At 62.0% G+C, this 64,996-nt stretch overlaps 5 protein-coding genes across 14 annotated transcripts; 2 read left to right on the top strand and 3 right to left on the bottom strand.

Moving 5' to 3' along the window:
• Positions 1 to 1,150: 1,150 nt before the first annotated feature.
• Positions 1,151 to 3,149, top strand: ZNF526 (zinc finger protein 526). Its single transcript, XM_051989504.1, has one exon. The coding sequence runs from the start codon at positions 1,264 to 1,266 to the stop codon at positions 3,091 to 3,093; it is 1,830 nt and encodes a 609-aa protein (XP_051845464.1). The 5' UTR covers positions 1,151 to 1,263; the 3' UTR covers positions 3,094 to 3,149.
• A 133-nt stretch (positions 3,150 to 3,282) lies between these two features.
• GSK3A (glycogen synthase kinase 3 alpha) lies at positions 3,283 to 11,382 on the bottom strand. 3 transcript variants are annotated; one of them, XM_051989507.1, is made up of 12 exons: positions 10,977 to 11,382; positions 10,611 to 10,682; positions 10,163 to 10,350; positions 9,360 to 9,443; positions 9,138 to 9,248; positions 7,865 to 7,995; positions 7,662 to 7,768; positions 7,355 to 7,452; positions 7,183 to 7,278; positions 6,854 to 7,040; positions 6,370 to 6,462; positions 3,283 to 3,465 (listed from the first exon to the last, which is right to left on the bottom strand). In XM_051989507.1, the coding sequence occupies exons 1-12, from the start codon at positions 11,365 to 11,367 to the stop codon at positions 3,428 to 3,430; spliced, it is 1,596 nt and encodes a 531-aa protein (XP_051845467.1). In that variant the 5' UTR covers positions 11,368 to 11,382; the 3' UTR covers positions 3,283 to 3,427. The 3 variants fall into 3 exon arrangements, with proteins under 3 accessions (XP_051845467.1, XP_051845466.1, XP_051845468.1); XM_051989506.1 differs by lacking the exon at positions 3,283 to 3,465 and adding an exon at positions 5,519 to 6,271; XM_051989508.1 differs by lacking the exons at positions 3,283 to 3,465; positions 10,611 to 10,682 and adding an exon at positions 5,519 to 6,271.
• Positions 11,383 to 15,054: 3,672 nt separating this feature from the next.
• Positions 15,055 to 21,011, bottom strand: ERF (ETS2 repressor factor). Its single transcript, XM_051989505.1, is given in 5 exon segments — positions 15,055 to 16,683; positions 16,686 to 17,123; positions 17,203 to 17,318; positions 17,666 to 17,900; positions 20,621 to 21,011. Coding segments are annotated over 5 exon segments (1,593 nt in total). The 5' UTR covers positions 20,643 to 21,011; the 3' UTR covers positions 15,055 to 15,901.
• A 6,621-nt stretch (positions 21,012 to 27,632) lies between these two features.
• Positions 27,633 to 51,437, top strand: CIC (capicua transcriptional repressor). 5 transcript variants are annotated; one of them, XM_051989500.1, is made up of 21 exons: positions 27,633 to 27,735; positions 32,340 to 35,121; positions 42,346 to 42,495; positions 42,701 to 42,935; positions 43,049 to 43,178; positions 43,269 to 43,451; positions 43,710 to 43,875; positions 44,848 to 45,047; positions 45,130 to 45,352; positions 45,687 to 45,790; positions 45,869 to 47,138; positions 47,716 to 47,903; positions 47,984 to 48,105; positions 48,192 to 48,367; positions 48,460 to 48,759; positions 48,948 to 49,276; positions 49,372 to 49,598; positions 49,670 to 49,824; positions 49,906 to 50,037; positions 50,211 to 50,342; positions 50,422 to 51,437. In XM_051989500.1, the coding sequence occupies exons 2-21, from the start codon at positions 32,376 to 32,378 to the stop codon at positions 50,886 to 50,888; spliced, it is 7,635 nt and encodes a 2,544-aa protein (XP_051845460.1). In that variant the 5' UTR covers positions 27,633 to 27,735; positions 32,340 to 32,375; the 3' UTR covers positions 50,889 to 51,437. The 5 variants fall into 5 exon arrangements, with proteins under 5 accessions (XP_051845460.1, XP_051845461.1, XP_051845458.1 ...); XM_051989501.1 differs by lacking the exon at positions 27,633 to 27,735 and adding an exon at positions 28,447 to 28,593 and having other exon boundaries at positions 49,673 to 49,824; XM_051989498.1 differs by lacking the exon at positions 27,633 to 27,735 and adding an exon at positions 28,447 to 28,593.
• A 1,040-nt stretch (positions 51,438 to 52,477) lies between these two features.
• Positions 52,478 to 55,371, bottom strand: PAFAH1B3 (platelet activating factor acetylhydrolase 1b catalytic subunit 3). 4 transcript variants are annotated; one of them, XM_051989497.1, is made up of 6 exons: positions 55,349 to 55,371; positions 54,334 to 54,434; positions 53,984 to 54,073; positions 53,363 to 53,479; positions 53,133 to 53,255; positions 52,478 to 52,790 (listed from the first exon to the last, which is right to left on the bottom strand). In XM_051989497.1, exons 1-6 carry the CDS (start codon positions 55,354 to 55,356, stop codon positions 52,624 to 52,626), a joined length of 606 nt encoding a protein of 201 aa, XP_051845457.1. In that variant the 5' UTR covers positions 55,357 to 55,371; the 3' UTR covers positions 52,478 to 52,623. The 4 variants fall into 4 exon arrangements, with proteins under 4 accessions (XP_051845457.1, XP_051845456.1, XP_051845454.1 ...); XM_051989496.1 differs by lacking the exon at positions 55,349 to 55,371 and adding an exon at positions 54,714 to 54,729 and having other exon boundaries at positions 53,363 to 53,552; XM_051989494.1 differs by lacking the exon at positions 55,349 to 55,371 and adding an exon at positions 54,714 to 54,729.
• Positions 55,372 to 64,996: the final 9,625 nt, after the last annotated feature.

Here is a 64,996-nt window from a genome sequence, read left to right as displayed (position 1 = left end):
CGCAAAGCCCTTCAACTTTAAGGCAATTAAATAAGCATTTATTAAACGCTTACTGGGTACCAGGGACTTCGTACGTTAAGGGAGAGGAGATAAGGGGAAAAGAGAGAAGCATATCCAGCAAATCCGGAGTCGCCCCGTGCCCCCCAAAATGGTCTGGATTTCAGCAGCTTCTCAAAGTGGGGGAGAGAGACGTGGAGTGCGGCTAAAGGGTGGGGCGAGGAACCCCGAGTTGGAAAGAACTGGGGTCACGAGCTACAAGTGAAAGACAGGATTCGCATCTTGGAGCTCCGTCTCCAAGTCAGGGACAGCTCCTTGGCGCCGAGCTGTGGGTGAGGAGGGGGAGGAGGAAGGGGAGCAGGTAGCCAGCAAGGGCTGGGCGCGTTGCAGGCGCTCCGTGAAGTGCATTATGGGCAGCTCCGAGGATTCCCATTTCACCCTGGGGAACATTGAGGCAAAAAGAAGTGACCTGGCTAGAGACATAACGCTCACGTCTGGGTCTGCTCCAGAACTCGGAAGTTTCTGGCTCCCAAGTACAGCGCTGTGGGCACAGTGACGCCGCCTAGCGGCCCTAAACAAACCCGGCCGCTTTTGCCCGGCCCTGCGCCTGCGCCTCGAGTCCCTCCCCACTTCTGTCTCCTCTTCGGTCCCGCCCTGGGAGGGGTTCGCGCCTGCGCCTCCCTGAGCTCGTCAGCCCCGCCCCTGAGCGCCTCGCCCCGCCCCTGCCCGCAGCGCCTATTGGGTCCCGCGGTGCCCAATGGGAGGCGGCAATGGTGCGGGGTGCGCTCCGACTGTGGCGGCGGCGATAACGGGAGCGGAGACGGCGGCGGGGCCGGTAAGAGGGGGACGGGGGGCGAGAACAGGCGGCAAAGGGTGAGGAAGACCTCGAGTCACAGAGGGAGGAGAGACAGAAACGAGAAGCTGAGGGAGACACTGAGGAAGAGACGAGTGAGGGAGGAGTAACAGAGTGAGAGACATTGAGGGAGAGACACTGGGAGATCTCTGGCCCACCCCCGCTGAGCCCAAACTCTTTTCAGGTTCTTGCAGCCGCGGCTCCGTGACCCCGTGACCCCAAGAGGCGGAGACCAGAGACCCGAGAGACAGGCAAGGAGAGGGGGGCGGCGCGCCTCTGCGGGGGCGGGGCCTGGCGGGGGCGGGGCATCGGCAGGGGCGGGGCCTCCGGGCAGGCAGAGCTGCCTGCCTCAGTTTCCCCCCCAGGCGGTGGTTGTGGGCTCAAGCCCCAGGCCCTCACCCAGCAGGCGGCCGATGGAGGCTAGACACAGCAGTTCCACCGGGCCGGGCAGCGCTGGGGCCGGGACGCCGCTGACGGCCAGGGCGGAAGGGGCGGCGGGCCCGGAGTCGCTGGTGCTGCAGCACCAGTACATCTGCTCGGCCTGCGGCCTGCTCTACGACACGCTGGAGGAGGTCTTCATGCACCAGCAGCAGCACGCCCAGCTCGAGCCCCCCGAGCTCCCCAGCGGCGCGCTGCCCCACGACAGCCACTTCCAGTGCTTGGACTGCTCGGAGCTGCTGCTGTCCCCCGAGGCCCTGCTGGCCCACCAGGACGCCCACACCCAGGACGCAGACCCCCCCATCGGCCCCCTTCAGGGCCAGGTCCAGTACCACTGTGGCAACTGCGAGGAGCTCTTCCTGTCCCCAGACCTCTGGCTGGCCCACTGTGAGGCCTGCCCCGCGCCCGAGGAGCCGGAGCCACCGCCCCCCTCGCCCAGGGCCACCATGGACCCCTACGAGTGCCCCGAGTGTGCGCAGCTGCTGGACACCCCGGAGGAGTTTTTAGAGCACCAGGGCACTCACTTTGCCTCCCTGGAGAAGGAGGAGGCAGATGGAGGAGAGGAGGAGGAGGGACCCTGCACAGAGGGACCTGTAGCAGAGGATGAAGGAGCCCCCCATGGCCGCCAGTGCATTGAAGGCCAGGGCCCCTGGGCCCCAGGGAAGGGGCTGCGGAGGCCCCGGCGGGCAGCCCACCCTCCGGCCACCACCCTCCATCGCTGTGCCCAGTGCCAGCGTGGCTTTAGCTCCGCCAACCGTCTCCTGGCTCACGGCCGTGCCCATGTCGGGGGCACTCACGAGTGCCCGGCCTGCTCCAAAGTCTTCAAGAAAGCCACGTCCCTGGAGCAGCACCTCCGGCTGCACCGGGGCGAGGCCCGTTACTTGTGTGTGGACTGCGGCCGAGGCTTTGGGACAGAGCTCACGTTGGTTGCCCACCGCCGGGCACACACGGCCAATCCCCTGCACCGCTGCCCCTGTGGCAAGACTTTCAGCAATATGACAAAATTTCTCTACCACCGACGGACCCACGCGGGCAAGAGCGGGGTGCCCCCCCCGCCCCCTCCCACCCCCCCACCCCCACTGGCCCCTGCGGCCTTGTCCTGCCCACACTGCACCAAGGCCTTTGCCTCTGCAGCCCGGCTGAACAGGCACCGGCGGGCCGTGCACTCCCCGCCTGAGCGGCGGCACCGCTGTGGGGTCTGCGGGAAGGGCTTTAAGAAGCTGGTACACGTGCGCAACCATCTGCGCACCCATACGGGCGAGCGGCCCTTCCAGTGTCACGCCTGCGGGAAGACCTTCGCCTCGCTAGCCAACCTCAGCCGCCACCAGCTGACCCACACGGGGGCCCGTCCCTACCCCTGCCCCGACTGTGGGAAGCGTTTCACCCAGAGTTCCAACCTGCAGCAGCATCGGCAGCTGCACAGCCGGTCGGCAGCTTTCTCCCGGGCCTCGCGCCTCCAAGCCCGGCTGGCTACTGTGAGAAGCCTGTACGGGAAAGGGGCAGCCGGCGGCGGGACGCTGGGCCGGGCCGGGCTGCGACACCCCCAGCGGGGCCCCGCGGGGCGCGATGAGCCCAAACCCCCACCCAGACCTGCCGCGCCGCCCACTCCCCCAGCCCCAGCCCCCCAGCAGACCATCATGTGCACAGAACTGGGTGAGACCATCGCCATCATCGAGACTTCCCAGCCCCTTGCCCTAGTGGACACATTGCAGCTGTGCCAGGTGGCACTGGGGGCTGGGGGGCTGCACCTGGGAGGCACAGGTGGGACTGGGGGGCTGCTGCACCTGGACGCTGCTTTTGTGTGACAGGTGGAGATAGGGTCGGGGCTGGGTTCTTAATAAATGAATTTGCATTGATATCACTATGCTAACGAAGTAGAAATCTGCCTTCTCCAGATGATCATAAAGGAGACAAGATTCCAATCTCCTTTTATAGGTTAGGAAATTAAGGCCCCTTTCCCCCCTCCCCCCCCCCCCAGAACCCAATGACTTGTGGGAGCCAAACTGAGTCTTGTCTGCCTCAGGTGTCCAGCTTCTGGGGGACCGAGGCTGCTCCAGTCACAGCTCGTTTCCCCAATTAAGTGGGGACAAATGTGCTGGGAGACGAGATGGGTGTCCTTCAGTCACCATGAGGTGGTCACTAGCGGTCCTCTGAGATCTGGTTTCCAAGGTCCTTCCCTGGGCACAGAAGCCAAGTGAATTAGGATAGCAAAAAGGATCCACTGGACCCCCAGACAATCTCGGCATTAGCTCACCTAGTCCCACAAGTAGCCATTTAATGGGATCAACCAGCACCTCCTCCTGGCCCTACCACCCAGGGCAGTCCATTCCCTGCCGTCCCTTTCCCCTTTCCCAGGTCACTGGATGTTGATATATGGTTTCAAATGCCCCTCCTCGTCTCTGCTCGTCTCTCTTGCACCTCCAGGTTGGCAAGAGCTTCAGGTGCCTGATCCAAACAACTTGAAACAGGAGCCCCCCCACTTTCTCCTTCCTGATGAGTGACCAACTGGCCAGTCCTGTGCCCTTGGGGCCACCAATTCACAAGCGTAGTGAGCAACGGGTCCCTAAATAAGCATTTGGGGAATGGGATAGTAGCTAAAAAGCATCTGCCACGTGGGGAGCCCCGTGATGAAGTCCTGACAATCACCCAATGGGAGGTGAGCAAATCCAGTGAAAAAATCGAATCTTCACCTCTGGCAACTTGAGGGACTCATCCTTGAGACTGGAACTTCCCTCCAAGTGTCCCTTTCTGCTCTGCTGAATGGTCTTTTAGCAAATGAGGAAGCCCTCCAGGGGCGAGCTGCTCATCCACCCCAAGAAATCCCCTCGTGTCACAAAGTCAGAACCCAAGGGATCCGCCCCACAGGCAACTTCCACATTAGTGACCTCCAAGCGGGGTCCTGGCGCAAGGACCCGGAGAGTGCCCAGGCTGTCCGTCACCAAGCATTTGCCACACGCCCAGCGCTGGGATACGGAGAAGGGCCCAACTGCTCTCCTCGCTCCAGACCAACCAACCAGTGGTCCATAGAAACCACAGCTACACTGGACAAGTCGGGAGTGATGTGGGGGACTGGGGGCCAGTGAGAATGCCCCGAGTCAGAAGATGCAGGGTTTGTGGACAGTAACCAGGAGAGCCCCGCTGCCCAGAGAGCCCTCAACGGGCGGAAAGCTTGGTTGGCAAGCCGAATGGTTGTGTGTGATCCTGCGGGTGACAAGGAGTCCCTACTGGAGCTGCCTGGATGGTGACCTGGACACGAATGACGAGAGGCTGGAGGCAGGCAGCCCCCCAGGGGGAGGAGGGGAGAGTAAGGGGTCCAGGAGGACGGGCTGTCCTCTTCCTAACAGCGGAGTGAGGGTGCGCTGGGGGATGATGAGGCCCCAATTAAAAATATCTGATAGACAGCTGAGATTCCATGGTAGGAGACAGGACGGGGCTGGACAAATCTGAGAGCTGATTGGTAGCTGGTGAGATCAAGGTCAACAGCAGAGCATGGAGGGCCCCAAACAGACCCTGGAGGAGACTGAGGTCAGAGGGGCCCAAAGGGCAGGACAATGTCCAAGAGACGGGAGACCCCCCCAGTCAGAGGCTCAGGCAGCCTGCCCTCCACCACAAAGGGGACCGTGCAGCAGGGGCCCCCACAGCCCTGGTCTGCCACGCTCGGGCCAGACCGGGCAGACTTAACTGTGAGCTTGGATGCCACCTCTGCCCCCCGACATGCCCCCAACATCCTTGTCCGCCCCAGGTGGAGAAGGGCCCTGGTCTGCCTCTATCTGCTTGTTCCCTCACTCCAATAACTGAAGGCGCTCTTCTCTCTGGAGCCCCACCACCCCCTCCACTCTCTCAGCCCAAGGCCCTTTCCCAGACAGCAGACTGGGCCCCACTCCAGGCAGTGACAAGGACCGGGGGAGCCCCAAGTCCCTCCTCTTCCCAACTCCCGTGGCCCTCTGCACCTTCAGCCAAATCCCTAACCACTTAACGTGGGCCTCGGGGCCTTTCCCTGTAAATGTGTTTGGCCCCAGAGAGTTTTTTTGAGGGGATCCATGTTTTCCAGCCCTAAGCAGGCACTACAGGAATGAAATTTGGCATGGAACCCCAGCTGAAAGGCTGGAGGCCAAGGCTCTCCTTGCCCAGCAGGGAGAGGGAGGCTCAGGAGAGAAAGGGCCTGCTCAGGGGACCAGCCACTCCCCCCATCCCCAGCTTGCCCCAAGGGAAACCAGGGGCAGAGGCAGCTCCTTCTCATGCCAATAATTTATTGAACGGAAAGTTCTGTACACAGGCAAACCCTACTGTGGGAACTAAGACATCGGGGCTCCCCCAGCCCCCCTCCCTCCCTGTCCCGGGGGGATGGGGGCAAGGGGAGGGGGGCTGGGAGGGCAGCAGGGAGGTCGGATGGGATCACAGCTGGGGCAGGGAGATGGGCGGCGCGAATCATTGCAACATTTTCTTTAAGAAAAAATTATAACAATCTATTTACACCCGGGAGAAGAGAAGGGAAGGGGTCAGGAAAAAGGGGGCCTGAGGCAGGGTCTGGTCCTATTTACAAGGGACAAATGGGGGGGTGGCAGGGGTTGGGGGGAGTGCTCAAGCCCAGAGAGCCTCTTCCTTCTCTCTCCACCACCCCCCAACACCCAGTTAAAATCCTCTGTTAAAAAGCTAGCTTGGCCAGCCAGCCCAGTGCGGGGGGAGGGGGAGGAACAGAGGGTGAAGGGGGTCAGGGGGCACCCCCTCCTCCATTTCCCCTGCCAGGCTTTTGCCTCTGTGAGGTAGGAGGGACCTGGGTCTCAGCCTTCTTCTCCCCTTTCCTTGTCCCCCATCTAAAAACTGACCCCAGCCAGGGATGGGGAGAAGGCAGGCTCTAGGACCCGGGCCTCCGGGCCAGGGCTTCCGGACCGAAGGTGGGAGGGGCCGACCTGGGGCCTCAGGAGTTGTTGGCTACAGATGTGGAAGGCTCCTGTCCCGGCCGCTCCGGGTTCTCCCCTAAACCTGAGGCAACATAGGGAACGGTCAGGGCCAGGCCCCCCCCACTGACCGACTGCTCAACAGGCTCCTCCTGGAACACTTCCCCGAGTCCCCAAACTCACCATGTGAGGATGAGGGGGAGGAGACGGCGGTGGCGGAGGTCCTCAGGTGGGAAGGGATGAGGATACCATTGAGATTCGGCTGGATGGAGAGTTCTGGGGGGTCAGGGCAGCCAGGATGAGAGGGGAGGGGAGAGAAATGAGGGTGGCGGAAGCAGAAAGGGGCAGAGAGACAGATAGAAAAAGACAGAAAAAGAAAAAAGGAGAAAACAGAAAAAGAGATAGAGACAAACAGAGAGACAGAAAAGAAAAAAAGAGAGAGATAGAGACAAACAGAGACACAGAAAGATAGAAAAAGAAGAGACAGATACACAAAAAGAGGCAGGGGACGGGGGTAGAGGAAGGGGTAGGAGAGAGACAGAAATGAGAAATGAGCAGGGGAGGGGGCCAGAGTCTCCACGCTCCCCAGTCTCATCTCAGCTCTTACCTCCCCTCCCCCAAGTCAGGTTCCCAGTCTCTCTTCACCCTCTGCTCCCCCCCAACTCACCGCCAGGGCTAAAGTTGAAGAGGGGGGGCAGCTGCCGGCTATTGGGGAGCTGGGCCCCCGGGCTGCGCAGGTCATCGAAGAAGCTATGGGCACAGGCCTCCAAGGGGGACAGCCTGGTGGCAGGGGTGTACTCCAGCAGGTGGGAGCACAGCGCGATGGCCTCCGGTGGTGTCCGGGACTTAAAGACCTGAAGGCCCAGGAGGCCCAGAGGAAGAAGGGGACCTCGTCTTGCCCAGACGGGGCAATTGTGAGCCTCCTCCCCCAGTGGGACGGGGTCCTGGGACCCAGAGCCACTACTCCCCCCAAAACGAAACAAAATCTGGCCAAACCTTTGTCCACGGATGGGCCTTAATCTGGGGGAACTTAAACTCGGTGTAATTGGGGTTCATCTCCCGGATCTGCTCCCTCGTTGGCGTCCCCAACACCTGCAGAGAACGTGGCTTTCGTTAGCGGCTCGGACCCCATTAGTGCCCTCGCCGCGCTCGGACTCTCCGCGCTCACCTTGATGATCTCTACCAGTTGGTCCACCCCGCTGTCCCCCGGAAAGATGGGCTGGCCGAGGAGCAGCTCGGCGAGGACGCAGCCGGCCGACCACACGTCTGCAAAGGGAAGGGCGTCAGCGGGCGAGGTCGGGCCCCACCTTGCTAGGCCCTCCCTGCACGCCACCCCCTGGGAGGGAGGAACCCTCTTCCCAACTGCCGTAATCCCCAAAGGCCACAGTGAGCCTGGCCCGCCCAGAACCCAACGCAGGAGGGCCAGTGAGGGCCCGGGGCCTCCCCCCACCCCCCAGCCTCCTGGCGGCTCTGACCGATGGACGAGGTGTAGTCGGTGGCTCCAAAGATGAGCTCGGGGGCTCGGTAGTACCTCGAGCAGATGTAGGAGACGTTGGGCTCTCCGCGCACCAGCTGCTTAGCACTGCGGGACCATAAAAAGGGGCAGGATGAAGGCTGGCCGGGCCCCGGGGCCCCCCCTCCCCCCACGCCCGCCGGCCCCGGGCCCGGCTCTGCCCACCTGCCAAAATCACAGAGCTTGAGCACAGCGGTGTCCGGGTCCACCAGCAGGTTCTGCGGCTTGATGTCTCTGTGGCACACGCCCTGCGAGTGGATGTAGGCCAGGCTCCGGAAAAGCTGGTACATGTACACCTGGGGGCGAGGGGGAGCGTCAGGGGAAGCAGGAGCCCGCCACCACGCTCTCCTGGAAAGGGTCGAGGGAGTCTCCACCGGTCTCGGGATCCCTGGGGGCCGCGCTCTAATTAATCAGGCGGGTGCCTCCCAAAAAACAGGCGGCGAGCTCTCTGTCGCTCAAGGTCCTCCGGGAGACGCTGCGGGGTCCGTCGCTGGCTGAGAGCACAGTAAAAGGGATTCTGGTCCGGGCCTTTCCAGGCTAAGTCTGTGCGAAGGCCCTGCTCCAGGACCCCAAGTGACTGACAGCTCCCTAGCTGCCCACCACCCAGAGCCAAGCCCTGGACGGGCTAAGCCCCCCGCCTGAGCCGGGACCCCAGAAAGGCCGGGGGCTCCTGCCCTCTGAGCCCCTTCGCTGTGTCAAGGTCTCGCTCACCAGGAGTCGCAGAGCAGCCCATGGCAGAGCTGGGGCACGAGGCCCCTGCCGTAAGCGGGAGCGTGGAGAGGAAGGTGGTCAGGACGGGAAGCCGGCCCCGGGAGGACCCCGGGGACTCTGGAAGCTGTGCTAAAGCCACAGTCAGATGGCCCTGGCGGAGTCGGGCCGACCCCTGCTGTGAGCCTGACCGAGGCGGGGGCTGTCCCGGTTCTAGGACTGATTCTGCAGCCAGAAGCGGCGGGCAGAATCGCAGAGACATCTGTCTCTATGTCAGACGTGCCAAGGAGCGAACCCCCCGGCAAGGAAGGGAGCCAAGCTCAGAAGCAGCTGATGCTCTTCTGACTCAGGCGAGAGACCCTCCACAAGGCCCTAAGGCCCAGCCACTGGCCCTGCCCGCACCGGCCCCCCCCGCCTCCTCCCTCTAGCCCCTGCTTTGGGATGCCAGAGGCCCGGGACCCCTACTGGAGGTGGGTCTTTTACAGCTACTTCTGGGTGCCCACCCTAGGGGACCCAGACTAGGTCCGGAAACCAAAGGGTCTGCGAACCTAAGGGAGAGGGGTACAGCCGAGTTCGAGGCCACCTGACTGAAACGGAATGTTTCCTCCAATTACTTCTCGCGCTCCTGGGAGGCCCCCAAGCTGGCCCCTCTCTGCGCCACGAGGACCCCGCCCCTGCGTCGGATGGGCCCGGGCTTCCCGGAAAGGCCCCAGACGGCTCCGAGTCCCACCTTGACGTAGATGGACGGGATGGTCAGCTTGGCCTTGGTGAAGTGCCGCGCTACTCGGTAAACGGTCTCAGGCACGAAGTCCAGCACCAGATTCAGGTAGAGTTCGTCCTTCTGCCTCGGGGAAAGGGGAAGAGGCTGAGCAGGGGGCCCAGCCCCGCCCCATCCCCCATCCCGGGAGCAGGAGGGGCTGGGAGGAAGGAGCCGCCGGCCTCGGGGCCTCACCTTCTCCCCGCTGGAGTAGAAGAAATAGCGAAGTCGCACGATGTTGCAATGGTCCAGCTTCCTCATGATCTGCAGCTCCCGATTCTGGGGAGAGGGAGGGCCCAGCTGAGCCTGGGGGCCACGCGGCCCCTCGTCCCCAGCCCACACCACGGTTCTCTGTGCTCCTGGCCCCCGGGACGCCATCTTCCAGGAACCCCTTCTGCTGAGAAGCCTCTGACGCCCGTCTCCGGAAGGACCTTCCTGAAAGCTGAAACCAGCCAGCCCAGGGGAAGGGGGAGGTCCGGGGAGAAGCAGGCAAACCCTGGCCCAAACAGGATTCGCACCCAGGTCCTCTCCTGTCAAACTGCCTTTTCCCAAGTCTCTGTTCTTTCTGGACCCCAGCTCTCCTAGAGACCCCCTCCTTCCCTCTTCCCTCACGGCACCAACGAGCTCCCCCTTTCCTCTCAGGTTGGCGGCAGCCGTGAGTCTTTTCTACAGCCCCCTCCCTCCCGCCCCCCCCCCCCCCGCCCCAAGCCTGTTCTCCTCCTCTCCAAGCCTGTTCTCCTCCTCTCCGACCCCCCCCCCCCCCCCCGCATCGTGCTCTTCCTCAGGCCTCAGCTCTCCCACTCCCTGACCCCCCGGAGCGCTGCTTCCCAGAGGCTTGACCTTTAACACCTGTGCGGTCCAAAGCGCAGACCCTGGGTCCTGGGCCTGGACCTGCCGTGCCCCCGACCCCACGGCCCCCAGCCCGGCGGCCCGCCTCCCGACACGATTTCCTCCCTCCCCACCGGCCTCTGCGGGCCTCGGGCCCCCCCGCTCGGTACCTTGAACCTCTTGTCCTGCAGCACCTTCTTGATGGCCACCAGCTCCCCGGTCTCCGCCAGGCGGGCCTGATAGACGACACCGAAGGAGCCGTTGCCAATCACCTTGATGTCAGTGTAGGCCACTTCCTGGGAGCGCTCGGGCCCCTGCCCCAAGGTCGCCATCACCGTGGTCACTTTGCCACTGTCACCTGGAGAAGAGCAGCATGGGAACTCCCCGCTCCCCCAGCCCGCGCCCACCCCTCGGGCCCACCCCCTGCCCTCACTGTGGCTGGTGGGAAGGAGCTGACGCTTGGTCTCTGGCTGACCTGTAGCCTGCCATCCTCTCTCCCAAGACCTGTGGGTCTGTGGAAGGGGGAGACAAGGGGCTGGTTTCAGCATCCCTCCTCAGCTGGGGATGGGGGGAGAAGGGCCCCTGACCTCTAACCTCCAGCCCCTAGGGCCACCTTACTGTTGGGGGGGAAAGGCTGAGACAAGACTGCTGGCCGGTGACTTTTGACCTCTTCAGCCCCCTTAGTGGTACCTGTGGGGGTTGGGGGAAGAAGAGGCACTCTGTGACCCCCCACGAGCACTCAGAGATCCGGCTGACTGACTCAGCCTCTGGCTAGGAATAGAAGGGGTCCTGGATGAGGACTACCTGCACCCCTCCCCAAGTCCAAGAAAGGCCCGGGGGCTGCGAGCTCAGGCCGGGGGGAAGGGGGGGGCGCCCTCCACCAGCCGGGGCAGGACAGAGGACAAGCTCCAGAGAGCGGCGGGGAAGAAAGGAGGAGGGCAGGACAGAGGCCCCGTTTGGCCCCGCCCCCCGCCCCCTACTCACGGCCCAGTTTCACGGCGGGTGGTGGGAAGCTCGAGCCTCCGCCACCGCCGCCCCCTCCTCCTCCGCCGCCGCCGCCACCTCCTCCTCCGCCGCCGCCACCGCCAGAGCCCGAAGCCAAGGCCGCATTCACGGTCCCCGAGCCGCCGGGGCCGGGACCAGGAACGGGGCCGGAGGCAGGACCAGGGCCGGGGCCCGAAGCTGGCTCCGGGGCCGGCGGGGCAGGGGCGGGGGCCAAGCCCGGCCCGCCTGTCTTGGAGTCGGCGGGCGCAGGGCCTGATCCGCTTCCGCCCGGCCCCGGCGCCGCCGGCCCCGGCTCTCCGGGCGCGGTGGTCCGGGCCCGGCCCGAGATGCTGTCGCTGCCGCCGCCGCCCCCCGGGGCTCCGCCGCTCATGGCGCCTCAGAGGCCGCCGCGCTGCTCCCCGGGGCCCCGGCCGGGCCGGGCTGGGCTGGGGTCCGGCTCCGCTCCAGGCCGCGGCCGCTCCGGCCTCCGGCTCCGGCTCCGGCTGCGGCTGCGGCTGCGGCTGCGGCTCCGGCTCCGCGCCGCGGGGCTCGCCGGGAAATGCAGTTCGCGCACGCTCACACTGTCGGCCCGACCCCGCGGAGCGTACCGGGAAATGGAGTCAGCGGCCGCTCGACGTCAGGAGCGAGAAGGGGCACGGCCCGAAGCGCATGCCGGGAAATGGAGTCCTTGCTTTTCCTCAGAAGCAACGTCATTGGCTCCAAAGGGACTGGGGAGGAAAGCGGAGGGCCCTGGAGGTTGTCGGGAAATGCAGTCTGCGCGCGCTCTCGGGGCTCTGGTAGAACAGAGAACCCCAGAAATTCCTGGGAAACAGCATCCGCGCGCTCTAGGACGCTGAGAACGCCTAAAGAGTCCAGGTCTCTGGAGAGCACTGGGGTCCCCAAGGAATGCTGCGAAGTGTTGTCCTTTCTCTTGGAGAGGGGGAGGGGAGACGGGAGGAAAAAGATTAGCGGGTTCTAGGGAATGTCGGGACACGTAGTCCCTTCCCAGAAACTCTCAATTCGTGTCAAGGACTGCAATGAAGGATGCCGGGAAAAATACTTCATTGTAACATTTTTGGCACCCAAAATTACAGAGGATCCTGGGAGATGAAGTTCGAAACCATCCCTCCTGTCAAATTATGGGTCCAAGCGAGAGCTTGAAAAAAAGTAAAGAGACGAAGCAGTCCGCAAAGGGGAAAGGCAACTGCTTCCCTCCCCTCTCGGCTTCCGCTCCTCTGCAACAGCACCTGCAAGGAAAGAGAACACAGTGGGATAAGTTATAGCAGGATGAATGGATGGTAAGAGTGCTCGAGTATACGTCACGGGCCCACCCTCCAGTGGGGGAGGGGTTACAGAACAACAAAGCATTCTGGGAAGTGGAGTCTTCCTTTAACCGATAAAAGCAAGGAACCAACGCCCTCGCGCAATGACCGCCGGGAAATGTTCAACTTTCCAGCTCCTCCCCCCGCTGCTCAGGAATGCCGGGAAATGTAGTCCCCATTTCTCTCTTCGGCGCTTCGTGCAACCTCCCCGCGCACCCATGGAATGCTGGCATACAGACTCTTCTCAGTGTCCCCCGGGAGCATACGGATGCTGTGTATCAACACTCGCTCTCAATATTGAGGGAAAGAGAAGTCCTCTAGGACAAATTTGCCTATCTCCGGAAATGCTGAGAACTTTTCGCACTCTCTAAATCCAATGAATTCTGGATATTGGAGTCCTCACGAGGTCCCAGTTTGAATCTACGCCCCCTCCCTCGTGTAGGTTTCTGGAATTTGTAGTTCTCCCTGAGCGGAGGGTAAGCTTTGGACGAGTAGGCATCCAGTAGAACTCAGTTAAAAGCCACGTGCTCTGAGATTTGTAGGGCTCAGTGCTGATGATGGCGTTGTTCCCAGAGGACAGCGGATATATTAGAAAAATCCGTGTAATTTTCCAACGAGACCTTTGGTATGGGATGTAGAAAATTACTAAATCCCAAACTGAGATTTGCGCGCACTTGCCACTGGGAGTTGTAGTTCTCGTCTTGGGCAAGCCGCACCGCCCCCTGCCGGTAGTCAGCCAGGAAAAGAAATGCGCATGTTCCAATGTGGGCCACGCGGCTCCTTCTGAAGGCCCCGCCCTTGCGGGGCGGGGCGGGGCGGGGTGCGGCCCTGAGAGAGCTGCCGTTACTTTAGGAGGTCTGGGAGGAGGCGGGGCCGCTGCCTCAGCATTCCGCTCCAGTTCTTAAGCTGGGAAGGGGCGGGCGCATGTCCTTTAAAGGGGAAAGGGGCTCGTAACGAGGGGCTGCTTGCCCCGGGGGGTGTGGGGCTCGGAGAAGGGATGCTTGCCCCGGGGACTTAGGGCTCAGTAGGAGATAGATCAGGGAGTCGGGGGCTCCGTGGAGAGGGGGTGCTTGCCCCCGGAAGTTAGGGCTCATTAAAGGGAATAGATCGGGGAGTCAGGGGCTCAATGAAGGGGGGATGCTTGCCCCGGGGACTTAGGGCTCGGTAAAGAGGAGAAATCAGGGAGTCGGGGGCTCCGTGGAGAGGCGAGGGTTGGATCAGGGAGTCGGGGGCTCCGTGGAGAGGCGGGGGTTGGATCAGGGAGTCGGGGGCTCCGTGGAGAGGCGGGGGTTGGATCAGGGAGTCGGGGGTTTGGCAAAGAGGGGATACTTGCCTCGGGGGGAAGGGCCAAGGACATGTTTAAAGGGCATGGAACAGACTGTTTAAAAGGATACTTGGTTCTAAGACAATCAGGACAGAAGTTCAAAAAGGGATGGGGTTTATATAAGGAGGGAGGAGCCAGTGAGGAGAGAGGTACTAAGTGAGATGGGGGCCGGGAGGCAGGATGGGTAAAGGCGTGGAGACCGAGGCTCCCTGAAGGGCATAGAAAGTGCAACTGAAAGGATGCTTCAAGATCAGATTTGTGGAACCGTAAAGGGGTCACCCCTTCCTTTTAGGGTCCCGGCCAGAGCCAGCACCATCCCAGGGAGAGGCTAAGGGGATCCCTTGGGGCTGCCTCTGGACTACTGAGCAAATCCATTCTTCAAGGGAGGCTGAGAATTGGGGGGAACCAGGGTCTCCACCCTTGCAGGGTCCCAGCCCCCTCCTGGAGGTGATGACATCCTTCCTTCTCTTCTCTCCCCCCCTCCCCACCACCGCCACCCTCCCAGCAGCATCTGTGTTGCCTGGCAACAACTTCCTGAAATAGCCCGGCGCCTCCACCCCCAGCGGCCCCCACCCCAGGGAGTGACTTACATCACCCAGGAGACTGCAGGGGCCCAGCCAGCCTTCTTCTGCCTCAGTTTCCTCCCTCAGCCAGCTCCCTTCCCCACCTCTGACACTTGGTTTCCCTTATTTGTGCAGCATGTCCCCGTCCTCTCCTCCCTGATCACCTTCCCTAGCATGTCACCGAATATTAGGAGGCTGATGGTTTATTAAGCTTCTACTAAGCTCGCCTCCTAGTGAGCCCGAGTCCAAGGAAGCCAGTGCAAGGGTCCGAGGCTCAAGCCCCCTCCCCGGGACTCCGAGGGTCCTGGCTTCTCCCTCCAAGAACTGAGTATAATAGGTGATGCAACGGTGCCCATTTTTAGATGAGAAAACAGACCCAGAACGGAAAGGGATTTGCCCATAGGAACATTAGTCGGGGTTTGAGACCAGGTGCCCGCAGGTAGCCTGATTCGGCCGTGAGACCCTGGGCGAGGGACTTAACCTAGTCTCTGGCAGCCGGTGCCGCCAACCCCCAGCCTCACAAAGTACTCTTTGGTCAGTGACTCTCCCGCCAGGGAGGGGCACACAGCAGGGGAAGGCCTCTGAAAAAGGGCCGTTGGGGGGAGGGGAATGCCCAGGGCCGGAGCCCCCCAAACAGGCCCCCCTGCAGAAAGTGCCGTTCCCTGCCCTGCCCTCTCCCAGGCCCAGGGAAAGGGGCTGCTGACAAAGGCCCTCTCTGGAGCCCCCTGCTGGGTGGGGGCGGCCTCCAGGGCGCTCTGGCCGGAGGCTCCAGGTTCCCCCCAGGACTGGGCAGCAGCCAGCGCCTCTCGGACATCAGAACCCCATTTAATGTTCCTGGGGGGGGGGGACGGAGGCAGCCACACGCTGGGTAAAGATCCCAAAATTTTATTGTCTCTGATACATTCTCCAGGTCCCTCCCCCCGCCCCCACCCCTGCTATACAGAATAAGGCTGATTGCGTCCCCCCACCCCCCAGAGTTCCAGTTCTGTTTGGTTTGGGGCCCCCCTCCCCCCGGGGAGAGCTTGCGGGAGGACAGGAGGGGCGAGGGAGGGGAGGGCAAGAGGGAGGGGGCAGTAGGCACTTGTAGAGAGAGAGAGAGACTTGTGGCCCCCAGGAGGGCAGCGCCACCTCCCTCCCCACCCCAAGAAGTTTTTGGTTAAGTACAAAGTTGTCCCCTCCCCTCCCCCACCCCCAGACCTGGTGGGCAAGGCCGGCCCCGGACACTGACCCCCGCCCGACCCGAAGGGGAGCAGGGAAGGGAGGGCAAGAAGGCTGGGGAGGGGGACGGAGACTGTGCTATGGCCCCAAGGGGGGATCAAGGCTTCGTTTCCTAAGCTGTAGTTATTTAATTCCTGTGCACTTCTGAATCAGGGGACGGGAACCTCGCTTCCAATAAAAACTGCCCCGGAGAGGTCAGCCCCCTCCCCTGAAACATGACCCCCCCCCCTCCCCAGGGCCTAAATACAGAGATGGAGGCTCTGGGATCCCCCCCTCCCACCCAATTTTTTTTTTAAAAAAAGAGAAAACCAAAGTTTTATACAAAAGGGGAGAGGGCAGGAGGAAGCAGGCAAGGGTCCAGAAGAGGGGCCCCGCGAGGGCCCCGGCCTGGGGGAGGGATCCCCAAGAGCTGGCTGCTCCCCTCCCCCGCCGGCCGGCCTCCGGGGGGGCAGAATTAAGGCAGCAGAAGTGGGGGCGGGGCGGGGGCGCGGGCGCCCCTCAGGAATCTCGGTGCTCCAGGGAGAGCTGGGCAGTGGCATGCTGGAGGTCGGCGCTGACCCGCCGCGGCGCCAGGGGGGTCCCCGCCCTGACCTTCTTGTCCTCCTCCTCCTGCCCCCCGCCGCCGCCGCCCCCCTCCAGGCGGCAATCCTCGCTCCAGCGCCGCTTGAAGCGCAGTTTGAGGGGCATGCACTGGGCCGGGCCGGGGCCCTCGCCGGGCTCCGCCTTGGGGGGCGCGGGGGGCGCCCGCGGGGCCTTGAAGACCTCCCCGTCGTCGTCGTCGTCCTCGTCGCTGATGTCGGTCACCTCCACCTCCTCGGACTCGCCTTCGGAGATGGGCTCCACCTTGATCTGGGGCGGGGCCGGGCCGGGGGCCGGGGGGGCGTCCCCCGCGGCCTTCTCGGCCCCCGCCGGGGGCTTCTCGCGGTCGCGCTGGCGGCGGCCCAGGGGCGGGGGCTGCAGCTTGAACTTGAAGGGGGAGGACGAGGAGGACGAGGAGGAGGAAGAGGCCGAGGAGGGGGCGGGCGGCGTCTCGGGGGCCAGGGGCGGCAGCGGGCACTTGTCTGGGCGCTGGGGCTGCGGGACCACCAGCCCCGGGTAGTGCAGGAAGGCGCGGGGGCTGAGGTGGTAGTTGTAGACGCTCTGGGTGTGGGCCTGGAGGTAGCGCTTCATGTCCTCCGGGCTGAAAGAGAAGTGGGAGCCCCCCCCGGAACCGCCGCCCCCGCCGGGGTACATGGGGCTCAGCGTGGGGGAAGGGCTGTAGGCCAGGTGGGTCGGGGTCACGGCATGGCCGGGGAGAGCTGGGGGGGGAGCAGGGAGCCGGGGCCGGCCAGGGGGGAGACGGGGAAGGGGCTCAGGGGCTCCGGCCCCCCGCGGGGCCTCGGGTACACCCGGAACACGCCGGCGTCGGGGGCCAGGCGGGCCAGGGGGGGCCCCCGGAAGGCGCCCAGCTCGGGGGGGCCCGGGGGGCGGGCCCTGGGGTCCTCCACCAGGGCCTCCTCCAGTTCCGAGGTGCCGTCGCTGCAGTCGCTGACCGAGCCCCGGCCCAGGCGGCGGGCCACCACGGCCGAGAACAGCGACGAGGCCGACGAGGAGGCCGAGCAGGCCGGGGGCGAGCGCGGGTCCTCCGTGGGGGACAGCACCTCGGACGGCGTCGAGGGGGGGAAGCGGAAGTGGCCCCCCCCGGAGGGCACCGGCGGCGCGCTCTGAGGCACGGCCCCACCTGAGGCAGAGACCGAGGCGGGGTCAGGGGTCGGAGGTCGGAGAGCGCGGCCCCCCGCCCCCCAGGCCGGCCCACTCACCCGCCAGCCCCACGTCGATGAAGGGGTAGTTGACCAGCACGAGCTTGTTAAAGTTGAACTTGTAGGTGAACCTCTTGCCCTTGGTCTTGTGGAGGATGCGCTTGTTGTAGTAGTAACTGGGGGGCGACAAGAGGGGGCCGGGGCCTCAGCGGGCCGGCCCCCCCTCTCGGGCGTCACAGGCCCTTCTCCCCTGGGAAGCAGACGGCCCCCGCCCCCCAGCCCCAAGGGGAGCCGAGGGGCAGCTGCAGGACCGGCCCGCCCCGGGGGGTCTCCTCGGGCCCTGCCGGGGGTCCCCACCCTCAGCGCCAGGGGGTCTCCTCGGGCCCTGCCAGGGGTCCCCACTCTCAGCGCCCGGGGGTCCCCACCCTCAGCGCCCGGGGGTCTCCTCGGGCCCTGCCAGGGGCCCCACCCTCAGCGCCCGGGGGTCTCCCCGACGGCCTCCTCCGCCCCCTCCCCCGCTCACCGCAGGGCCCGGCTCAGCTTGTCGTAGTTCATCTGGGGCTTGCACTTGCGGACCCCCCACAGGCGCGCCACCTCGTCGGGGTCCTTGATGACGAACTCGCCGTAGTCGCCCTGCCAGGCGATGACATCCTGGTACTCCTCCTTCCGGAGCAGCTCCAGGATGAAGTGCCAGAGCTGGATCTGCCGCGAGCCCGGGGAGGACTCGGGCTTGTAGGCCCAGTCCGGGAAGGCGAAGCCTGGGGAGGGGGCGGGACAGAGGCGTCACGGGGGGCCCGGCCGGGGCGAGGGGAGGAGGGGGCGGCGGGGCCGGCTCCGGAGGGAGACAGAGACGGCGGCTTGGGGCGACACCGGCAGAAACAGGAAACCGGAGGCTGCCGTGTCCCGGGGCCGGTGCCAGGGGCCGGGCGGGCGGCCAGCTCCGGGCAGGGCTGCCAGCGGGGGGAGGGGCAGGAAGAGGTGGCCGACAGACATCCCCGAGGCGCGCGCCCCCTCCCTGGGAGGATGAGCCCCTCTCCCCCAGCTCCGGCCCCCGCAGCCTTAGGGGGAGAAGTGTCTGGAAAAAGCGAGAGAGGGTGGGGTGGATGGCAGCGATGAGGTCAGCGCACACACAGGGGCCTCTGTCTTCCCCAGGAGAGAGAAAGCCAGACTGTCTGAGAGCCGGGGGGGCCGAGCCGCCTCCCTGCCCCCGGGGTCCCACCTCTCGGGCCCGGCCGCGTTAACCTTGGGCAGAGGCTGGCGGGGGCCGGGCGGCCCTGGGGGAGGGGGCTGCGGTCGCTCACATCTCCCAAACCCCGGGCCAACCAGAGCCCATCAATAATTCAGCACCGATGCAGCCGGTAATTGAGGGGGAGGAGGAAGGGGGAGGGCAGGGGCCGCCAAGGGCAGCCAGAAAGGCACTAAGTGGCTCGGGGATCCGGCCGGGCGCGGGGGAGCGGAGGCCGGGCCCCCCGGGAGCGGGCGGGCCGGTCCCGGAGCCAGGTGCGCGGGGGGAGCGGGGCAGGAGCTCCCAGCACCTCCCTGGCAGACACCTCTCCCCCACCCCCCCAAGCTTCCATGTCCCTGTAACCAGGCAACCGCCGCTCCGAGATGGGGCCGGGGAGCGGGGGAGCAGGGGAGCTAAAAATAAACTTTGCGGAGAAGAGGAGCGAGGCAGGGAGACACACAAAGGCAGCGGGAAGGGCCCGCGGGCGGGGGCCGGGCGGGCAGGAGCAGGCCCCCCAGGCCGGCCCCCGCCCGCCCCGTCTGGCCGCGCGCAGACACAGACACATACACGAGGGCCTGTTCCTGGGAAGGTGACGTCAGGGTCTCTCAATGGGGCTCTGTTCGCCAGGGCCCCGGAGCCAGGCACGAGTGTGTGTGAGGGTGCGCGCTCCTGAACGCGGGGGGCGGCCGGCCCAGCACCGCCAGGGACCCCGGCCATCCGGCCGGCCGCCCGCGCTCTGCCCGGGGCGAGGGGGCGGGACTGGCAAAGTTTGGGAGAGGGGCCCCGGCGGGCCACGGCGCCCCCGCCGCCCCCGGGGGGAGGACCCCGGCTCCCGCCGCCGATAACTTTGGGGGAGCGCCCGCTGCCTCCTCCAGGCAGCCCCCTCCCCCCTGCTCAGGCTCGAGGCTGGCGCCAGAGCAGGACCAGAGAAAAACAGGAAGTGGGAACAGGGAGAGGATGGAAAGGCCGGCGAAGGACAGAGGGACAGATGGAGTCGCGGCTGCACCCGGGCCACACCTCATCTTGCACGAGAGCTCACTCACACACCAATGGGAGGGGGCCGCGCCCCCGAGCTGGGGGCTCCGGGGCACAGAGTCTGCAAGCCCTCCGGGGCGGACTCTCTCGCCACCCTCCCCAAAACCCTGGGGGCTCTACCCCTGGGGGGCGGGGGCGGGAACGAGGCCCGCGTGACCCTCCCCCTCCACCCCCAGCGGACCAGGGGTCAGGGACCCCCGCAGATCCCCAAACACCCTCAGTAGGCTGCGGGCCCTTTAAGAGCAGTCCAGGGAGGAGGGGGAGGGGGAGAGTACACACAAGTTCTCGGGGAAGGAAACAAGTTCGAACAGCCCGGCGCCCCCCTCCCCTCCTTCCCCCTCCCCCCTGTCCCCGCCCCGGGCCGGATTCCGACGGGGGGCTGACTGCCCCCTCCCCCAGCCCAAAGTCCGAGCCCGGGGGCTGCGTGGGGGAGGGGGCCTCCTCGAGGGAGGGGAGTGGGGGGGAAGGGGCTAATCCCCCCTCCCAGACAGAAGCTGGGGGAGGGGTAACAGGCCCCTTAAGGTGGAACGGGCGGGGGGCGGAGGAGAAGAGAGGAGGGACAAGTAAGGGGCCATAAAAGGAGGAGGTGCGGCCCCCCCGCCGCCCGGCGTCCCCGCCCAGACCGAGCAGATCCGAGGAGGGTCTGCCCCGGCTCCTCCGGGTCTCCCCCTCCCCCTCCCGGCGCCACCTTAAGCCGCGCGTTCCACCGTCGGAAACAAAAAGTTCCTTTTTCGAACGTTCGGGCCGAGCTTTGGGAACTTTGTGGCCACCGCGCGGCGGCGCGGGCGGGGGAGGGGCGGCCAGCCCGGGACCCCTGCCCGCCCCCCCCTCAGGCAGATCCTCCCCCCCCCAGGCACAAACGGCCCTGAAGGTCACGGACCGGATCACACTGACCCGGGGGAGGGGGCAGCTCCGCGGTGGGACGCCCCCACTCACCCCCACGGTGGCCCGGACCCCGCTTCCTCAGGAGGCGGGAAGAGAGGGGGGGGTTCGCCCCCAGAACCCTTCCCCCCGACTCTTGTCCCTTCATTCTGGGCCACCTAGCCCCGGGAGCAACAGGTCCCGGCGCACCCCCCCCCTCCCGGCGGCGTGGTTCCGTCCACGCGCCCCCCTCCCCGCACAAAACTTTCTGGGCAGGGGGGGCCCGGCCCGGCCCGGCCCCCGCACGTGCAAGCGGCCCCCCACGTGCCGCCCCCACAGCCCGCCGCCCGCCCGCACCTGTGTCCGCCGGGGTCTTCATGGCTGGGGGGCAGCTGGGGAGGGGGTGGCGGGGAGGCAGTCCCGGGTCCGGGTGCTGGCCGCGCCGCGGCTCCCCGGCCCCAGCCCGGGCTCCCCGTCCCGCACGGCTCCCCGGCCTCCTTGCCTCTCCCCTTCCCCGCCCGCCGCCTCCCGGGTTAATATCGCACTCGGGCCCGGGACGCCCACGCCCCCCGGGCGGCGACGTCACCGCCGCGTCGCCATGGAGACGCTGCGCCCGCCCCTCCCCCTCCCCCCATTCCCTCCTCCCAATACTCACACCCAGACACGCGCGCGCCCGCGCGGGCGGGGGGAAGGGGGTATAGCTTGAGCCCCGAGAGAGCTGGGGGGCGGTGCTTAAAGAAACCGAATAGAGGGAGGAAGGGCAGGGTCCCCCCACCGCGCCCCCAGCCCCCCAATACCCCCCTCCCCGGGCCCAGTCGGGCAGGCTCGCTGAGAACTTCTTGGTCGTCCCCTGCTGTCCCCCTCCCCGCGGGGCTGCTGAAGGATCAGGCTCACTAGTCCCCGGCCCTGCGAGGCCGAAGTCCTGGATTCTAGTGCGGCTCCGCCGCCCTCCTGCTGGATGACCTTGAGCCGATCGGGAGACTCGCCTCCCTGTAACCGGAGATGGGAAGGCCCCCACCTGACAGAAGCCCGGGGCCAGCCCCTGCACCTCCAGCAAGCCCCTCTGGTGTCCCGCCTAGCTCATGCCCCCGGGGCCCAGGAGATCCCCGGCCTGGGGTCAGAGGTCCAAGCCGCGTCTGAGACAAGGAGCAAAGTCCCTTCCCCTTCTAGGCCTCCACAGTCTCCTCTGTAGAATGGGAATAACCTTAGAACACGGACTCCCCAGGCCCTTCACGGGAGGGGCTTTAAACTGCGGCGGAGCCTAGACCCCTGGAACACAGACTGTCAGGGCCGGGGAGAACCGGAGGAGATCTCCACCCGGGAGCTGGGCCAGTGGGGGCCCTTACAACAGGGCCCAGGCAGTCGGGACCCAGGTGGCGGGAAGGCCGCCCCTCGGGTGGGCAACGGCGGAAGTCGCCAACGCGATTGTTCTAGTGAGAACGGCCCGGCGGCCCGGTTTCAGAAAAGCCCCGAAAGATCGCCACGAACTGATGCAGAACCAGAACATTGTAGCAGCGACAGCGAGGTCAGGAGTGACCCGCTCCGAGGGAGCTGCCCTTCTCAGCAGCCCCAGGCAATGCCCAGAAGCCCGGGCTGGAAAGGGCAGAGCCTGAACGACAGGGACTGGATTCGGAACCTGACTATTTCCACCTTTTTTTCTTTTTTTTTTTTCTTGCGGTTTTTCCCTTTTGTTCTGATTCTTCTCTCCCAACATGACTCATATGGAAATATATAAAAAATGAATGTAGTGTATAACCTAAAAAACATTTGAAAAACAGATTGCAGGAGCTGCAGGGGGGCCTTAGAACATGCAAGGACAGAGCTGGGAAGGCCTTAAAACAGGGAAAGTCAGAACTGGGAGGGCCCTTAGAACAGGAAAGGTCAGAGCTGGGAGGGGCCTTAGCACAAGGAATATCAGGGCTGGGGGGAGGTAGGGGTGGGGCTGGGGCAGGGAATATCAGAGCTAAAGGGGCAGTGAAGTTGGGAATCTACGATTTGGGAGGGATCTTGGGGAACATCCCACCCAAGGCCCTCGTTTTGCAGATGGAACTACTGAGGCCCAGGGAGGAAAAGGTCCCTTTGCTAAGTTGGTATCCACACCCATGCATCCATCTCTTAGGCAGAGGATGCAAGGACTTTTTCTTCTGAATCAAAGGCATGAGAGCCCCCTCCCCCTCCCAAACTGAACTTCCAGACAGCTGGGGGGAGGCCAGAGTGGGAGGCCTGGGACCCAGGCCAGGGTCGGAACCTGGGGGAGGCGGCTGCTCTTCCCCTCCTTCCACCTTGGATGGGGCACTCGACCCATCCTGGCCAAGCTCTCTAAGGGGGGTGGCAGGGCATCTGTGTGGGGAAGGAAGTGACCAGAGAGGTCATTGTAAAGCCACATTCAGAGGCATCCGGCCCGGGCCTGCAGCTGTTGCCGAGAGGGGGCGGCTCCGGACCCCGGAGCCAGAGCAGCTGGATGGTGGGTGGGGGATTGGGCCAGAGGAAAGGAAGGACTGGGGGCCCAGGTGCTTGGGTCCCTGGAAGAGTGCGGTACGGACACATGGGTCTCCAGGAGACTCAAAAGCAAGGCTGGGGGGTCCCTGAAAGGAAGCAGGGTAGGGAAGGGGAGGATCTGGATATGGGTCCTGGGGAAGGGAAGCAGCAGAAGCCGGGACGACTGGTTCTGAGAGACTCGGGCATCCAACAATCTGGAGAGCTGACAAGCAGTGGGAAATCCCTGATTCCCCAAAAAAGGGATTTTTTTGGGGGGGGGCAATTGAATCATCTTATTAACAAGGCCAACTGGATTAAAAGGAACAGTCATTTGGCTATCTCTTAAAGAGCAAAGACAAACACTTTATCAAGGGTTTCTTGGGGCTTAGGAGAGACAATGTGAGGAAGGGACTTTTGGAAAGCCGTTATCTCGGATGGCAGCGACAGCCTGAGGGGCCGGGAATCGGGATGCCTGGGTCTCTGCGGAAGGAGCGGGGGGCGTGTTTCTTGAGGCAGGTCTGGACTCGGGGCCCCGGGCGGTAGAGGCTCGAACCAAGTTAGGGAATGGCCGAGAGGGAGAGCAGGCCCCACCGTGGGGGTGAAGGGAGGAAAAGCAGCCAGAGCCACCTTGCTTGGCCCCCACAAGGCAGGAAATCAGAGAGAGGCTACCGAGGCGGGCAGGCGAGAGACACGGCCCCCAGAGGGAGCTGGGGGGCTGGGGCCCCAGGCACAGAGAAGGCAGAGACTCGCAGGGAAAGGAAGGGACAGGGCGGCCAGACCCGGGTAAAGGAAGATGCTCCAGAAGCGACCGGAACCAGGAAAGGCAGACCCAGAGACGGCCCTGGGCGGCGCCAGTGCACACGCACTCGTGGGCCTACTGTGCGCCAGGCACTTGCTAAGGGCTGGACAAAGAGGGCCAAAGGGCGGCCTTGATGGTCACCCGCGGCTCTGGAATCAGAGCACAAGGACCAAGGCTTCCTCTGGGAGCCGGGATGTTGGCCGAGGCCTGGAGGATGCATGAAGACATCCTCGGGGCCAGAGAAAGACCAAGAAACCAGGGCCCAGAAAGCAGAGAGATGGGCCGGTACAGAGGAGGAGAGACGCTTGGGGAGCAGTCAGAGGGGATCAGGAGAGCTAACAGAACAAGAAGCCACCTTCTAAGCCTCTCGCATCCCGTCCCTGTCTCATTCGAGTCTCCCCTCAGCCCTGCTGGATGGACACCACATGGTATTACTGTCCCCACGGTACAGCTAGGAAACCCAAGCCTGGAGAGCCTGGCCCTCCCCTCAGCCCCGACCCATGGCCGGTACCAGAGCAAAATTAGTGCAGGAATCCCTCTCAAGCCCAGCAGCCCGGGGCTTTCCGGATCCTGTGCGTCCTCCTCCGAGCCTATCTTACTCCTGCTTCGTGCTTCCTCCCCATGTGATGTCAAATGTTCCATTTTCGCTTCCCATCTATCTCCAGGGCCTGGCATATAGTGGAAGGCATATGTACACGCGTGTGCACACACACACACGTGTCTCTCAACCTACACAGTATCCACCTTAATAGACCAGCGTGAGTGCGGATGGTCTATTGGAATCTCCTTGACCATGATCCTCTGGAGCAATCAACTGACCCCTTTTTTCTTTTTAAAGTTGAGTCCATTCTTCATGCGGGGGGACAACCCTAATAACTGTTGTGGACTACAGGGTGGTTTGGACTGGCCACATATATAGTCCACCCTTCTCCACCCCACCCCCAGCATTGGAATATCCAAGGGGAGTGCAATTCTCCACATAAGTATCACACTGCCCCCCCCAAACTTCAGGACTTAATAAATTCTCCATGAAAAGTATGGCTGCTCCCCACGGGTAGTACGGACTCTGAAAGGATGAGGCCTTCAGGGAGAGAGCAGCCCGTCCCCTCCCAGAGTGTAAAACTCTTTAAGGATAAAAAACTTCTCTCAGGGACAATGAAAGCTTCCCACATTCTGAATGCTCCAGGAAACCAATGATCCTGGCTCTTCTTCCCTGGGGAGGGGGAGGGGGGCAATCGGAGCCCCCAGATAGCAATCCCACGGATACTTTAAAATTCTGGGGACCGAGCAATGCCTTTAAAGGAATTGTGGGTCCCAGGGATAGTACGACAGTCTAATGCCTCCGCTTTGTGGAAGATAAGACTCCTCCACTAAAAACATGAACTCCTTTGGACACTGTTTCTTCCCCAGTGGAAAATGTAACACCCTGAGTGACAAAGTCAAACCTCAGGGACAGTATCCACTGCCTCCCTCTTGGACAGTACACACAGCCCACAACCAGAGTGCATGGTGGATTCACATTGTAACATCCCACGGACACCAGAAGCCGTAGACAGGCTCCCACAGAGATGTTATCTCTTGTACCCAACAAACGGCACCCCCCCCCAAAGACTTTATAACACCACTCCACCACGTTTCCCCTCCCTGTAAAATGTATGCCCGAAGACTTGGGAGCTTTGCCTTCGTGTATCTGGCAGGCTTTGGGGGGCTGGGGGTGCCGAGATGATTTATTTTTGTTCCGACTGACTGCAGAGGACAGAACCAGGCACAGGTTGTGGAAAATAAGAGGGAATTTTAGACAGAACATACAGGGAAACTTTGAACAATCCCGTATGGGTACAGGGATCCTCTTACCAACTATGTAAATCCCTATGATCAGGGTGACCTTTCATGGACTACGAGTACCTCATAGAAGGATGAGTTTAATATCATGGATAGTGTGATATTGCCCAATCCCGCGGTCTGAAAGTAGTCTCAAGGGATGGTGGGCTTCCCTTCATGGGTCTGTGAGCAGAGGCCAGTTGATCACTTCTGTTGGCCATTGGGTCTCAGAAGGGATCATTTCTGGGCGTGGTCTAGAGAGCCAATGAAATTCTGTGAGTCTGTGACTAATACTTCATAGCTCTATGATGCTCTGAGGTTACCCTCTGTTTACAGACCATCAGAACCTGGGAAATTACATGGGGTCTAGTATAACTTCCCTTAAGTAAGTGTTCACACTTCCACCGTAATGCAAATTGCTTGTGAACGAGGAGTGTTCTCCTCTCATCTCTCATCACAAATTGTAAAAGTTAAAAAAAAAGTGTGACCCACTTCCAGTGTGTATTCACACAAATGCACACTTCCATCCGACCAAATTAGGCCCCAGACAATGTAATTCTCATGATGGGTGACCCATTCATCACCTGTATAATATCAAGCAGAAGGTGATTTCCATGCAAGGGTTGAAGACTCCCCCCACATGGGCACTATAATCAATGTCTTCCAGGAACGCTATGAACCCACGTAGGCTCTGTGAAATGCAGTACAGCCAAACCAAAAGAGTGTCTTGAACAGTGAAGAAGTTTAATGTTTTTCTTAAAAAATGGATTGGGACTGAGCCTCTTACTGACAATGCATAGACTCGATGGACAGTTTGAACCCATAATGAGAGCAGGAGGTGGGGGTGATGAGGTACCGAGCCGGTGAGACGCTGCTCCTTAGAACTTAAAAGTGCGGCCGACACCTCTCACGGGCAGAAGGGGCCTCCGATGATCAGTGGGACCTCTATGAATAACGAGCATCCCATTGATTCGTGAGTTTGAACCAGTTAACATCATGCAAGTCTGATCCTACCCAAGTCTGATTCCCCGCGTACACTATTACCCACCCCCAATGGAGAGCGGGAAGCTCCGATGGACAGAATGAAGCCCCAAAGGAATTCTGCGCCACGTGGAAAACCTGAATACACCAGGGCCAATATGACCGCCCGAGACGGGGTGACTGGGACTCTGGACGGCCCAGCTGCTCTCAACCCTTCGAGTCCCCCAAGAACAGTGTGACTGTCCAATGGAAGGTCAGATTGACACCTTGAAGGCAAAGTGATTCCAGGCAGCATAAAACCGCTGGCACCTTTAATTCCCAATGGATAGTGGGAACTTTCCATGAAAAGCCTAAATTCCCTTAGACATTCTCACCTGGTGAATAGCAGACCCCTCCAGGGATACTGTGACTCCCCATAAATATCAGAAGACCCCTCCCCCCATTCCCCAGTGTGATTCCTCTTGGGCGGAAGTGACTGTGGGAATGGATCCGGAAGCTTGGGGTCAGTTTCATATCCTTTCCCCCTGAACAAGATGCTCCAGGAGGCGTGATTCCCCCCCCCCCCCACAGTGTGAACAGAGCCGGGGTGGGATTCCCCAGAGACACTGGGCATCCCAAGGATCACGTGACACGTTCTAGAAGGGCATTCCCAGGAAGTTGAGGATGACCTCGTTCTATAGGACCCTTGACCCTAAAACTCTGGGTCACTAAGTAAGACCTTTAAAGTCCCAAACCTGCAGTTCGCTAAACCAGTGAAAGGTCAAGAATTCCACTCCAAGAAGGAGATGTCCCCATGCAGAGTGTGAACACCCCAAGCCCCACCCCCCAGTAGAGCACAATGTGAAACACCAGGGACGGGGCTGCCTGGTAGCTCTACCACATTCGGACTTCTTCCTTTCAGGGTCAAAGGTGGAAAGAGTGGGAATCTGCAGGATCCTCTGGAGGCGGGGAGAAGAGGGAGGGAAAGAACAGTTTCCCTGCCCCCCCCCAACTTAGTACGCATGCGTAGCCTCTATTTCCCTCTCTCCCCATCTCCCCTCCTGGTGGCAACAGGGCCCTCTGCGCGGGCGCGCTGCTCTTTCGAGACCGTGGATTGGCTCCCGTCGAGGGGCCTCGTAGCCAATGGGAAGGCAGAAAGATGACATCACCTTTTTCTCTCTCCTCCCCTCCTCTTGGAACTTCCCCACTCTCGGTCGCCACAGCCGCCTCGAGGGGGCGGGGTCTGCAGCGACGAACACGGTGAGGTCATTGCACCGCCTCTCCGTCGCTGATTGGTCGCGGCAGCTCGCGGGCGGCGGTTGGTTGGCCGCGTCCTCGCGCCTCCCCTCGCGCCGCCGCCGCCGCCGCCGCCGCGGAAAGGAGCCGCCGGGCGACGCCGAAGCCGGAAAATCGGGTGAGTCTAGGGAGCCTGCGTCCGGCAGAGCCAGCATCGGGAACTGTTCTTTCGGATTCTTTCCCCATTCCCCTCCCCGGTCTTCTTCCCCTCCCCTCGTTCTCCCTCCCTCAGCCCGGCTCCTCCGAGCCCGCACCGCGCTGCCTGATGGGAATTGTAGTCCAGACCCAGCTGCCATGTACGCGCAGGCCGCCGTGGTGGACTACAACTCCCAGGAGGCATAGTGCGGCCGGCCCGGCAACAAGCTTCCGGAGCCACGCCTTCTCGAGATTTCCATTGGTCGACTTCTACCTGAGCCCCACCTCTGCGTGATCATTGGCTACTGTCCCGCACGGGGGTCGATCGACCATCCGCTGGTTACTGTATGGGGGGAGGCGAGAAGGCGGTGTAAAGTTGACGTCACTCCGAGGATTGGGGGCGGGGCAGCAAGCTCAGCTGCTGCGATTGGCGGAATCCGCCGTCGCTCGGGCCGGGGATGGGGCGGGTCTGAGGCGGCGGCCGCGATTGACGGCGGCCCTGCTGGGGGCGGGGCCGGCGGGGCGGCTGGCGTTCATTGGTCTTGCCCGGCGCCGGTCAGCGGGGTTGTGGCCGCCGATTGGCCAGCGCTGCCAGCTGTTGCAGGTCCATTCACCATTTTGTGTGTTGGAGTAAAAAAAAAAAAAAAACAAAAACGGGGGGAGCAGGGAGAGGGGGACAGAGGAACCGGAGGGGGGGCGGGAGGGAGGGAGGGAGGAGGGAACGGGCCGAGGCAAGCCGAACCGAGCCCAGCCAGCCCAACCCGGCCCTGCCCAGCCCGACCCGGCCCGGCCCAGCCTGGCCCCGCGGAGCCCAGGGAGTCCAGCCCGGACCCCCGCCCAGGTGACGGGGCGAGCTGCGGCGGGGGGCGCGGATGACATGGGGGGCTGAGTGAGGAGGGGGTTGCCGCAGGGAGAGAGGATCAGGGGTGGGGAGGGGACTGCAAAGAGGGGCTTGCTCAGGGATAAGGAGGGGGCTGCAGAGAGAGAGCACTCAGGGGTAGGAAAGGGGGCTGCAGGCAGAGGGGACCAAGGGATGGGGAGGGGGCTGCTGTAGGAAGGGGGACTCAGGGGTAGGAAAAGGGACTGCAGAGATTGGGAACTCAGGGGTGGGGAAGGGGGCTGCAGGGAGCAAGAACCCAGGGGTGGGAGGGGGCTGCAAGGGGAGAGCACCCAAGGGTGGGAGGGCTGCAGGAAGGGGACACCCAGGGATGGGAGGGGGTGAAGGGGCGGGGAGAGGCTGCAGGGAGACAGTTCTCAGCGGAGGAAAGGGCTGAGGGATGGGGAGGGGGCTGCAGGGAGAGGCACCCGGGGTGGGAGGAGGGCTGAGGAAGAGGCTGCAGGGAGGGAGGGCACTCAGGGGTGAGAAGGGGCTGCAGGGAGAGGGCATCCCCGGGTGGGGAAGGGGCTGCAGGGATGGGAGGGGGCTGCAGGGAGAGGGGACCCAGGAGGACAGAGAGGAGGGAAGAGATAACCCAGCTGAAAATGGGAGAATTTAGATGACCCTGGGGTCATGAGGATCCATGGGAAAGCGGATTGGGGGGGGAAGGAGAGCCAGGTGGGGATACCTAAAGGAAGGGGGAGACAAGGTGGGAGGCTGAAGAGAGGATGGAGAAGGGGGCGTCAACAGGAGAGGAAGTGACCGAGGGGAGGGGCCGGGGGCGGCGGGAGTGGGCAGAGTGGCGAGTCCAGGGGTGAGAGGGCGCCACAAGACAGAGCAGAGACCTGAGGGGGAGGACCCGGAGAGGGCCCGGGCCTGGCCGGGACGGAGCGAGGAGGCGTCAGGGAGGCGGGGGGCAGAGCCCCCGGGGGGCAAAAGGGCCAGTGCCCCCCACAAGGGCGGCCCGGCCTCGCCCCACCTGCTTCCTCCCCAGGCCTGAGCTGCACCCAGGGGAAGGTGGTGGCTTGGGAGAGGGGGGACTTCCCCGGGGCCTCAGGACAGACCCCGAGATCCCGGCGAGGAGAAGGGGAAGAGCGGAGAAGGCCTCGGCGGCCAGAGGGGGCCGGGGCCCGGGGCAGCGCCCTGCCCTCCCGGGATGCTTCCCGAGGCCCTGCCCGCTGCTTCCAGGCCACAGTCAAGTTTTTATTTTTATTTTTTTAAAGACAGTTCAGAAGGGGGCGGGCCCAAGTGAACGTTCAGGAAGTGTGGGTGAGGCCGGGCCGTCTGTCCCGGCGTGTCCTGGGCCTTCTCTGCTCTGTCCCTGCCTGGCCCCGGGCTCCCTCCTGAGCTGGAACCCGAGGGCCCCCAGGGGGAGGGGGGCTGCAGGGCTGGCTTCTCCTCCAGAGGCCTGAAGGGGTGTGAGAGAGTGTGAATAAGTGTGTGAGAATAAGTGTGTGTGTGAGTGTGAGTGTGTGTGTGAATAAGTGTGTGTGTGAGTGTGTGTGTGAGTGTATAAGTGTGAGTGAGTGTGTGTGTGTGTGTGTATAAATGTGTGTGAGTGTGTGTGTGTGTGAGTGTGTGTGAGAATAAGTGTGTGAGAATAAGTGTGTGTGTGTGAGTGTGAGTGTGTGTGTGTATAAGTGTGTGAGTGAGTGTGTGTGTGAGTGTATGTGTGTGAGTGTATAAGTGTGTGAGTATGTGTGTATAAATGTGTGTGAGTGTGTGTGTGAGTATAAGTGTGTGTGAGTGTATAAGTGTGTGAGTGTGTGTGTATAAGTGTGTGAGTATGTGTGTGAGTGTGTGTGAATAAGTGTGTGAGTGTGTGTGAATAAGGGTGTGTGAGTGTATAAGTGTGTGAGTGAGTATGTGTGTATAAATGTGTGTGAGTGTGTGTGAGAATAAGTGTGTGTGAGTGTATAAGTGTGTGAGTGAGTGTGTGTGTGAGTGTGTGTGTGTGTGAGAGAGTGTGAGAATGTGAGTGTGTGTGTGTGAGTGTATAAGCATGTGAGTGAGTGTGTGTGTGAGTGTGTGTGTGTGTATAAATGTGTGTGGGTGAGTGTATAAGTGTGTGAGTGAGTGTGTGTGTGTGTATGTGTGTGTGAGTGTATAAGTGTGTGAGTGAGTATGTGTGTATACGTGTGTGTGAGTGTGTGTGAGAATAAGTGTGTGAGTGTGTGAGAATAAGGGTGTGTGAGCGTGTGTGAGAGTGTGAGTGTATAAGTGTGTGAGTGAGTGTGAGTGTGTGTGAGAATAAGTGAGTGTGTGTGTGAGTGTATAAGCGTGTGAGTGTGTGTGAATAAGTGTGAGTGTATAAGTGTGTGACTGTGTATGTGAATAAGTGTGTGAGTGTGAATGAGTATGTGTGTGAGTGTGTATGTGTGTGAGAGAGTGTGAGAATGTGAGTGTGTGAGTGAGTGTATAAGCATGTAAGTGAGTGTGTGTGTGTGTATAAATGTGTGTGGGTGAGTGTATAAGTGTGTGAGTGAGTGTGTGTGTGTGTATGTGTGTGTGAGTGTATAAGTGTGTGAGTGAGTATGTGTGTATACGTGTGTGTGAGTGTGTGTGTGAGAATAAGTGTGTGAGTGTGTGTGAGAATAAGGGTGTGTGAGCGTGTGTGAGAGTGTGAGTGTATAAGTGTGTGAGTGAGTGTGAGTGTGTGTGAGAATAAGTGAGTGTGTGTGTGAGTATAAGCGTGTGAGTGTGTGTGAATAAGTGTGAGTGTATAAGTGTGTGACTGTGTGTATGTGAATAAGTGTGTGAGTGTGAATGAGTGTGTGTGTGTGAGTGTGTATGTGTGTGAGAGTGTGAGTGTATAAGTGTGTGAGTGAGTGAGTGTGAGTGTGTGTGAGAATAAGTGAGTGTGTGTGAGTGTATAAGTGTGTGAGTGTGTGTGAATAAGTGAATAAGTGTGTGACTGTGTGTATGTGAATAAGTGTATGACTGTGAATGAGTGTGTGTGTGTGAGTGTGTATGTGTGTGAGAGAGAGTGTGAGAATGTGAGTGGGAGTGGGAGCCTGTCTGGGCAGGGGGAGGCCGAGGCAGGCCGGAGTGTGTGAGCTGCGGTTGGGGGGGTGTTGGGGGCAGAGGGCTCCGTGTCCCCCCCGCGGGGCACTCAGCCTTCCTCGTCACTCTCACGGCTGCGCGCGCTTGTGAACTTCTGCCCCGGACGTGCCGCGGCCTGCTCTTCCTGAGGCCTGGAATGAGGGCGGCCCGGTGCCGGGGAGGGCACAGGCAGAGCCGTGGGGAGCGCTGGGCGGGGGTCCGGCCCTTCCAGAAAGGCCCACACGGGGCGGGGGCGCACGGCCGGGCGGAGGGTGGTGGAGGTCAGAGAAAAGTGACAGGGTTTGGGGAGCAGAGACCGGACCCCCAAAAAGCAGCGGAAGAGACTGAGACTTCACGAGACCTTGGGGCCTCAGTTTCCCCCAGAGTCGAGTGAGCACCTGCTGCTTGTGAGCATGGAGTCCCGTGTGTGGCAGCCCCAAGAGAGCGGGGGGGGGGGGGCTGGTCAGACTGAGCGGGGCCTGCTGAGGGGGTGACCTCAGCACTTATTTGGCCCCTGCTGTGTGCTCCAAAGGCAGACACCAGCCTCCCGGTGGCGCCGCGAGCAGGGAAGGCCCGGGAGACCCCGGCCCTCCCCCCTCCCCCCTGGGGGGCCCCGGCCCGAGCCCCTCCCCCCTGGGGGCTCACTCTGCCTCTCTTCCCTCCCCCAGGTCCCTACTGGAGACAGACCGAGGAAGGAGGCGAAGATGAAACCCATGAAGAAAGCGGGCGCGCTCCCCGGGCACAGCGGCAGCAGCAAGTCCCCCCCGGCCACCAGGGCCAAGGCCCAGAAGCGCCGCACGGCGGGCGAGGGGGGCCGGGACGAGGAGGACGAGCAGCAGCAGCAGCAGCAGGACGAGGAGGCGCCCCCTGCGGAGGAGGAGGAGGAGCGGCTCCCGGAGGGCGAGGCCGCCTCGGCTCAGCCGCCCCCCGCGGGACCCCCCGAGGACCCCGCGCAAGCTCTGGCGCCGGCCGAGGACCCCAAGGGGGAGGGGGAGCCCGGCCGCTGGGAGCCTTCCCTGAGCCGGAAGACCGCCACCTTCAAGTCGAGGGCCCCCAAGAAGAAGTACGTGGAGGAGCACGGCGCGGGGGGGGGCAGCGGGCCGGAGGAGCCCCCGGCCACCCCCGAGGAGGGCAGGGCCTGCGCCCTGCCGGCCCCGCCGCCCGCCTCCGCGCGGTCATCCTCCACGGACACAGCCAGCGAGCACTCGGCCGACCTGGAGGAGGAGCCGCCCGAGCCCGGCCCCCCGGCGCCCTGGCCCCCCGGCTCCGCGGGGGCCGCGGCCTGTGACCTGCGCCTGCTGCGCTCCCAGAAGGTCCTGGCGCGGCGGGACGGGCTCTTCGTGCCCGCCGTGGTGAAGCAGGTCCGGCGCAGCCAAGACCTCGGCGTGCAGTTCCCCGGGGACCGGGCCCTGACCTACTACGAGGGGGCGCTGGCCGGCGGCGTGGACGTGGTCCTGGACGCCACGCCGCCCCCCGGGGCGCTGGCCGTGGGCACCGCCGTGTGCACCTGCGTGGACCCCGGCGAGGCGGCCTACCGCGAGGGCGTGGTGGTGGAGGTGAACGCCAAGCCGGCCTCCTACAAGGTGCGCCTGAGCCCCGGGCCCCCCGCGGGGCTCCCGCTGAGCCCGCCCCCCAGGGACCCCGAGGCCGTCTGGGTGGGCCGCTCCAGCCTGCGCCTCCTGCGCCCCCCCTGGGGCCCCGAGGAACGGAGGAAGCTGCCGCCGGAGGCCGCCCCCGGGGAGCAGGGAGAGGAGCCGGCGCGGAGCCCGCCGCCCCCGCCGCCGCCGCCGCCCCCCTGCCCCCCCGGCCTGGAGCCCAAGCAGCCGGAGGACGCCGAGGTCTCCAAGATCAGCTTCGGCCAGGCGGCCCCGGAGGAGGAGGAGGAGAAGCGGCCCCCCGCCTGCGCCGCCGCCCAGCCTCTGCTGCCGCGGCCCCCGCCCCAGCTGCTCTCGCCGCCCCCCAAGTCCCCGGCCTTCGCCGGGCCCGGCCGCCCCCCCGAGCAGCCCTCCCCCGGGCAGGACGGGGCCGGGACCTCCCTGGAGCGGGGGGCGGCGCCGCCGGCCCGGGCCCGGACGCCCCTCACGGCCGCCCAGCAGAAGTACAAGAAGGGGGACGTGGTGTGCACGCCCAACGGCATCCGCAAGAAGTTCAACGGCAAGCAGTGGCGGCGGCTGTGCTCGCGCGACGGCTGCATGAAGGAGTCCCAGCGCCGGGGCTACTGCTCGCGCCACCTGTCCATGCGCACCAAGGAGATGGAGGGGCTGGCCGAGGCGGGCGCGGGCGCGGGCCCCGGGGGGGCCGCCCGCCCCCCCGCCCGCGAGGGCAGCGCCGAGTTCGACTGGGCCGACGAGACCTCGAGGGACAGCGAGGCCAGCAGCGTGGCGGCGCGCGGGGACTCGCGGCCCCGCCTGGTGGCGCCCGCCGACCTGTCGCGCTTCGAGTTTGACGAGTGCGAGGCGGCCGTGATGCTGGTGTCTCTGGGCAGCTCGCGCTCCGGGACGCCCTCCTTCTCGCCCGTCTCCACCCAGTCGCCCTTCTCCCCGGCCCCCTCGCCCTCGCCCTCGCCCCTCTTCGGCTTCCGGCCCGCCAACTTCAGCCCCATCAACGCGTCCCCCGTGATCCAGCGCACCGCCGTCCGCAGCCGGCATCTGAGCGCCAGCACCCCCAAGGCCGGCGTGCTGACCCCGCCGGAGCTGGGCCCCCACCCGCCGCCCCCCGCCCCCCGGGAGCGCCACTCCTCGGGCATCCTGCCCACCTTTCAGACCAACCTGACCTTCACGGTGCCCATGAGCCCCGGCCGGCGCAAGCCGGAGCTGCTGCCCCACCCGGGGGGGCTCGGGGGCCCCGGGGGCGCGGGGGGCCCGGACTTTCAGAAGGCCGACAGCCTGGACTCCGGAGTGGACCCCGTCTCCCACCCCCCGACCCCCTCCACGCCGGCCGGCTTCCGGGCCGTGTCGCCGGCCGCGCCCTTCCCCCGCTCCCGCCAGCCGTCCCCGCTGCTGCTGCTGCCCCCCCCGGCCGGCCTCACATCCGACCCCGGCCCCTCGGTGCGGCGGGTGCCGGCCGTGCAGAGAGACTCTCCCGTGATCGTCCGAAATCCCGACGTCCCGCTGCCTTCCAAGTTCCCCGGGGAGGTGGCCGCGGGCGGGGAGACCCGGGCCGGCGGCCAGCCCAGCAGAGCTGGGCGAGAGCACCCCGGCGCCCCCGGGGCGAACAGTGGGAAGCCGGGCCCGCCCCCGCCCCTGCCCGCCCCCGTCCCCATCAGCGTCCCCCCCGCCGGGCCGGCCGCCGTGGCTCAGCCGGGCCCGGCTTTTGGACTGGCCTCCTCACCGTTCCAGCCGGTCGCCTTCCACCCCTCGCCCACCGCCCTGCTGCCCGTCCTCGTGCCCAGCAGCTACCCTGGGCACCCCGCCCCCAAGAAGGAGGTCATCATGGGCCGGCCTGGGACAGGTAAGCGGCCCCCCAGGAGGCGGGCTGCGAAAGCGGTGCCTCGGGGGGCAAAGGGAGGGCCTGGGGGGGGGGGCGAGTAAAGGCGGGGTCCCGGGCTGGCCGGGTGCGGGGCGCCCCCTGCCTGCCCTCTGGGGCAGCTTCTTCTCGCGGTCCCCGACAGGCGCCCCCGGCCCAGCAGTGGCCGAGGGAACCGAGACCGGCAGCATGAAGGGACCTGCCGAGGGCCGGCCCCCGGTGGGAGCTCAGAGCGGGCCCCGGGCTCCGTGCGGGGAGACGGGCTGCGGGAGGCCCAGCTGGCCCCCAAGCCCCGGGGGGTGACCCCCGCTCCCTCCTCGCCACAGCCGGCCGGGGCAGGCAGGGGGCGCCCCACATTCTGTGCATTCTGGGCCCTGCTGCCGCCCCCTCCCCCAGCACCGGAACCCGGGGGGTCCGAGGCCAACAGCCGGCAGCGTCCCCCCTCCGTTCTGCATCTCCCCGGCTTTTGTCTCTGGGCCCATCTGAGGTCCGCTCCCTGGCCCGGGGCCTTTCCTCGTCCCCTCCACCCAGCTCTGGCTCTGCCCTCTCTCGCTCCTTCTGGCTCCCTCGTGTCCCCTTGGTCTCTGCAGGCCCGGGGTCTCCTTTGCATCCCCCTGTTCTTCTCTAAGGCCACTGAAAAGCCCCACCCTCCTTTCTCTTGCCCCAAACCCTGGAGGCTTCAAGGCCCCAATGGGACACTGAGGAAGAAGGTGCCCAGCCCGCTGCCCGGCCTGCCTGGCAGCTCTAGGGCTCTGTGTTGTGAGGTCCCCTTGGCACTGGGGCTCCTTTTCTAGCCTTCTCAGTGTTCCCAGCTCAGCTTTCTCCTTTCTGGGACCCTGCCCAAGGCCATTGGTCTGCCCCTCGCCCCAGCCCTGCCCATGGCCTCTGCCTGTGCCCCTCAGTCCCGTCTGTGCCCCCTGCCTGTGGCCCCTGTCTGTGCCCCTCGGCCCTGCCTGTGGCCCCTGCCTGTGCCCTCGGGCCTGCCTGTGCCCCTCAGTCCCGTCTGTGCCCTCGGCCCTGCCTGTGGCCCCCGTCTGTGCCCTCGGGCCTGCCTGTGCCCATCGGCCCTGCCTGTGGCCCCTGTCTGTGCCCTCGGCCCTGCCTGTGCCCCTCAGTCCCGTCTGTGCCCCCTGCCTGTGCCCTCGGCCCTGCCTGTGCCCCTCAGTCCCGTCTGTGCCCTCGGGCCTGCCTGTGCCCCTCAGTCCCATCTGTGCCCCCTGCCTGTGCCCTCGGCCCTGTCTGTGCCCCCTGCCTGTGCCCCTCAGTCCCGTCTGTGCCCTCGGCCCTGCCTGTGCCCCTCAGTCCCGTCTGTGCCCTCGGGCCTGCCTGCCTTTCCCGGCCGCTCTTGCCCGGCCCTCCCTCCCTCTCCTCCTTGGTGCCTCGCTCCGGGCCTGGTCTCTGCCGCCCAGCTCTCGGGGCCCGGGGCCTCTCCAGGCTGTTTGGTCTCAGGTTTCCCAGGGTCTTTGCTTCTTGCTGGGCCTCAGTTTCTCCCTTTCACGGGTCACGCCCCCGCCCGCGGGGCCCCCTCTTGCGGCCACACCTGTTCCCCGGGCGGCAGGAAGGTGGGGGGCCGCCGGAGGAGTGGGCCCGTGGCTTCCCCTTGCCCCCGCCCCGGGAGCTGCACCTGTGCCCCTCGGCCCCCGGCAGGCAGCAGATCCGGGCTGGTGGGTGGCGCCCGGTGCCCCTTGCCCTCCTGGGCCCCCGCACTTCCGAGCTCCCCGCCCAGCCTCTGGGATCAGCTCCCCAGTCCTCCGGTGGAGGAAGCTCAGGTCACCCTGGGGAGACAGCTGCCCCCCCCCACGGGAGGAAGGCAGAGGGGGTCTGGGGGGAGGTTGGTTTAGCCCAGCCCCGCATTGGGCCCGAAGGAGCCTCGGGGAGCTCTGAGTGGGGGTGTCGCGGATAACTGGGGCCCAGGTCTCCCCAATCCCAGCTGCTCTCAGGGCCACGCTGCCCCCTGCCGGCCATGGTGGGAGGTGCCGGGGAAGCCCCGCCCCGCCCTGCCCCTGTCCTGAGCCGGCAGCGGAGGGCAGCCCTTGTGCGGGGTGGGGCCCCTCGGGGACTCCGGCGTTGCGGCCCCAGGGTGCCCCCTACAGGCCCGTGTCTGGGGAGGGCTCCCCATTAACCCCGGCCGATGGGCACCCCGGCCCGGCCGGACCCTGGGCGGGGAGCTGGGCCTCCGGAGGGGGGAGGGGGAGCCCGGCCGCAGAGCGGCCCCGGTGCCAGCTGGCCCGCTCCCCCGCGCAGGCCCGCGTGGGTGTCAGGCCGGGGGCCCGGGCCGGGGCGGGCTCCCTCCTTGCCTCCTGTCACAAAGCCGCTTTGTGGGGCTTTGTGGGGCCGCGGGTGGGGGGCGGGGTTGGCGCCAGGCCAGGCAGTGAGTGGAAAATCTCGTGAGCCGCAGTCCCTGCCTGGGGGTGGGAGAGCCCCGATCGTGAGGGATGGCAGCTTCCCATCCCCCATCCCGTGCCATCCCGCTTTCCTCTGCTCTTCCATCTGTGGCCCTTCCCTCCCTCAGAACCCTCTCTCCCCATCTTGAGTTTCTTCCCATGTCTCTCCTCCCTCCCCCATCTGCCTCCTCCCCCTTCTCAGGAATTATGTAACTTTCTCTCCCATCTCTCACCTCCTTCCCCTCACTTGCCATCCCTTTCCCCCTGGTTTTTCTCTCCCCCTCCTCTGCCCCGGGGCTTCCGGGTCCCTTCCCTCCCCCCCCCGGCCTTGCCCCTTCCGTCTCCCCCGGTTTCTCCTGCCTCCCTCCCATCTCCCCTCTCCTGGCGGTCCCGGGGGCCCATGTCTCTCTCCCTCCTGCCTGGCTGAATCTTCCCCTGCTTCTCTGTTTCTCTTCACCCCCTCCCGCCTCCATCGCTTCTCCCTGAGTTACACTGACTCACCCCCACCCAAGCTATTTTTAGCCCCCAGCCCCCATCCTTTCCCAGCTCTGCCAATCCTCCCGCAGTTCCCTGGGTAACCTTGGCCCGCTGTGTACACGGTAGGTGGGATGCAGCGTGTGTACAGAAATGGGGATACTCGGCTTATTTCGGGGGAGCTCGGGGGTGGACTGGCACTCCCGAACTGGAGGGATCTGGCAGGAAGAAAGGAAAGTCGTGTGTCTCACTGAAGGAGCCCGGGATTCTGAGTCAGAGCAGCCCCCCTCAGTGCCCCGAGAAAGCTCTGACCCTGGCCTGGTGGCGGCCGGCAAGGCCCTCAGACCCTCAGCCTTCCCATCTCTCAAATGGCCTGCTTGAGGAAAGGCCTTTGGGAGCCCCCCAGGGCCCGTGGGAGAGAGAGGGCCAAGGGCCCCGCGCAGCCCGGGCCCTTTCCAGGGAGGCCTGATCCGATTGGCCGCAGAAGCCCAGGAAGGGAACTGGGCAGGCTCTGGGTTATTCTTCAGGTGCAGGTCAGGGACCTGGCCAAGGTGACAGAGCCTGCACTGGTGACTGTGTCTTCTGAGTCTAGAATCACAGAATCTTAGTCTCGCTTCTCACATTATAGAGATCAGCAAACAGAGGCCCAGAGAGTAGAGTTGAACCCAGAGCCGGTGCTTTCCCCTCTCCCCCTCCTCATTGTGTGGCCAGGGAAACGGGGAGGAGAAAGCCTTCACCGAGGGGTGCAGCCCGTGGGCTTGGGGTCCGCAGACCTGCCTGCTTGGGGCAGTCTGTCTGGGAGTCGCCTCTGCCTCTGTCTGGGCCCGGAGAGCCCCGGGGGTTCGTCTGCAGAGAGAGGGCGGAGTCCTGGCTCCCCCTTTCCCCTCCCAGGGGGGACACCTCATCTGACCCGAAGGGCCCCCCCAGGTGGGCCCCTGTTTTGGCCTGGGAGCTATGGGGGAGGGCAGAGGGAGCCGGGTCTCTCCCGGCCCCAGAGCAGCCGAGGAGGGGGAGGATTAGCTCAGGTTCTGATGCCTCCCCTCTTCCCCCTTAGAACAATGCCTGCTAAGTATAGGCCTGGCACCGTGCCCAGGGAAAGGGGGGGGGCCCTTCCCGCCCAGATTCCAAGAGGCCTTGCGAAGGCCGCTTCCCCTCCCCCGTCTGCATTTCCAGATGTTCCCCCCGGGATAGCTTTTTGGAACCCAGGGGCAGGCTGGGGGAGGGGGGCAGAGACCCCCAACCCAAGCATTCTACAGAAGGGGAATAGCAGATCCAGGGTTCCCCAGGGAAAGGATCAGGGTGGGAAAAGCCAGGCCCAGAGGCCTGTGCGTGGGTACTGTCTGGAACCTGGGCAGTAAGGAAGAGGTTAAGCTCCAGGTGGGTGACTCACCGAATGGGGAGGGGGCTGCGGGGAACAGACAGCCGGACACATCGATTTCTGGGGCTGCTAGCTGTCCCAGGGGCAGTGAGGTAATGTGAGCTGAGGAGCCTGGGGTTATGGAGGAGGGGAATGGAAGGCAGCCGCAGAGCCCCCAGCCTGGCCCGAAGTTAGCTCTCCCCTCCCCACCTGGAGACGGGGGAGGGGCTGCTCTTCGGGTCCTAGGCTCTAGGCTGGAGGCGGCCAGTGCCAGGGCCTTCGATCCCCCTCCCCATCTCTGGTTCATACCCGTCACACAGCCCTAGGGCTCTGGCCACGGTGGGCACCTCTGCTAGTGTTTGGCCGCGTGCCCACGGGGCTCTGTGCCATTTCACGGGGTACTGAGATAGCCCCTTGCCCTCACTCAACTGCTGCAGCAGCCCCCTCTAGGAAGGCAGTCTGCGGCAAAGGGGTCCCTGCCCTGGGCAGCCGGGGTGGGTGGGCAGCAGAGGGAAGTAGGAGGGGCTCTGATTCCTTCAACTACTCCAGGGCCTCAGTCTACCCCGAAAAACCACTGGGTTACTGGTACCCCCTGGGGGGGCCTCGACCCCCTGGGGAACCGAGGAGGAGGAGGAGGAGCCTCCGTCATTAAGAGGCCTTGGTTTCCCCTTTGTGAACAAGCCAGCAGCACCGGCTAGCCCCGGGGTGTTGGTCGTGGTCCAGGGCAGGGCTGGAGAGATCGGAGGGTCTGTGAGTTCAGAGGGGAAAGAAGCAACTTCGTTTCCACTAAGCTTCGCTTTCCTTTGCCGCCCTCTTGTTTTATTGGTGCATTTAGACGAGGATTCTGAGTAGTCCTTGGGCTCGCCCAGGCTAAGACCCGCTGCTTCTAGGCCAACTTCGCCAATCTCAAGGCGAGCCAACGGGGCTCGGACCCTGGAGAGTCTCGCTCATCAGGGCCCCGGAGCCCTCCCCCAGTCCGCGCGCTCCGCTCCACACTGCTCGTGCGTGCGTGGTCCCCGGCTGGGCGCCCATGTGCGTGTGTTTGTTTGCGTGCGTGCGTGCGTACGTACGCACAGATCGAAGAGGGAGAAAGGCGGGGAGGGCCTCTCTGGGCTCGGCTGGCCCGGCCCCGCTGCCGCCGCCGCAGCCAGGCAGCCAGCAGTGCGCCCTGGGGGCCGCCCGGCCCCGCCCCGCCTGGCCCCGCCCCAGCTGGCTCCCTGCCTTTGCTGCAGTGCGCCCTCCCAACCCCCTCCAGCCCCGCCCCGCCCGGCCGAGCTCGGACCAACCAGCGTCCGCCCGCCCTGCCCTCATTTGCATGTGACTGACGTTTCTCCTCCCCCCCACCCAATGGGGGTGGGCGCGGTGGGGCCTGACCCGCGCGCGGCGGCGGCGGCCAATGGGCGCGCCGCTCGGGGGCCGGGCCTGCGCGGAAGGCCCCTCGGGGCGGGCGGGGGCCGCGGCGGGGGGGTTAAGGGGGGAGTGAGTGAGTGAGTAGTAGTGGCGGGGCGGGGAGAAGGCGGCAGCGGCTGCTCTTGCTCCCTCGCTCGCTTTCTTGTTCGCGCGGACGTCGCGAACCTGCCCGACGGAGGGCAGGGCCGGCCGGCAGTCGGGAGGGCGAGGCAGAAGCAGCTGTAGCGGCGGCCGACGCCGCGCCCTCCCCGCGGGCTGAGGGAGCCGTTAGCCGCGGTCCGAGGCCACCAGAGGGGAAGAGGCGGCGGCAACAGCGGCGGCAGCTCCGGGCGGAGGGGGGGGGGGTGGCCGTCAGTGCGCGTGCGCGCGCCTGTCAGCGCGGGCGGAGGCGGTGCGCGATGCCCCAGGCCCCGGCCCCGGCCCCGTGACGGCCCCCGCGCGGGGGGGAGGGGGGCACGGGAGGGGGCGGGGCCGGCGCGCGCTCGCTCGCTCGCGCCGGGCCCCGCCCCCTCCCCCCCTCCCTCCCCGGAGAGCGCAGGCGCGCGCCCGGCCGAGACCCCCCGCGCGGGGCGGGCCGGGCGGGGGAGGGGGGGCATGCGGCGGCGGCCTCCCGCTCCCCCCGGGCCCGGGCGGCGGCGGCGGAGGAGGAGGAGGAGGCGGCGGCGGAGGCGGCGCCGAGAGCCAGAAGGAGGCGGCGGGCGGTGAGCGGCCCGGAGCCCGCGCGGGACCATGTACTCGGCCCCCCGGCCACTACCCGCGCCCGGCGCCGCCGCCCCCCGCGGCCTCGGCATGTTCGGTCAGTGCCTCCCCACCCCCACCCTGCAGGGGGGGAATGGGGGGCCGGGGTCCCTCTTACGTCGCCGGGCGGCCCGCGCTGGCCAGCCCTTGTCAGTGGGAACTTTGCTGGCAGGGTCCCGAATAGGGGCATGAGCGGGGCCGATACCCGGACCCCCCTTCCTGAAGTTGAACCCCCACTTCCCTCCCCCCGCTAGGCCGGGGGAGGGGAATGATGGGTAGGAAACACCTGGGCCAGGGATCCCCTCCCCCACGGGGCAGAGGCTGACTCTGTCGACCTCCCCATTGTCTGGTCTCCCCCCCTGCTCCGGTCTTGCCCGACCGGACCGGACTCAGGCTCTTGACACTGAAGAGCCCTGCTCTGGGTACCCAAAAGGGAGTCTGGGGGTGTTCCTTGAGCCCCCTAGACTTGGGGACACTTCGGGCCTTGTTATGTCCCAGATGACAGCTGTGGGAGGGAAAAGGGAGGCCGAGCCTCCTCCCCCACTGCTGGGGAATGTGGGGGGAGGGGCTGCTGGTAAATGGGCTAAGAAGTGCCCTTCTCGGAGCAGAGTCAGGGAGGCTGGGAGAGCTAGGAGAATGGCCAGCTGCCCCAGTGCCCGTGGAGGCTCCGAGGAATCTCCTGCCCGGGACCCGGGTTGGAACAGAAGCAGGAAGCTGTATTTAGGGGAAAGGGACACAGAGAGTTATAGAGAAGGGGAACCAGTCATGGGAGGGACTGGAAGGTGTGCTGCCTCCCTTGTACCTCACTGTACCCCCCACCCGCTTTTTCTCTCTCCTTCCTGGCAGTGTGGACAAATGTGGAGCCACGCTCAGTGGCCGTATTTCCCTGGCACTCGCTTGTCCCATTCCTGGCACCCAGCCAGCCTGACCCTTCTGTTCAGCCCAGTGAGGCCCAGCAGCCAGCCAGCCACTCTGTCTCCTCTAGCCAGAGCAAAGGTAAGGTGCTTCTGGACTCGAATGGGGGGGGGGGACCCTCTTTCCCAAGCATTGTAACAGGTTTGGGGTATCAGCTTGACCCATATTTTCCTTTTTGTTCATCCTAGTGGCACTTGAGCAAATAGCCCTGGTTTAGTTTTTTTTTTTTTTTTTTTTTGCCGGCAGGACTGGCTTTAACAAGTATTTATAATTCTCCATTTTTAAGAGCCCGCAGAGTCCGCGGCAGTAGCCCACGAGCAATGCTCCAGTGGGACAGGAGGCCCAGAATCTGGACGGCCACCTGGGGCTACCTGCCCCGAGAGCCCAGCTCCCGGCCCTCCCCAAGCCCCTGGGGCTTCCGAAGGCAGCAAGGTTCCACCTCAGCATTCTGAGGAGGAAGGCCCCGGGCCTACCGGGGAGAGCCGGCTGGATAGCGAGACTGAGAGTGACCACGATGACGCGTGAGTCTGTTGGGAGTGGGTCAGTCTCCTAGAATGGGCCCTGGAGAGGGGAAAGGGAAAGAGATCGGGGAGGTGGGCTTGAGACCGTCATCTAGCTCTCCCCAATTCTACAGGTTCCTCTCTATCATGTCTCCTGAGATCCAGTTGCCACTCCCACCAGGAAAACGCCGGACACAGTCCCTCAGCGCCTTGCCCAAGGAGAGGGACTCTTCCTCCGAGAAGGATGGGCGCAGCCCCAACAAGGTCCTCTAGACGTCCCCTTTGCCCAGCTCACAGGTTGCCTTCATTGACTGCCCCGGCCTGACCCATGTCCTCTCTGTTGTCTGCCCTCAGAGGGAGAAGGATCACATCCGACGGCCCATGAACGCCTTCATGATATTCAGCAAGCGACACCGGGCCCTGGTGCATCAGCGCCACCCAAACCAGGATAACCGGACCGTCAGCAAGATTCTGGGCGAGTGGTGGTATGCTCTGGGACCCAAGGAGAAACAGAAGTACCACGATCTGGCCTTTCAGGTAACTCCGGTCTCTTGCCCCTTCCCCAGTAAAAGGCCAAGAGGAAGTTCAGCCCTGAGTCCCGAGCAGGCAGGAAATACCTCTGGTGGCGGAGACTCCACCCGAGCCCAGGCTGGGGGCCCAGAACCTGCTGGTTGTCCCTCCCGTCCCCGCCCACTTCCTCTCTCCGCTCCTCCCCGCCTTTGGCTCCTCTGTGGCTCTCCTGTCCTGGCCTCCTGGTCCCCCTCACCCCAGCGTCCCTGCTGCTCGCCCTGCCAGGTGAAGGAGGCCCACTTCAAGGCCCACCCGGACTGGAAATGGTGCAACAAGGACCGGAAGAAGTCAAGCTCAGACGCCAAGCCCGTGGCCCTCGGCCTGGCGGGAGGTCCCAAGGAGATGCGAGAGCGCAGCATGTCCGAGACCGGCACGGCAGCCGCCCCTGGAGGTGGGTCCCACAGAGTCCCCGGACATCCTAGCGGGCCAGGACCCAGAGAAGGGCACCTTCGAGAGGGGGACACACCCTCGTACATCCTTACCTAAGGAGGGGCTGGGGGGGGGGGGCGCGCCGCGGCTCCAGGCCCCGGGCCTGCCCTCCTTTCTCTCTGCAGCTCCCTTCCAGTTTCCCTCCTACAGCCTCAGTAGCCGGCTCCTTCCTACGGCTCCCATTCACCCCTCCCCCCGCCCGGTGTGTGGGCTGCCCTCCCGAGCTCTCCCGTCAAACACCCTCTCCTGCCCTTATTTCAGTCCATTTGGGGTGTAGCAAAAACAGACTTATTTTCAGAGTCCGAAAACAGATTTCTCTGGTTTTGGGGGGATGAGACTGGCACCTTACTCATACAATATGAGTGTAGGCCTTGCCCTGTCTGCCCCACCAGGGGGTCGTGAGAAAAGGGCGCTATTAAAAGTGGTGAAGAAATAGATGTCCCTGTTTGTCTTTTTCCTTCCCCTTTCCTCTCTGGGAACAACGTGACTTTTAATTTATTTGTTTGGAATGGGCTTAAGTGGCTTGCCTGGGGTCACACAGCTAATAAATGTTTGAGGGTAGACTTGAACTCGGAGCTGCTTCTGGGGGTGGTGCTCCCCCACCACGCTACCTGCCTGCCCCCACAGCATTATGGGTAAAGGTTGGGGACCTGGAGTCTGGAAGAGTTTTTTGGGGGAGGGAGGGGTGTGTGTACAGACGTCTGTCCTTCGCAACTAGTGTGGAACTACCCCCTCCTGCCGAACCCCTGTGGAACGCCCTGGAACAGTGGGAGGGGATGTCCAGAGAGCCTCGTGGTCCTGGGATGCTGGGCTCCGCCAGCGGGGCAGGGGGTCTCGGATGCCCCACCGCCGGAGAGGTCGGGGCTGGGGGGGAAGGCTCGGCCCTCGCGCCCGAGGTCTCTCTGGCTCTGACTCGGCTTTCTTCCCCGCACAGTCTCGTCAGAGTTACTGTCGGCAGCAGCCCAAACCTTGCTGGGCACGGAGGTCAAGACCCCGGCCTCTGGCCCTGGGACCGCAGAACGGCTCCACGCCGCGGGGCCCGGCCCCACCAGGCCTCGAGCGTTCTCCCACAGTGGTGTGCACGGCTTAGACGGGGGTGAGCCGGACAGCCAGGCGCTGCAGGAACTCACCCAGGTACAGCCGGGGGGAGGCCCCCCCGAGGGCCAGCGCCGGCAGGACTCCAGCAGCCAACCCCGTGTCTCCCCCCTCCCCGCAGATGGTGTCGGGTCCAGCTCCCTACACGGGACCGAAGCCTGCACCTCAGTATGGAGGCCCGGGGCCTTTTGCCACTCCCAGCGAGGGCGGAACCTTGGCGGGCGGGCGGCCCCCGATGCTGCCGGCGCGGCCGTCCCGCTCCCAGCGCACGGCCAGCGAAGACATGACCAGCGACGAGGAGCGGATGGTCATCTGTGAGGAGGAAGGCGACGATGACGTCATCGGTGAGGGGGCCTGGGCGCCCCGGGGAGGGTGGGGGCCCCATCCTGCTCTCTCTCCGTGCCCCCCGCCCCAGGTGCGTCTTGGGGGGCAGGCCTGTGTTTTCACGCGCTAAGTCCTCTTTCCTGAGTTCTTCCTGTGAGCCCCTGCTTAGCCCGGGCCCCCAGGCCTGCTTCTTGGTGAGGAGGGGCCAGAGGGAGCACTTCCCAGCCTGCCCTCCTCCTCAGCCCCCACGCCCGAGACCCTGTTACCAGCCGACACGGGAGGAAAGTGGGGGGGCTTGGGCTTTGGCCCCGGGGAGAGGCTCACCGGCGGCTTCTTTGCTCCTCTGCTTCTAAGCGGACGACGGCTTCGGCAGCGCCGACATCGACCTGAAGTGCAAAGAGCGGGTGACGGACAGCGACAGCGAGGACAGCTCCGGGGAGGACCCCGAGGGCGCCAAGGTGAGGCGCCCCGGCCGGCCCGGGAGGGCGGGGCCCGGCCACAGAGCCCTCCTTCACCCTGGTGCCTTCTCCCCCCAGGGCTTTGGCAGGAAGTTGTTCTCACCTGTGATCCGGTCATCCTCTTTGTCTACTGCCTTCACTCACTGCCGCCCACCCCTGGAGTCTGAACCCCCCGGAGCCCCTGACCCATCTTCAGCTTTTTCCAAGGGCTACGGGCCCACGCCATCCTCCTCCTCCTCCTCCTCTTCCTTCCAGTTGGCCCCCGGGACCTTCAAGACCCAAGAGTCTGGTCGAGGTGTTGCCACAGGGCCTCTTCGTGCCCAGCACTCGGTCGGGGGAGGCCCCCTGCCTCCTAAAGCCCGATTTCCTCCTGTGGACCCAAATGCTTATCGGCGCAAGCGGCCAGAGAGCACGGGAGGGCCGGAGCCCCCTGGATCCCAGTCCTTCCCCAGCCCCTCGGTCATCGCCTCGCCTTCTGGAGGGGGTGTCCTGCAGGCCTTAGTGCTGCCCCCCGGGGGCAGCCTGTACCCAGCCAAGGATCCCCCCGAGCGGGATGGGAGCGCAGCTGCCCGACTGCCGTCGGCCACGGTGCTGGTGACGGCCCCTGCCTCGCTGGGGAGTGGAGGACTCGCCTATGGAGCCCCCCCAGCCCCCCCACGCCCCGCTCCAACTGTGGTGACCAATGTGGTCCGGCCGGTCAGCAGCACCCCGGTGCCCATTGCTTCCAAACCCTTCCCTGGGGCGGGGCGAGGTGAGGGATCACCGGCCGAAGGAGGTGCCAAAGGGGAGGCGGGGGCTGGTCCCCGAGCACCAGGGGGCTCTCCGCTCGGTATCGGTCTGGTCTACACCGATAAAAAGCAAGCAGCCCCTACGGCCCCGCATCTGGTGGCAGGGCCCCTTCTGGGGGTGGGCAAGGCCCCCGCTGCCGTGACCAACCTTCTTGTGGGCACCCCGGGATATGGTGCCTCTGCCCCTCCGGCTGTGCAGTTCATTGCCCAAGGACCGCCCGGTGGAGGTGGGGCAGCAGCTGCAGCAGGGCCCCCCACTGGCAGTGGCCCTAATGGCCCTGTGCCCCTGGGCATCTTGCAGCCCGCCCCTCTAGGCAAACCTGGGGGCATCACCCAGGTGCAGTACATTCTGCCCACCCTGCCCCAGCAGCTGCAAGTGGCCCCAGCCCCGACGGTGCCTGGGCCCAAAGCCGCAGCTGTCGGGGGATCGGGCCCCACGGCCAGCATCCGCTTTGCCCTGCCACCAGGAACTGCCACCAATGGGAAGGTCCTGGCACCAGCCACCCCGGCCCCTGGGATTCCCATCCTGCAGCCAGTGCCCTCTGCCGCACCCCCCAAAGGTGAGGGGTCGGAGGGGGAGCTGAGGACAGGAACGTTAATGATGGTGGCAGAGAGCTTGGGGACGTGGCGGGCGGGCTCGGTTACACGAGGCGAGGGCACGACCGCTAGGGAGGGCCCGGACGTAGGCGTGGCGGCTGCTGCTAGGTGGGCCCGGGCGGGGGTTCCCTTGATAAAAGATCCAAAAGTCTGAGTGGGCCGGGAGCTCTATCGTAGAAGCCCCCGGTGAGGCGCGGCATCCCGGCCAGTCCGGCGGTCTGCGCCACAAGCTGGGCCCTCCGGGACAGCCAGGCGCTAGTCATCTCCGGCCCGGTGGGAGCCGATCCAGGGGAGGGTGGCCTCGAAGGGCCCATAACCCGGAGGCCCGGGCCCGCGGGAACTGTGGTCAGTCGCCTGCCCCACAACGGGCCGGGGAGCAAGGGGCCCGCTGGGTCATTAGCCGAAGGTGTCCGGCCCGATGCTCTTGGGGTTCCAAGGACCGAATCTCCTTTTCTGAGTGTCGGGGCCGGGGAAGAGTCAGGGTGAGGGGAGGAGGAAGGTGGCCTTCCTCAGCCCCCCACTCCCTCTCTTCCCCTTCAGCCCAGTCAGTGTCTCCAGTGCAGGCCCAGCCCTCGGCAGGCTCCACCCAGCTGCTGCCCGGGAAGGTCCTGGTGCCCCTGGCGGCACCTGGCGTGGCGGTGCGAGGCGGGGGAGCCAGCCAGTCTCTGCCCTTGGTGAGCCCACCCTTCTCTGTGCCAGTGCAGAACGGAGCCCAGCCATCTAGCAAGGTAAGTGGCCGGGCCTGGGGCGGGCACCGGGGGCATGGCCTTGGGACCAGGGCAACCGCCCTTCCTCTTATCTCCTGCAGATCATCCAGCTCACCCCGGTGCCGGTGACCACCCCCGGCAGCCTGGTGCCCCCGCTCAGCCCGGCCACCCTGCCCAGCCCTGCCTCCCAGTCCCAGAAGGTCATTCTGCCCTCTTCCACCAGGTAATTGGTGAGGTGGGGTGGGGGCGTGGGGGGACCAGGGGCCCGGGAGCCCCAGCTCACCTGCCTCGGTTGGTTTTCCCGGGCAGGATAACCTACGTGCAGTCGGCCGCCGGGCACGCCCTGCCCCTGGGCCCCGGCTCCTCCTCCAGCCAGAGCGCGGCTCCCGGCACGCCGGCCTCCTACGGGCCGGCCAGCTCCGTGGCCCTGGGCTTCACCACCATCGGGCCCAGCGGTCCTGCCATAGTCCAGCCCCTGATCTCAGGTGAGGGGGACGGGCAGAGAGGGGCTGAGGGCGGCGTTTCGCAGAGGGTCGTGGTCCCTCCTACGTTCTGACCTGCTCCCTCTCTCCTCCAGGCCAAGCCCCGCTTCTGGCCCCAGGCCAGGTTGGCGTGTCACCAGTCCCCAGCCCCCAGCTGCCGCCAGCCTGCACTGGGGGTCCCGTCATCACAGCCTTCTACCCTGGCGGGCCAGGGGGCCCCTCAGCCATGCCCCTCCCTCAGCCAACCCCACCAGCCCCCGCCCCCCCGGGTCTCGTCTATACCGTGGCCACCAGTGCTGCCCCACCTGCTGCCATCCTGCCCAAGGGCGGGGCACCCGCTCCTCCGGCCCCCACTGCCTCTCAGACCCCTACTAGTCCTTTCCCCAGTGCCACAGGTGGGTGATGGGCCCGGCCCGGAGGCCTGGGGAGAAGGGGGGCCGGGGATTTCAGAGACGGGAACGGGGAGGTGACCCTGGCCAGGGGGAGCCCCGCGCGGCAGGCGGAGCCAGTCACCGGAGCGAGGCGTGGACAGGAAGGGTCCAGGCTCACGGTCGCATCCCGGACGTTTCTCTTCTCTCGACAGGCTCTGTGGCTTACAGCTTGGTGACCCCGAAAGCCCAGCGCCCCCCACCCAAGCCCCCACAGAAAGTGAAGGCGGCCATCGCCAGCATCCCCGTGGGGTCCTATGAGTCGGGGGTCCCTGCCCGGCCGGGTCCCGTCCCCCGGCAGGCTGCGGAGCAGAGCGCCACCAGGGAGGTGCCCCCAGAGGCGGAGGCTGACGGTCGGCCGGCCACCCCCGCGCCCCCACCTCCCCCGGAAAATTGGGTTCCGCCCGGCCGGGAGAGCTCACGGGCCAGCCCTCCCCCAGGCCCGCCCGCCGAGGATCGGACAGGAGTCAAGGCACCGGAAATGGTGAGGGGGCGGGGGGCGGGGGCCCCGGCCTGTTCCGTTGCCTCGCAGTCACATGCCTTTGGGCAGATCCGAGCTCACTCTGCTGCTCCCCCCAGGCCGGCAAGATTCCCAGCTCCCCTGATTGGCGGATTCCAGCCCTGGCACTGGAGAGCCGCAGCGAGCCCCCGGCTCCGCCCAGCCCAGCCCCCGCCCCTGGGGGCAGCGAAGGGGGTGGCGGGCGGCCTCCCGGGACCGGGGACACCCCAGAGCGGAAGGAAGCCCCCAGCAAGAAGGTGAAGGTTCGGCCTCCTCCGCTGAAGAAGACCTTTGACTCGGTGGACAAGTGAGTGTGCAGCGGCGGATGGGGGAGGGGGGCGGCCGGCGGGCGGGGGCTTGACACTGGCCATCCTCCAGCAGGGTCCTCTCGGAGGTGGACTTCGAGGAGCGCTTCGCGGAGCTGCCCGAGTTCCGGCCGGAGGAGGTGCTGCCCTCGCCCACGCTGCAGTCGCTGGCCACCTCCCCCCGCGCCATCCTGGGCTCCTACCGGAAGAAGAGGAAGAACTCGACGGGTGAGGGCCCCCCCACGGCCTGGCCCGCCCTGTGGCTCGGGGGGGCGGGCTCCCCCCTCACACCGCTCCCCTCTCCCCCAGACCTGGACTCAGCCCCAGAGGACCCCACCTCCCCCAAGCGCAAAATGAGGCGTCGTTCGAGCTGCAGCTCCGAGCCCAACACGCCGAAGAGCGCCAAGTGCGAGGGCGACATCTTCACCTTTGACCGCACCGGTGAGCCCGGGGTCAGGGCCGGCGGGGGCGGGGCGCCAGGGTGGGGGCCTGCTGGGTGGGGGTGGGGGTCGGGGCCGGCGGGGGAGGGGCGCCAGGGTGGGGGCCTGCTGGGTGGGGGTCGGGGCCGGCGGGGGAGGGGCGCCAGCCCCTGACCTGGCCCTGCTTGGCCGCAGGCACGGAGGCGGAGGACGTGCTGGGGGAGCTGGAGTACGAGAAGGTGCCCTACTCGTCGCTGCGCCGCACCTTGGACCAGCGGCGCGCCCTGGTCATGCAGCTCTTCCAGGACCACGGCTTCTTCCCCTCGGGTGAGCTGGCGGGCAGGGGGGGAGGGGGACGCCGTCCCGGGCCGGACCCCCGCTCACCGTGCTGTCCGTCCCTTCCCAGCCCAGGCCACGGCCGCGTTCCAGGCGCGCTACGCAGACATCTTCCCCTCCAAAGTGTGTCTCCAGCTGAAGATCAGAGAGGTCCGGCAGAAGATCATGCAGGCGGCAACCCCCACAGAACAGCCTCCCAGTGGGGAGGCCCCTGGCCCCGGGCCTCCCCCGCCAGCGCAGGGACCGCTCCCCCGCCCCCCACCGAGGGCCCCGACTCACCCTCCCCTGCTCCGGACTCCTCGTCCTCCGTCCCTTTGGCCGCCCCTCCCCAAGCCTCGGAGCCAGCACCCAGTGACGCCGGCTGGGACGGGGCCGGCCAGCCTTCCCCTCCCCCGCCCGGACCCTCCCCGGGGGGCAGGTGAGGGGTCCGCAGGGGAATATCATCCCCCAAGAGGAGACAGACGGCCCCGAGCTGGCCCCGGGCACGGCGGTGCAGGGGGCGGAAAGCTGGGGGGGAGGGGGGAGCCCCGTATGTGAAGCCTCTCTCCAGTGAACGGAGGAGTAAGGTCCCCTCCTCCCACTGCTCCCCTCCCTGGGATCTGGGGGGGCGGCGGTGGGCAGAGGGGGGACTCCGGCCCCCGCGGAGCCCCTGTACATAACCTGGAGTTTGTTACCTTTCGAATCTTTTCACTCTACTTTATGCAAAATGGCTCATGAGGGCAGGACTGCCGGAGGGAAAGCTGGGAGCCCCCTTCCCCCCGGGGGCCGCTGGGGAGATAGCCCAGAACTGAGGGTAGTGGCGCCCACTTCTCTCTCTCCCCTCCCTCAAGGGGCTGGACTCAGGTTAGTTTGGGGGTAGGGGTGGAGGATCAGGCCGGGGGGGCTCCTGCACTTTGGCCCGAGGTGGGGGGCAGGCAGGGTGTGCCCCTTTCCTCCTCACCTGCTCCCCCACCAGGCTGTACTTTCTAAGAAGGCAATTTCCCTGTCCCCCACCCCCATCCCTGGAACAATACATGTTGATCATGTGCAATATTTCTTACTGTGCCGAGAAGCCTCGAAGACCGAGATTAAAGCTGTTTTAACACACGTGTCTGACGGCCTGGGACCCGGGGCACAGGGGAGGACAAAGGGCCCGGGTTCCCCTGCGAAGCGGCAGCTTCGCCATCCGTCACCTACCCTGGAGAAGCCCTTTGTCCTTCGGCCCTCCGGGTCGTGGTGGCCGGCCCGGGACCCGGCTTGCGGGGTGACCCGGCCCGGTGTGGGCCCCTGATGCCCAGGGCCTCCCCCCCCCGCACCCCCCCCGCTGGCGGGGCCTACAGCCACCGTGTGGCCACGGGTGGTGACGGGCCTTCCCTGGGAAGTGTGTCAGGTGTGCAGTGGGGGCGCTGCTCCCGGGACGAGACGGTTGGGCCCGCCCTCCGGCGCTTTATGCTGCCCTTCCAGTCCAGACTGAGGGCGGAGCTCTGGGTCAGCGCTGGCCCCGGTCCTGGAGCCACTGGGCCGCAGCGACCCGGGACTTTGTGGCTTACGCTCCTGGGGGGCACCTGCAATAGCGCCCGTCCGGAAGAGGCCCCGGAGGCCTCCCTGCCCGGGGCGAGACAAACTGGGCTCGAAGCATGTGCAAGGATGGGGGGCTGGGGGACAGGGAGGAGGCCCTCATTCTAGTAAGACCCTCTCACAAGCCTCAGCGCGTGGGTGGGTGGTGCACTCTGGACATCCGCCGTCCACCCCATGGACAGAAGGCCTGCGAGGCACCAGTCACCCCCGCCCCGCCCCGTGCTGGCCCATTATCTGCGGCGGGAGCTCTTTCCTTCCAGCTCCAAGTCCCAAGGACAGCTTCCTGAACTTCCCATGGAAGAATCGGCAAGAAAGGGCAAACACTTAGCCCAAGTCAACCAGGAGGCTCCGGTCGCAGCCTGGGGTCAGCGTGAGGACCCCTGGGGCTCGGGGTCTGCACGCTTGGCCTCCCGGTCCGGCTCCTCGCCGGGCTTTTCCCAAGACACGGGGCTTGGTCTGGATCCCCAGGGGCTCCCAGGCAGGGTTTCCAGAGGTGGGATGGGGCGCCGGGAGGTCAGTGTTCCCCCCAGGACTAAGACGGACGCGAAAGATGAGGCAGGAGGCCAGACTGGGGAGAGGGAGGGTGTTTAATGAGGGACTTCACGGGCCGGGCTCGGGCTGCGGGGGCCCCTGGCCGGCAGCGAGGAGGCGCAGGAGCAGAGCGTGCAAGGCCCTGCACACGGGCGTGTAGCCGAGGCGGGTCAGGTGCAGGTAGTCATACATGTCGTGGTGGCTGATGGTGCCGTCCGAGTGCACAAAGCCGGGGTCCGCGTCCAGGAAGTGAGCCCGGGGCCGGCCCGCCAGGGCCGCTCGCACCAGCTCGTTGACGCGGCGGTTCTTGTCCCTCAGTGGGTTGGGGTGCTGGCCCCTCGGCAGCAGGGCCTGGGGGACGGAGCAAGGCTGAGGGGGGCCTCCCCACCGCTAAACCCCGCTCCTCCAGCTCTGGAGGCTGACCTAGATTGGGCCAGTTCCCCGATTCACCAATGAGCAAGCACCCTCCAGCTGGAAGGCAAAAGCTTCACAACAGAGCTTGGCTACGTGGGGGTCTCGGCTCGGCCGGGCAAACCCTCGCCCTCTCGAGTGCTTCCCTCGGTAGCATCCTAGCCCCCTCCCCCTCTGAGCTGCTCTTTCCTGTCCATGGGGGCACGAGTGCCAGGGACCCGCCCCCAAGGCCTCCCAGCTCTGGGGTCTGAGAGAAGGTGCCAGAGACGGCCGGCCTCTTACCAGCACGACCACTCTTGCCTGGGGCTGCCGCTGGTTCACCAGGCCCACGATGGCCTCGATTCCAGCCGCCACCTGCTCGGCCGTGTGCCCGTGGTTGTTGGTCCCCACCCAGACCACCACGATCTGAAAAGGGCGAGAGCGATGCAAGGGGGCGCCGCCTCCCGGGGGCTGTGACCCCCGTCCCAGCAACCTGAGGAAACGCCCCCCACGCCCAGGCCCGGTTCCCTCACCTTGGGACGGATGTGCTCCAGCTCCCCATTCTCCAGCCTCCACAGCACGTGCTGAGTGCTGTCCCCACCGATCCCAAAGTTGAGCGCGTGCAGAGGAGAGAAGAGTTCCCGCCAGAGCTGCTGGGGCAGAAACGGGCATGGGACGGCTCCGTCCCTCAGGTAAGCCCCCTCCCCCGGGCAGGACCCGGCTCTATAATCGGAGGAAATGCCCCCAAAGAAGGCGCCCCTTGGTTGGCCCCAGGCAGGCCAGACCCAGGGCTCCCCTGAAGGGGCTGTGAAGGGGCTGCCCCCTCAGAAGAGCATGTCCTCTGCTCATGCCGGGGCAGATGGGAGCCCCAGGTAAAGTGACTACGGCGGGTCCTGCCCCAGGGGCCTCCACAGAGATGAGCTCTGCCCCCCAAGCCCTGGCCAGCTCTGGCCCCCGACCCCACCCCCCAGCTCTGCCCCCAGGTCTGCAGAAATGCCCCCCTTCCCCCACAAGCAGTGACTTCTGTGCCCCCAAATTGGGGGGGGGCGGCGGCTCTGTCCTGGCAGCAGCGCAGCGCCCTCGGGGGCCCGTCAATGTGGCGGGCCTGGAACAAAGCCCGGCGGCCCGGCCGTTTTGGGGAGGGGGCACCTCACCTCGCACTGGTGCAGCAGCTGCACCAGGGAGTCCCCGATGAAGACCACCTCGGGCTCCTTGTCCTTGCTGTCCGCCACGAAGCGGTGGTGCTGCGGAGGGCACAGGTCACTCGGGTCCGCGGGGACCTCGCACAAGGACAGTCCCCCTCCCCCTCCCCACAGCGGCTGACTCGGGCCCCAAGGTCACACCGGGGACTGGCCAAGGCCCCCGCCCTCTCGCCTCAGTTTCCCCGGCTGACGAATGGGTACAGGGAGCGGCCGGGGAGAGGAGGTGAGAAGGGGTGGGGTGCGGATTCCCTTGGCCCCGCCCCTCGGGGCCCCACCCACCCCGGCGGGCCGGGGACCCTCACCAGGGACATCCAGCGCCCATCGCCCTGCACGTCCTGGACCGGGGTCGGGGTGCTGGCCGGGTTGTAATCTCCGCTCATCGCGGCGTCGGCGGTTCCTGCTCCTGCGGCGATTCCGAGGTCAGCCCGGGTCCCGGACTCCTCCTCCCTTCTCCCCTCGGCAAGCGCTCAGCCTGCCCCGCGCTCCCCCCTCCGCGCCGGGCGCGATGGTCCCGCCCGCAGTCCGGGACAATGAGTCGAGCCCCCCTCCCAACCCCCGCCCGCCGCGGACAATGGGCTGCCCCGCCCCGCGACTCAGGCTGGGCGTGCCCATCGCGCTCAGGGCGGGGGGGAGCCTCCGTCTCCCCCCCTGCGGAGGGACGGGATGGACGCGTCGGTCTCACCTCCGGGATCCGGCTCCGGGCGCCCACGCGGCGCTGGGGACTCGGCCGCGCTCGGGGTGAGACCATTCCACAGCGGGAATAGGGGGAGGAAGGCGAGACCATTCACCCGGGGGAGGGGAGGACGAGACCTTCCGATACCGGCCGGGGAGGGGGCGGAGGAAGAAACCATATCCCGAGGAGGGAACGAGCATTCATAAAGAGCCCACTATGGGCCAGGCCCCGTGTTTAGCACTTTACAAATAGTATCGTCCTCAAGTTACCCTCTGGTAAAATGACTGGTGTCATTTTCATTTTACGGATGAGGAAACCGAGGCAGACAGCAGCGAAGGGAAGCCATTGTGCCTGCAGAGGCTCCGAACTCAGATTTTCCTGACTCCAAACCCACTTGTACTCTCAGTCACGGCTCGCCGTCTCTGCCCTGGGAGGGTATTTCCCCCGCGTCCTGCTCCCTGACCTCCAGCCGCCCCTTCACCCCTCGCAGTCCCGGAACTTCTTTACATCTCCGCGTCCCCGCCGGCCTTCAGGGACCATTCCCTGGCCACCTCCCCTGGGGGAGGGGTCCTTGGTTCTCCTCATCCACCGGAAAACCCACCAAAGACCCCCGGGGGTCTCTCAGGCGGCTGCCCGCCTCTCACCGGGTCATGTGGCTCTTCTGCTGTAGAAAACTGACCAGAGAATGGGAACAAGCCTCCCCAAACAATTATTAGTCACCATCAGAAGAAAAAAGGAAGCAGTTATTAGCCACCAACACATCGCTAAGCATAAGGGAGCTGCAACTCCAAGCAGCTCCAGGGTCCCGCCTCCCGCCCACCGCCACGTGATTGGGAGGGCCGCGCCAAGCCCGCGCCCGTGCGTTGTTGGTGGAGTTGTGAACCGGTCAGAACCGGTCCGGAAAGCCCCACAAGGCCCGGGTTCTCGGTTCCGACGTTGGGCACGTAACCCACGTCGGTTGTTGCTAAAGATTTCTCGGCGGGCTTCGCTAGCTAATGTGACAACCCCCGAACACAAATGGCCGTTACCCTGGGGTTTTTTTGTTCTTCCCATTTGTTCTGAAAGGAAAATCCAGTTTAACTAAGCCAGACTCCAGTCAGAACTTAGCCCAAGACCGCAGAGATTTCCTCCTGTGTGGTTCGCCCGTCCCCTCAGGCTCCCGGGCATTTCTGTCCTTAGGGGAGCCTTGCCTGCCCCCCTGGAACTTCCCCCCTCCTAAGGCCATGGGAGGGCCCGGTTTGGCTTCCCTATCCCTGAGCTTGCAGTCCACTAGGACCACACGGATCTTCAGAAAGTTTTGTTTCCTTGCATGTGCCACCTCTGGTACTTAGGAAGTTCCTTTCTCCTTTCACAAACAAGGCTGGGACTGCCGGGGACGGCTCTGGATGGAGGGAGGGGAAGCAGAGAAGCCTGTGGGGAAAGCAGGCGGTCCGGGGCAGCCATGCCCACCCAGAGGTCCCGCCCACTTGTGTGGGCCCAAGGCCACGCACTCCGGCCCACCCTCCAGCATCCCAGCACCTTCCAAGTGTCAGGAGAAACCCTTTTGGAGATGGGCTCCGAGGCAATCACAGATGAGATCCACGTGGCTCAAGATCATTGGGACATTGCCGCTCCCACCCAGACTAGCGCATTTCCTGTTCTAGGTCAGCCCACAATATGGGAAAAGGATCTCCAGGCAGTGCGGGAAAGCCCACCGTGGGAACACCTTTATTGAACCTAAACTTGCTTGTCAAGTCTCCCCCTCCTCCTCCTCCTCTTCCTCCTCCCTCCTCCTCCTCCAAATGGGACCACTGGGGCAGCTTAGAGATGTCCTGTTGGAAGGCCTCCCCCCACTCTGACACCCTCTGCTCCGAAGGCTCTCCTAGGTCTCTCCCATAACCCAGCAAACCAGATTCCCGCGTTCAGTGGCGACCCTCCTGCATGGTCCCTTTACCTTGTCTTCTTTGGAGGTAGGGAGGACAAAATGTCTGGATCTCACAAGGAAATGAGAGGAAGAAGAAAGCATTCTACCCAGACACCCACATTTGAACCTTGCTAGAGCATGTTCTGTCCCCGTGGATAAATCCTTGTCCCAGAGCCGATGTCCAAACAAGAGCCATCACCAGGGATACCTTGCGGTCATTTCCCGTCCCTTGGTCTGAACCACTACCTGATTCTGGACCTGGGATAAATGATCAGGAGAGAGCCAATAAGAGAGCTGTCTGCCTTGGATAAGTCCTTGTAAAATTCCAATCTATTTTATTTAGTCCCATGTTCTTTCCACTCAAAATCTTTTTAGATCTTGACTCTGCCCTCCAATGTGCTAGAAGTCCATTCCACTTTTGTGTTAGCTACAAATTTTTCTTTTTTAAAATTGTATTTGGGAAAAAAAAAGAAAAGAAAGTATATACAATAAATAAATAAAAGAGAATATTGGGTCCAGCAGAACAACAGGGAGGATTCAAAATATATAACAACAAATACCAGATCCAGAAAGTATATTAGGAGAAAAAATTCTATTCTTGAGGTTCCATCTTTTCTTTACTTCTTTGTAAATTTCTCTTTTGTTCCCTGTTGCACTCCTTTTTTACTTTATTCTTTTTTTTCCCTCTTTCATCCTTCCCCACCCCCAACAGGCTATAGTTAAGAAAAGACATATTTATGTTGTTATGTTATCTACAAATGTTATCTACAAATCTTACAAGTGTGTGAGTCGTTAGTAAAAATGGACCAAGTTACTGGGGACTTTCCAAAATGGCATTCAAAATCCGTAACCACTTAGGAATTGAGCATACTATGCCCTGGGTACCCACAGGTGCTGGGTACACAAAGACAGAAAGGAAACAACTTCTGGCTTCCTGGAGGTAGAGCCCCTAAGTGGAGAGAATCTTGATTCTGGAGCTGAGTTCAAATCCTGCCATAGATGCTTATTAGCTATGTGACCTCAGGCAAATCATTTAACCTCTTTCTGCTTCAGTTTCTTTATTCCTAAAATGGGGGTGATAAAAAGCACACTTAGCTCATGGACTATTGCTGAGGATCACCTGAGTGTACTATATGCAAAGTCTGAGTTGGACCTTATCCGGCTTTCTATGGAAGAGACGTAATGAACACGCATTCATACAAGGGCGCCAAAAATGAGGTGATTTTGAGAGGAGGGCATGGAGAACGTCAGAGGGAGGCAGGCCCTCCGGTGGAGAACTGAAAAGGCTTCAGGGAACTAGCGTTTCATCTGGCAGAGGAAAAGGGAGAGGGCGTTCCAGGCAGGAGGCTCAGCCAGGGTAAAAGCAAGGAGATGGGAAACAGGGATCTGCTTCATGAGGAGCCAGTCTGTACCTATAGATCAGTCATGAAGACTGAAAAAACAGTCAAGGAGGAATTGAAGAATGTAGTGGTAATTTTAAAAAAGATATTTGTTGAGGGGTAGCTAATTGAGGCAACGAATACAGCCCCAGCCCTGAAGTCAGGAGGAACTGAGTTCAAATTTGACTCAGACACTTAACACTTCCTGGCTGTGTGACCCTGGCAAGTCACTCAACCCCAATTGACGCCGCAAAAAATAAAAATAAAAAGATTTTTATTTCATTAAATGTCTCCCAATTATATTAAAATTTTAATACTGAATTTTAAAATTACATTTGAAAATGTTTATTTCATTAAATATTTCCCAATTGTGTATTTTTTAAGATTCATTTTTAACAAATTTTCATTGATCTTTCTTTACATTTCCATCTTTCTCACAGTGTCTCTTCCAGAGAACCATCTCATCTAAAAATTTTTCAATGAAAAGAAAAAGGAGGAAGAAACTGAACAAAACTGATCAATACATTGGGAAAGTCTGCCCCAAAATAGGAATATTCCAGACGGGCAAACCCTCATTTCTACAGAGAAATTGGGGGGGGAGGTCTTATAACTCTTCTTTGGAGACGATCTGGTTCTTTCTAGTCTCTTGCCATTCCCCTTCAAGGACGTTGTGGGGATAACTCTGCGTGCAGCTCTGGCAGAAAGTGGGACAGAATGGATGTGGCCTCCCATCCTTCGAGAGGGAGAGCTGGATTTCTGCCAGGAACCGGAAACTGGCCCCTCCTGCCCACAGGGAGCACCAGGCTACGGTGACATCTGCTCCCTCAAACAGTAGTAGTTGGGGCAGTTAGGGTCACCCTTTTTCTGGTCTCTAGTTAGGGAAGTCGGACCCCAAGTTTTATATTCAAAGCTTGACTCCTTTCCCACCGAACTCCAGTTCTACAGTGAGCACGAAAAACGAGTTGCAAAGAAATAAGTCTGGAGGGAAAAGAAATCTGAGAAAAGAAAAAGAAACCAGAGAAAGTTTATGTAGGAGAATATATATGAGAGATACAGAGAGAGATACAGAGACAGAGACAGAGACAGAGGGAGAAGGAGTGGGGAAGAGAGAGAGACACACACAGAGGGAGAATGACTATATATCAGATACACAGTAAAGTTTACAGCTGGGGTTGGGATTGGGGGAGGTGGGGAGGGAGGTAAAGGGGGTTAGGGAGGGAGGGAGGAGAGGAAAGAGGAAGAGACAGAGACAGAGACAGACAGTGGAGAGAGTCACAGAGACAGATAGAGGGAGGGAGGGAGGATGGATGGATGGAAGGACAGAGAGAGCTCTAAATTTCAGTAAGGAAAAGTCCCCCAGAGTCCCTAAGGTAGGGCAAGCTGGGTTGGAGGGCCCAAAGGGGCCTGCTTGCTCCTTTTATGTCGGCTCCTTGCCCAAGTCTTTCCCTTCAGGTCCACGTGCCCCTCGAAGTGGGAAGCCGGAAGCGCCCCAGATCCAGAGATAGGAGAGATTTGGAGAAGCCGGAGGGACTCTGGGGTGCAAGAAAGTGATTCGGAAAACTGAGGCATCTCCCAGCCCCCCGCTGCCCAGATCCGCTTCTCACACAGGTGCCAGACATTGACCTTTAATGAGAGAGTCCCCCAGCAAAGGGATTTAGGACTCGGGTACGTTTCCACTTATACAGTTAAAAATCATGGTATAAATTACGGAGAAGATTGCAAAGACCTCTGATGAAAAATGCTGTCCACCTCCAGAGAAAGAGCTCATGGGATCTGAGTGCAGATCGAAGCATAATTTTTAAAATTTCTTTCTCTCTCTCTCTCTTTTTTTCTTTCTTTCTCTCTCTCTTTCTTCCTTCCTTCCTCCTTCCTTCTTTCATTCTTTTTTCCTCCCTCCCTCCCTCCCTTCCTTCCTTCCTTCCTTCCTTTCCTTCTTTTCTCTTCTTTCTTTCCTTCTTTCTTTTTTCCTTTCTTTTCTTTCTTCCTTCCTATCTTTCTTTCCTCTTTTTCTTCTGTACTTTCTTTCCTTTTTTCTTTCTTCCTTTCTTGCTTTCCTTCTTTTTTTCTTTCTTCCTTCTTTCCTTCCTACCCCCCCCCTCTCTCTCTCCCCCTGTCTGAATATTCTTTCTCAACATTGCTAATATGAAAATATGTTTTGTATGACTGCACACGTGTGACCTATATCAATCTACTCGTCTTTTCAATGAGGAGCAACAGGAAGAGGAAAGGGAAATATTTTAGAACTCAAATTTTGAAAAAGTTAAAAGATGTTATTTATGTAATTGGAAAAAATTTTAAATAACAATTTTTAAATAAAATCATTGTGTATATTGTTTTGTGGGCTCTGATTATTTCCTTTGCATTTATGTAAATTATTTTGTGTTTTTTTTTTTACCATATCCATCATTCTTAAAGCATAGTAAAATTTCATTTCACTCAAGTACCATAATTTGTTTAGACATTCTCCAATCAGTAGTCATCTATTTTGTTCCAGTTCTTTGTTACTACAAATAAATGTTGCTATAAACATTTTCATGTAGATGGGATCATTTTTCTTATCGATAACCTCATTCCATTACTTAGTAGTGGAAGTCATTGGAGTTAGTAGAGTAGAGAAATAACATGTTCTGCCAGAAGTGTAATTCATCTGAGCCTGGTGTCTTAGGCTCATAAAAGGCAACTACGTTCTCTTTCACTATCTTCTTACTTATGTGGGAATTTTAAATGTATATCTATATCCTTCTTCTGGCCAAGTGGTCTATAGATCTCTTCCAAGCCCAAGTTGCTTTTTTCTCTCCCTCCCTTGATTCCCACCTTAATGCTCTTTATCACCTCTGGTTCTTGGATATCCTAACACAAGATTCTCTTCCCGTTTGCTTGACTACTTCTTCTCAGGCTCCTTTAATGGGATTTTTGAATCCCATCACTACCACTGTGTCTTCTAATCGAGGGGGGGGGTGCAGATAAATGTTTAACAACTGACTTTTCAGGAGAGAGGAGTTGTACCCATGACATCCTTCAAAGTTTAATCTGAATCATTAACATTTTTTTCCATAGGAAAGGGCCCCACATGTGCAAAGATGTTTGTAGCAGCTTTTGTGGTGGCAAGAAACTGGAAACTGAGTGGCTGCCCATCAGTAGGGAATAGCTGAATAAGTTAATAAGTTATGGTATGTGGTGATTTTCTTCTTTTTAGTATAATAGTTCTCTCTGCGAGAGAAGGTTTCTCAAGGAGATTTTCTGGAGGCAGCCTTAGTATCAGTTCAGATCAATAATTACCCCCAATGCAGCCAGCTGGTAAAAATGCAAATATTTATTTCTCCTTCCAAGTCTTGTCTCTTTCCTTGGGCCTGGATAGCTAGATTCTAAGAGGCCTCTCTCTCTGCTCGGTTCCGAGAGCTCCCGCAGCTTCATCCTTTGCCTCTGCTCCCTTCAGTCTCCAGCCAGCACAAAGATGAATCTGTCTCTCTTGTCTTCCGAAGTCATTCTCTCCTGGCTCTAGCTCAACTCCGACTCGTGGCTTCTTCTGACTTGACTGCTCCCCTCTCCATGTAATTTGGCTGAATTCTCCCCATTGGGCCTCTGCTTTCTTCTTATATACCAGAGAGAGGGATTATGGGTTTTCTCCCATAGTGCTCTCTGGCCCTAAGAGCTTCAAGGAAGGTGTGAATTCACAAAGTTACAAAGTTTACTTTGTGAATCTCCCCTACTTGTGAACTCCAATGAGTACTGATGTGAACACAAGCATTGTATCAATTAGTTCTACTTAGTACCTTGTTTCAGGTTCTGGCCCAAAACAACAACTCTAATGAGTTAGCAGTTTGTAAAGATTCCAACAATCGTATATGAATGTTATGGAACATTATTGTTCTGTAAGAAATGCCCAGCAGGATGATTTCAGAAAGCTCTGGAGAGACTGACAGGAACCGATGCTGAGCGAAATGAGCAGAACCAGGAGATCATTGTACCTGGCAACAGCAATATTATACCATGATCAATTCTGATGGACGTGGCCATCCTCAGCAATGAGATGTTTGTGATGGAGAGAGCCATCTACACCCAGAGAGAGGACTGTGGGAACCGAGTGTGGAACACAACATAACATTCTCATGCTCTCTGTTGTTGTTCGCTTGCTTTTTGTTTTCTTTCTCATTTTCTATCCTTTTGGATCTGATTTTTCTTGTGCAGCAAGAAGTATAAATATGTATGCATATATTAGATTTAACATATGTTTTCATTATGTTTAATATATGTTAGATTACATGTTATCTATGGGGGAAGGGGGAAAATTGGAACGCAAGGTTTGCCAAGGGTCAATGTTGACAAAATTATCTTTGCATAGGTTTTGAAAATCAAAAACTTCCTTCAATTAAAAAAAAAAAACACATTTCCTCCATCACTTTCTTAAGTCTAGACAATCCACAGAACAATAAATCAAGCCTTGATTTGTTGCATTTTCTAATTTATCAGGTGTAAATGCTCAAACTGAAAATTAGCTATTGGTGTTCCTGCACAGAGGTTCTAGCACATCCCTGACCTCCAAATCTCTGTTCTGTTTCTCTTCTTTTTTTTCTGCCCTGTCTCACTTGGTGATCTCCCAAGCATTTCAGTAAAGTCTTCCAATTCCAATTGTCATCTCTATGAAGTTGTGCGACCCCCTTTTTGCTTTCTTGTTGCACCGTGCGACGTTCCTCCCCTGACCCTAACAGAGATGATTCTCAACTCTGTAAATCCGGCCCTAATTTCTCTACTGAGAGATCATCTCACATTACCAATTGTCTATTGAACATTTCAAACAACATCCCATAAGCATTTCTCTCTCTCTGTCTCTGTCTCTCTCTCTCTTTCTTTTGGGGGGGGGGGGGAAGTCATCAATCAGGTTTAAATAACTTGCCCAGGGTCACATAACTAGTAAATGTCTGGGGTCAAATTTGAACTCAGGTTCTCCTGACCCCAAAGCTGATGCTTTATCCACTGTAGCACCTAGGGCCCTTAAACATTTCACACACTACATGCTCAAACAGAGCTCATTATCTCCACTCTTCCAAACTTCTCTATTACTGTTGAGAGCACTGCCTTCAGTCCCCTAGTAATCCAGGTTCATCCTCTTGGTCATCCTTGACTCCTTTCTTCCTTTCTCTCCATCTCTGTCTCTTTGTCTCTATCTCTGTCTCTGTGTGTGTGTGTGTGTCTTTCTCTCTGTGTCTCTGTCTTTCTCTGTCTCTGTCTCTCTGTCTTCCTATCTCTGTCTCTTTGTTTCTCTCTTTCTGTCTCTGTCTCTGTGTGTCTATTTCTTTGTCTCTGTCTCTCTGTGTCTCTTTCTGCCTCTCTCTCTCTCTCTCTCTCTCTCTCTCTCTCTCTCTCTCTCTCTCTCTTTCACCCCACATGTTGCCTAACAGATCTTGCCCTCCACAGCTTCTCTAATGTACAAGTCTTCTCCACCTACATGGCCACACCCCGAGTTCAAGTTCTGGGTCTCTTGCTGATGCTGGTGAGTAGACAGAATGCCAGAAGACCTGAGTTCAGACGGGAGCTCACACACCTACCAGCTGTTACAGAGAGTGATTTAAGCACTTGGTGACCATGATTTACCAGAAAGGCACCGAACTGCACTGGTGGATATTCTTCAGGTAAGAGATCTTTTCACAGTGAAACTTTGGACCCATCCCTTTCTCCCTTCCCCTTGAGTAGGACATTTTTGTCCTCGAGCTTAGCACAGAACCCAGCGCATAGTAAGCACCTAGTGAATGTTTGTTGATTATTATTTGATTGAAAAAAAAATGATACTCCTTCCTTGTGCCTTGGATAATTTTGGTTCTTTACAAATTCAGCGATAACCTTCCTTGGCCACACTCCAAGCACTCCACCAAGTGATCCCTCTGAGGGTCATTTTTCTCCTTCCTAAAGGAATAACTTTAGTTCACCTTGCTTACTAAACTTTTTATTGTGAATATTTCATTTTCCCGAAAGCATGTGTAAAACAAATTTCAAGTTTTTTTTGTAAAGTTCTTTGAGTTCTTAGCCATGTTTTATGTCATAATTTTTTTTTTTTCCATGAACAAGTATTTATTTTGTTTGTAGCCGTTCTTTCCGTATTGGCAAAGAAGTGGAAAATGAGTAGATGCCCATCGATCAGGGGCTGGCTGAATAAGTAATAGTACCTGAAAATAATGGAATAGTATTGTTCTATAGAAAATAATGAATAGGCTGATTTCAGAAAGGCCTGCAAAGATTTACTGATGCTGAGTGAAAGAAGCAGAACCAGGGAAACCGTGGACACTGCAACAGCAGGATTGTGTGATGAGCAACTTGGAGAGACTTGATCCTTCTCAGAGGTTGTGATCCAAGGGAATTCAAATAAATTTTGGATTGAAAACTCCATCTGAATCCAGAGAGAGAACAGTGGGGACTAAATGGAAGTCAACACATGCTATGTTCACTCCCCCTTTTTTTCTTCTGTTTTTTTTTTTTTCTGTCTCATAAATCAATATATGTTATGTTCACTTCTCCCCCCCCTTTTCTTCTTTTTTTCTTTCTCATAAATCAACACATGCTATGTTCATTTCCCCCCTTTTCTTTTTTTCTTTCTCATAAATCAACACATTCTATGTTCATTTCCCTCATTTTTTTCTTTTTTGTAAATCAACCCATTCTATGTTCATTTCCCCCCTTTTCTTCTTTTTTGTAAATCAATACATTCTATGTTCACTTTCCTCCCCTTTCTTCTTTTTTTCTTTCTCATAAATCAACACCTGCTATGTTCATCCCTCCCTTTCTTCTTTTTTTTTCTTTCTCATAAATCAACCCATTCTATGTTCATTTCCTCCCTTTTCTTTTTTCTTTTTTGTAAATCAACCCATTCTATGTTCATTTTCCCCCTTTTCTTCTTTTTTGTAAATCAATACATTCTATGTTCACTTTCCCTCCCTTTCTTCTTTTTTTCTTTTTCGTAAATCAACACATGCTATGTTCATCCCTCCCTTTCTTCTTTTTTTTCTTTCTCATAAATC

Source organism: Antechinus flavipes, chromosome 3, assembly GCF_016432865.1.
Source record: "Antechinus flavipes isolate AdamAnt ecotype Samford, QLD, Australia chromosome 3, AdamAnt_v2, whole genome shotgun sequence".
Classification (NCBI taxonomy): domain Eukaryota; kingdom Metazoa; phylum Chordata; class Mammalia; order Dasyuromorphia; family Dasyuridae; genus Antechinus; species Antechinus flavipes.
The sequence above is the reverse complement of the archived record's forward strand: the minus strand, read 5'-3'. Positions and strand labels throughout refer to the sequence as shown.

What these genes read in the sequence shown, in the direction of transcription:
- CIC (XM_051989500.1), top strand. Translation starts at nt 32,376, where the DNA reads ATGAAACCCATGAAGAAAGCGGGCGCGCTCCCCGGGCACAGCGGCAGC. An exon ending in GAGTCAAGGCACCGGAAATG is followed by an intron (nt 49,277 to 49,371) that starts GTGAGGGGGCGG and finishes TGCTCCCCCCAG; the next exon opens with GCCGGCAAGATTCCCAGCTC. An exon ending in ACCTTTGACTCGGTGGACAA is followed by an intron (nt 49,599 to 49,669) that starts GTGAGTGTGCAG and finishes GCCATCCTCCAG; the next exon opens with CAGGGTCCTCTCGGAGGTGG.
- GSK3A (XM_051989506.1), bottom strand. Translation starts at nt 11,367, where the DNA reads ATGAGCGGCGGAGCCCCGGGGGGCGGCGGCGGCAGCGACAGCATCTCG. An exon ending in TCCCGTCCATCTACGTCAAG is followed by an intron (nt 7,996 to 9,137) that starts GTGGGACTCGGA and finishes CCTCGCCCCCAG; the next exon opens with GTGTACATGTACCAGCTTTT. An exon ending in CTCCCCCTCATCCTCACATG is followed by an intron (nt 6,272 to 6,369) that starts GTGAGTTTGGGG and finishes ATGTTGCCTCAG; the next exon opens with GTTTAGGGGAGAACCCGGAG.
- PAFAH1B3 (XM_051989496.1), bottom strand. Translation starts at nt 54,353, where the DNA reads ATGGGCGCTGGATGTCCCTG. An exon ending in ATGGGCGCTGGATGTCCCTG is followed by an intron (nt 54,074 to 54,333) that starts GTGAGGGTCCCC and finishes TGCCCTCCGCAG; the next exon opens with CACCACCGCTTCGTGGCGGA. An exon ending in TGGAGCACATCCGTCCCAAG is followed by an intron (nt 53,256 to 53,362) that starts GTGAGGGAACCG and finishes CGCCCTTTTCAG; the next exon opens with ATCGTGGTGGTCTGGGTGGG.
- ZNF526 (XM_051989504.1), top strand. Translation starts at nt 1,264, where the DNA reads ATGGAGGCTAGACACAGCAGTTCCACCGGGCCGGGCAGCGCTGGGGCC.